Genomic DNA, 72,089 nt, shown 5'->3' with positions numbered 1-72,089 from the left:
TGAATATTAAACTATATAAGGAACCAGCTCAGTTAAAAAGTCAGCAACCTGAATAAAGCAGAGTGTGCGATATATACCCCAAATATGTAATGCTCAATAATACTAATAACTTAATACTTGAAATTCTCAATAGTCCGTGTACACCAAATTTGTTTCCACAGTAAGATAATTCGAAATAAAAGATATTACTTCTGCTTTAAAGAAATACTCCAGTTATTGTTCAGTTTAATAGTATATTCAATGGCAGAAATTTTCAAGGTCACTTTGCAACACACCTTTCTTTTTCGATAAAATTTCATTATAAAAAAATGAATAGGAAAAAAGATCGAAAACTCAACCTGGAACACCAAACAATAAGTAGAAACAAACAACGTTTTAGTTTACGCCTTGCGTATTTGGTAGATAGCAGTTAAAACGCTAAGCGATATAACAAAGCAATATTTAAGCATATGGTTCAAACTTCGTTATATCTTTAAAGACCCGTTTGCACGCATTTGACCAATTTGTTCTTAGCGCCACCTCATTTGCATTGGCTCCTTCTCTTTTGGAAGAATGCGGAAGTATCTATTAGATCATCGTCATGTTTTAATGTACTTATATATCTTCATAATTTTAAGAGCGGTGTTCTCATGTTTGCATATAACCTACCAAGTCCAGTTTTGCTACTTAATTTTGCTGTAATTTTTTGTATATAAGTATCTTTGCGATTTCAGGTATTGTAATTCTATGTTTGCGTTAATTGCTATCAGTATTCCTTCTCCAATCTCGTATGGGCAGGAGTCTTTCGTCAAGCATAACCGTACGTAAATGTCGCCCACCAGACCGGTTTGGCGAATTGCAGTTGGAATAAATTGCAGAGCCTTATGTTTCATGTATTCATATTAATAGTGAATTTTAGGTCTGACGTAGATATATCATTAATGTGTCAATTGTTATTCGATGTTCGACTGTTTTTCATTTAGGTATATCAAATTGTTCCTAGCTACCGGTAAGTGTGTACCTTATACTAGTTTAAAATTGTTGCAATTCTAAAATATTTCCTCTGCTCAGAATTAATCATTACAAGTTTAATGTATGGAACCATTTTTAAGAAGGGGGGGACTGTGGAGGATTTTTAATTAAATTGTGTGATAAATATACCAGTGTTATATCCTTTGTCTTGTGTGTTTTCATTTGCATCTGTTCTGAGATTCAGTCCCTTGTCCTTTGTGCGTCCAGTCATATAATATGATGGCATACATGTTTTGTCCAGTAAGAACTAGAAGTATGCAATCAACAATATTTGTATAGGTCATTAATACAAAAACATGTAATAGAGATTAGAAATTACTGCTAGCCTTTGCCTTTTGACTCTCGCAAGCAAACTTCATTTTAACACATTGTTATAGTATATTTTTGACATGACATTCTTCCAAACGAGTGAGTTTGAAATTATTTGTACATGTATTTAAATATATTTATTTTGAATGAATTTGTTTATCATTGCAATGAATGAGCTTTTTTATTTTTAAATATAGTATTTGTGTTGGAGATGTTCTGACATGTCGTATTTCTATTGTTCTTTTATAGTTTTGTTCAGTCCCGTTTATTTAGATTCAATATGTATGTTCATTATCCTATATACTTTCGGACCTCAACATAAATACTCGAACCTCGAGCGTTGTTTGGGTTATTTCCATCCCCTTACTCCACTGCATCAAAATTACTATAGTATTGAATTTTCTGCAACTAGACAGCATCCGCTTAGTGGCAATGCGCAGTTGCTATTAGGATATCGGTTAAGTTCAAATTGTTTACGGTCATAAAATGAATATATACCGGTGTCTTCAAACATCCGTATTAATAATGCACGAATGTATTATTATAATTTATAATCGTCTGGGGCTTTCCTCAGAATAATCACGAAAACTATGCTAAACATGAATTTATACTACTTATAAGTACATGTTAAGGACACAAAGGCTTCTTGTAAGATTACACCGATTTTTTAAAAATAATTTCAAAGACATGATTACTGGGCGGTTTCCCACCATACATGTTAACACATGGATCATATATAAACAAAAACGTTGTATTCATTTTATGCCGAAGCTTTCGACCTCATGGTCTTCATCAGCGGCCATTTTTTATTTTAAGATGTTTTATTATGTACGGATATGACGTCGTGCATTTCCGGCGTCAACGTTGTTTTCGCGCCCTTTCATGAATGTTTATTCCTGTACGTTGATGCCATATGGTCGGTATGTCCTTTGTTTTACCTTCCACAATTGCTCCATGGTTTTGCGGTACTCGTCCGACCCGCTGAGTTTTTCGAGTCCCATTATTTGGAAATCATCCATGGAGTCTCCGTCTGTATATAAATGTTCAGCTACCGGGTCACTGTGCTGTGTGCGAACGAATACGCGACAGATTCAGCAGATGTCGCTGGTACAGAGTTCCGCCGGTCTCTCCCATATACACGAACATGCGACAGCGACGATAGTTGACCGCGTACACAAATTTGGATGATTTGCAATCCACATTGTTCCCCACGCTGTACTTCCTGCCGCTTGGATCTGTGAATTAGTCTGCCTTCATCGTGTACGGGCAAATGGCGCATGTCTGCGCCCCACAGGGCCCGCTCATGTTGGGCTTCCGGAAAAACATCCTATTGTGTTTTTTTGTGTACTAGGATGTCTTGCAGGTTGCAATCCCTTCTGAAGGCTACTAATGGGGTCTCAGGGAACACTTCATTCATTCTATCAGACGTGTGCAGCGAGTGAAGGTGTCTGCGAATGATACGGTCGATGTTGGTTAGTGCGCTCGAAATAGTAATCACAAGCGGAAACCTTGAATTACGCTCCGAGTTTGTCTTTTCGCGTAAAAGGTCCTTTCTCTTTTTATTTTCGACCTTAATCAATTCGGTCTCCACAAACGCCCCGTCATAGCCACGGTTCACGAGCTGTGCTTTCACCGCCTGTCTGTGCTTCCCGTGGGCAACCTCCTCTGAATAAATTCTTTTCGCACGCACATCCAGACCATATGATATCGCTTTTTTGTAGACTCCGGGTGCGAAGAATCCCTGTGTAGGTACAGGTGTTTATCGGTAGGCTAAGTTTATAGGTCGGTTTGAAGGTGCCCGTTCCGTATTGATGTCACCGTGTCCGGTAACTCTATTTTTTTCCGAAGAGTAGCGGAGCTCGAGTTTAATGAGAGGGTTGATTTTATTTCCTTGTGTGTGGAAAGTTTTAAGTGCCTCGATACCATGCGTAGATAAGCCCCACACATCATCCACAAACCGGGAGTATGCGAGCGGTTGCTTCTCTGAACGCCGGAACAGTTTATCTTCATTAAATCATTCAGTTGATAGATTCGCATCGCATGTAAACAAATGCAAACATTTTAATTCGCGAAACTGGGTTCAATGACCAGAGGCAGTGGGTGCCTTAGTTCAATATGAGGAAACAATGTAAAATGGTTAGTTTCCGAACCTAGGTTGGTATCGATCTGCATCAATAAGATGATATCGGAAAAAGCAAAATGCATCCTTGTTGTCCCACAATGGGGCAGTTCGCCTTATTGGCTAATGTTGATTTGTCATACGGACATTTTAAAGATATTGTAAAATATTGCAAAAAGTTTGGTAGATACGGTATGATTCCAGGTTGTTTTGGTAAAACTAGATTATCATTTAATAAGATATCGCGTTAAGATGCATATCACAATACAGTTATTAATGTATAGTAGATATTTTTGACAGAAAATATTTTGAGAGGTACTCTGAAGGAGCGATTAGAGGGCGCGGGCTTGCATGGGCTTCGCATAGATTAAATGGCGGACAGATTGGCTAAATACTTAGAACAATCAAGAGCAGACAATACGTTGAAGAAAAGAATTCTTCATTTGCACATTTCAAATACTGCGAAGAAAATGTAGTCGCCATGCCAGCCTTACATATATCAGTAGCAATGTACATGGCTCAATTGATGGATCGAGGAAAATCTAATAACGTTTTTACATCTGTGTTTTACAGTTTTAAATGGATTCATTCTATAAATAGTGTACATGATCCAACGAAAGATTTAGCAAACCATTATAAGAAGCTTCAAAGCGTGTGTGTTTCAAACCAGCTCCCAAGAAAGACGTACTTTCATTAGAGATGATACAAACATTGTGTTTGATATATGGAGATTCCACTGTTTTTATTGATTTATCATTTTTGGGTATGCAGGTACATGTATCATGCATATTAACAAATTAAGTGTAATGGCCTACAATTGAAATCTGATCACTTGGTTATTAATGTACGCCATAACAATACTGGCATGTATACGAATGGTTCGGATATTATTATTGCAAAATGTACAACTACAGCTCCCCATATGGCGTTTTATTAACACATATGTAATTAGCAAATTGGTCAAATGAATCAAATGAGTTTTTGTTCAAACCAGTTATTGGTTATATATATGTATTTATTTAGACCAGCTAACGCAGAGGGCGTGTTTAGGAGATGTTTGAAGCGACATGGTCGATGGAAGTCTTATAGGGCTAAAGATGGGTACATTGATGATTCTGTAGACACAAAGCTTTTTATCACTAGACAATTGAAATTATAATTGATTTGCGGTTCGAATTTCAAACCTTACTATTCTTTGTTTTTGTTCTATCGCAAGTCTTGCCCAATGCAAAACGTGTTGTGTTTTGTGCTTAGTTGTGACTTTTCAGACTTTTCAGTTCTGTGCGTTACGTAGTATAGCACAGAACGTATGTCTAAACATAACGCACCGCACAAAACGGGTATATGTGCGGTTCGTTCATGCGTGTAGTTGTCACGTTAGTGAAGTTCACTCAGGTGGACATAGGCGGGAATGTGCAAAGGGTGTTCATTGTTTGGTCAGTTCTACGCTAGACTTCGATCAGTAAACTTTTACTTTATTTAAATTCCAGCCGCATTAATAAGTTGGCTAAAATGACACGTTATGTTCGTGTTACAAAATGTTCACAGTTACATGTTAATATTGGTTGTTTTCAGGTACAGTTTTCCAGAGTTATTTTACATTGGGCTTCTGGTGAATCTTTATCTCTGGTTTTTACCCTGGCCTTGAAAACACCAATTAAGGACATAAGAATAGAAGTGATGTATTCAAATCATAGTTATACTGTGTTATAAAATTTATAGATCGAAATTTGTGCTGGCATATTGTTCTGCGATTGTACTTTATTGTTATGTGGTACGAATATATAATATTCGTGGATGTGTGTTGTCAATAAACTGATCGCAAGTCTGGCCCAATACAAAACGTGTTGTGTTTTGTGCTTAGTTGTGTGAAGACTTTACCTTGTTTTGTACTGATTTTGTTTTGTCGTCGGTAACTTCCGCATATGTGTCTCTATCAAACATTTCACCTTTTAATTTTTCTATGTAATCTGTGCTATCCATTACGACTATACCAGAAACTTTATCAGCAGGCTGAGTGACAACTTCGCCGTCGTTAAGAAGTTCTTTCAGAGCGTATTCTTCAGATTTACTCATATTGAGCTTAAACTTTCTTTTGAGACCCGTGATGATGTCATTCTTTACAGCCTTGATATATGCATCCAACCATTTATCGCGGCCTGCTTTTGGAGTCCATGTTGACGGCGTCTTCTTCCTGTACGGTTTTTCTTCATAAGGATGTTTGTCTTTCTCTTCAGAGTAGAAATATTCTCGGAGACGCATGCGACGTTCGCATGTAGTAAGGTCCGTCAACAACTTGCCTTTGTCAACGACTCTTCTTGTTATAACAAATCCCTTAGATAGAACTCTTATTTGTGAGGCGGTAAGTTGCTTCTTAGACAGGTTAGTCACTACGTCCGGTTGGACCGACGATCCCTCAGTGACGACAACACAATTTTTTGACGTTGAACCATTTCCTGTATAGCTTTTCTAACAACACTTGCATGCTTTTTGTAGGCATGGAAAGTCTTTTTGAACCATAACTTCCCACTTTCGGTTCCTCTGGGCCGACTTTTTCCGGCGTGGTTACACTGCACTTCCGCTTTGTCAGTAGCGACAGTTTTATCTACAAGCATTAAACTGTTTTTAGAGTGTGTGTTATCTTTTTTAAAGGACTCGCAATTTCTTTTTCTTAGTTCTTAAAAGTTCAATTTTTGTTTCAAGTGAAAATTGTTCAAGTTCTGTCTGTAGTTTTTCGAATTTATGTTTAGTAATTGAGGATGACATCTTACTTGAAAATTCCTTATTTAAGTTGTTAACTTCACGCAAAACCAGGTCACAAACAGCAATACCCTCCGACATTAAATGGAGTGATGTTCTATGCAGGACTTTAGCAACGTGACCATTTTCAATTCAAATCCTTTTGGAAATATTTCACCATCGACGCATTCATTCAAAATATATATATATATATATATATATATATATATATATATATATTTCTATTTCACCATCGACGCATTCTTTCAAAAAAATAAATTTATATACATATATATATATATGTATATAAATATATATATGGTTTGCGTTTTTTTTATTGTTCTTGCCATTTTTAGCGAGGCTGTTTTCGGAGAAAACCCGAGCTATTGTCATAGCCAGCTCGTCGTCCGCCGTCTGACGTCCGCCGTCCGCCGTAGGCGTCGTGCTAAAACATTAACATTGGCTCTAAAATCAAAGTGCTTCCACCTACAACTTTGAAACTTCATATGTACATGCACCTTGATGAGTTCTACACGCCACACCCATTTTTGGGTCACTAGGTCAAAGATCAAGGTCTATGTGACCTCTAATATAAAACTTTAACATAAACCTTAACATTCGCTCTAAAATCAAAGTGCTTCCACCTACAACTTTGAAACTTCATATGTAGATGCACCTTGATGAGTTTTCGCAGCCGAACGTGGCACCCGTTATGCGGTGCTCTTGTTAACAATCCATGTGCGGTGTATGAAAATGAGTATTACATATTTAGGCATTTAATTTAATTCTCTACACTGTGTATACGGTACTATACCAAATGGCGCAAAACTCTATGATGGTTCTATTATAACTCTTACACTGAAATGGCGTCATCAGTTAGACTAACAAAAAATATATTTAAACAAGAGGGCCCTTAAAGGACCAAAGTCGCTCACCTGAGATACAAAGGAACTGACCTGTTCTGTGCAGCCCAATAAATCTTAAGAACAAATGTTCCGACCAAGTGTCATGAAGATTGAACTATAAATCTAACTTTTAGAGTGCTAACAAGGTTTTACTATACAATAGCCTTATAAGGATTAATTCCTCGCCCCTGGCGGCCATGTTTTTCAACAGACCGGAACGATTTTCGTACTCGTCATAGATATAATTAAAACAAATGTTCTGACCAAGTTTCGTGAAAATGGGACTTTTAATGTGGCCTATTGTGTCTAAACAAGACTTTACAATAGCCATATCTAGCAATACAAGGATAAATCTCCCGCCCCTAGCGGCCTTATTTTTAAACAGACCGCAACCATTTTGGAACTTGTCCAATATATACTTGGGAAAAATCTTCCGACCAAAATGCATGATGATCGGACAATGAATGTGGCCTCTAGATTGTTAAGTTATTACTAAAGCCGTATAAGGATAAATGGCGGTCATGTTTTTTAACCAACCGGAACCATTTTCGAACGCGTCCAAGATATCGTTGGAACAAATCTTCTGACCAAGTTTTTTTTCAATGAAGATCGGACAATATTTGTGGCCTCAATAATGTTAACAAGGTTTTACTTTAGCCAAATATAGCAATAAAAGAAAACAAATACCCCGCGCCCGCACTATGGTGGCCATGTTTTTCAAGAAACTGGAACTATTTTCGAACTCGTCTAAGACATCATTGACACAAATCTTCTGACCAAGTGTCATGATGATCGGACAATAAATTTGGCCTCTAGAGTGTTAAAAAGGTTTAACTATAGCCATATAAAAAATGCCCCGACACCTGGCGGCCATGTTTTACAACAGACCATAACCACTTTCGAACTCGTCCAAGATATCATTACAACACATGTTCTGAGCAAGTTTCATGAAGATTGGATTATGAATGTTACGTTAAGAATGTTAACAAGTTTTGACTATAGCCATATTAGGAAAAATGCCCCGCCCCCTGGCTGCTATGGTTTTCAACCATCCGGAATCATTTTAAAATTCGTCCAAGATATCATTGCGACAAATCTTCTGACCAATTTTCATGAAGATCGGAAATAGATGTGGCCAAAAAGTGTTAAAAATGTTTTACTAAACCCATATATAGCCATTTAAGAGACAATGCTCCGCCCCCTGGTGGCCATGTTTTTCATGCAACCGGAAACATTTTCCAACTCGTTCAAGATATCATTGGGAAAAATCTTTTGACCAAGTTTCATGATGATCGGACAAGAAATGTTGCCTCTAGAGTGTTAACTAGGTTTAAGTATAGCAATATGAGGAAAAATGCACTGCTCCCTGGCGGCAATGTTTTTCAACCAATCGGAACCATTTTCTAACCATGCAAGCATTGGCACAAATCTTCTGACCGAATTTCATTAAGATCGGACTATACATTTAGCCTCTAGAGTGTTTACAAGGCAAATGTTGACGCCGCACGACAGACAAAAGGCGGTCACAAAATCTCACCATGAGCACATTGTGCTCCGGTGAGCTAAAAATATATATTCGACGTATATCCTGACTTTTGAAATACAGTTAGAAAATTTACGTTTCTAAATAATTAAATTGAAAACAAAGGTTTAATTGTGTTGTTGTTTTTTTCACTTGTTAGTCGCATATCCACCTCATGAAATTTGTTTTATTTGGTGCACGTATATTCAAACCACACAATATTGTTCGTACATATAAATTATACTACGGGAGCTCACATCATATATATAAATATTTGATTTACACGCAGTTTTCTTTCGGCACATTCAAATAACACTTTCAGAGCCACGTCATGCCAAAATGGGTCTTATGACGTTTCGGCCAGCGTAGCTCAAGCCCAGCCTGTACAATTGCGCAGTCAAGAATCGGATACCGGGGGTATATTGCATAAGTCCCATTTTCGCATGACGCGGGTATTTAACATTCTCATTGCTTCTTGAAAATGGAACATCTTATTTCGATAGAAAATTGAAGTCAAACTATGTTATTTATAGCATACTGGAAAATTTCGGTAGCCTATTCAGGCTCTCAGGAACGATATCCAGACGGACTGAACGAGTACGGAAAACATGTGTGGTTAGATAATTTAACGATTTCCGTCTTATCATGACGCTATACTATTTCGGTATTGTTCATTTTCTCATCTTGAAAGCAATACTGTGTTATCAGCATTTATCGATAGTCCATAAAGTCTTCCATTGACGATTAAGTGACCGGGTAATGAGCATGAAATTCTGCGAGATGGATTTTTAGGCGTAATTGTAATCGGGCCTAAAGTGTGTATATGTGACGTATGAACATACAGAGAGTTGCCTGGGATTCATAACAATAAACAGTGTTACATTCAATACGCTGTATACAGACGCAGAGATGTGGCCAAAGTTCTGGGGGACTTCTCTCGAATCAGCCAATGAAATATTTAAATGTATTCATTCGCGTATGTTGTCGTTACGTAAAGGTAATTTAAGGTGAAAATCTGGGTTAAACAGATACGCCAAAAAAAATCCGTTTTTGAAAAACGCAAATAGTCGTTGTCAGAACGTTTAGGGTGTTTTTTTTCTAAAATAATTCATAATATCTTCAACCGCCGCGGACTTGCTCATGCTATCTGTTTTCTTCGCGTTTACATGGCGTTCCCACTACATAATAAGCGTTTTTAATACGTTTATATATCAATGCGTCGGCATTCACGCGGAAATATTTTGCCACGTCACTGTCAACACTACGTTATTGGCATGTCTTCTTTGACTCTACTGCGACCTGTGAAGGGTATATAAGGTCGTCATCTTCGGCGTTATATCGCCGTCAACTGTCTTGACAACCCTAGGGCTTCCTTGGTGATCCTAGCCCATCCCGAGTTGCCGAAAGAACACAGTAAAAACGCCAGCCCATAGGGACTTTGGTATAAAGAGTAAAACCAATATATGCTAAATTTCCTTCCAATACATCCATCTACATGTATTTGAAACGTAATTGTCCAAGTAGTGTCTTTTAGACGAGACATATTGTATACCGGTACTTATTATAAAATATACACACGTTACTTTTATTGACTAGTATTTTGGAAGTAAAAAATATTCGGTTCGTCCCTCCTTACTTTAAATATCATAAAATTACTCACCAAACCTTATTATACTTAAAGCAATCATAAACGATATAATTACTTTTGTGAAAAACACATATCAAACGTTCACGAACAAACAAACTAGAATATTAGTTCAAAAGAATACTTTCCAGAACACAAAGGTCGAGTTTAATTCAATTGCAAATTATAAGTTGATGCACAGCAAAAAACTATTTCATGTACACGAGATATTTACAATAAGGGAATCTCACTTAGTCTGTAAAGATTAGTTCATAAGACACACCTTGGTTTCTTCTAGAAATGCGAGGGAACGTATCTGTATCGGCCTTAACATTGTAATTAATTTCAATGAAGTAAACAAAATTTGATGGTGCTATATAATGATAATTACTTGTTGTTTATGTAACATTCATCATACATATCCTATGTTGGTTTATGGTTGCGAGAATAAAATGTTTACATTGAAATCGCAATACCGGGTACTGGCTTAAAACACTGTTAGTAATTTCAGCTTTTAATGTCTTGCTATGTCAAGGTACGACTCCAATTTTCAAATAATCTTTGTTATCATAATAGAAACTACATCTAGTTACAAAATACATGGTTCGACAGGGACACACGGGCAGGAAAAAATACGACTTAAACATCGACCTGAGTGCCGATTTCGATACTGTGGACCACGATGTACTTATGGAGGTCCTGCGTTGCCAGTACGGTGTCTCAGGTACAGCCCTTGACTGGGTGGGCTCGTACCTAAGACCGCGTGGCTGTAGAGTGAGCATCAACGGTACGCTGCTGTCATGCTGCGCTCTAGATTGTAGTGTTCCTCAAGGAAGTTGCCTTTGCCCATGGATGTATCTCGCTTACGCCGGCACACTGTTCGATGTTATCTCCCCGTCCATAGCTTTATATGGCTTCGCAGACGATCACATCGCTAGCAAATGTTTTCGCCCTTCTAGTTCCAATGAAGCTGATGCGATCCGAGAAGTCGAACACTCGGCAATAGTGATTAATGACTGGATGAACAAAAACAGATTAAAAATGAATACGTCTAAAACCTAGTTTATAATGTTTGGAAGCAGAAAACAGTTAAACAAATGTGCAATACAAACCATAGATATTGCTGGTGACACGGTAAATAAAGTTCCTTGTTTTAGATACTTAGGGGCATTCTTGGATGAAACACTAAATTTTAATGAACACGTTACACGCAAATGTAAAACCGCCATGATTAACTTTTTTCGCATTAAACGCATTCGTCAATATCTCACCAAGCAAGCTGCTGAATCTTAGTTCTTTCACTTGTCATTTCGCATCTGGACTATTGCAATGCTATTCTAAATGGTATTGCAGATCATGAATTTACAAAGTTACAACGCATTCAAAACATGTGTGCAAAGAAGGTCCTACAACGGAGAAAATTTGACAGTTCCAAACAGGCGTTATTTGACTTGCACTGGCTACCGATTAATACAGAATTAATTTCAAATTTTGTGTTATATTTATAACTGCCATACTTCAAGAGCACCATGGTACTTAAAAGAACTCCTGACACCGTATGCACCCAGTCGCACAGGCATGAGGTCCGCTGACAGACTGGCTGGGTGTTATGTAGTCCCGTTCAACAAACGAAAGACATTTTGTGACCGAAGTTTTTCTACCATTGGTCCAAAGTTGTAGAACGTTTTACAACCGTATATACGACAATTTGACAATATTAGCATATTTAAAAAGAATCTTAAAACATATTATTTAAGTGATTTTTACTCAATTTTTCCGTAACCTCCGCATTACATACTCATAGTACGCATACATGATTATGTTCACTACCTCATAAACTTTTATTCGTCGCGTGTTTTAGTCAAATATGAATGTTATTTTTTATTGTATAAATTTAGAATAGTTTACTATTTTACATTTTTAGCCGGATTTTTTTCGAAAAAATCTCGGCTTATAGATTGATGTTGTCGGGCGGGCGGGGGGGCGGGGGGGCGGGCGGGGGGGGCGGGGCGGGGGGGGCGGGGCGGGCGGGCGGCGTGCTCGAAAATGTTAAAGTTCTTATTTCATGGTATAACTTTGGTATGCTTGGACCTAGAGTCTTCAAACTTGACATGAAGGTTGGCCAGGATTAACAGATGACCACTGGTCATTTCAAGGTCATTCATTTGAAGGTCAAGGTCACTGTGACCTTCAATATAAAAAATATTAAAGTTGTTATAACTTTGGTATGCTTGGACCTAGAGTCTTGAAACTTGACATGAAGGTTGGCCATAACTAGTTAGTAACCACTGGTCATTTCAAGGTCATTCATTTGAAGGTCAAGGTCACTGTGACCTTGAATGTAAAAATGTTAAAGTTCTTATTTCATGGTATAACTTTGGTATGCTTGGACCTAGAGTCTTCAAACTTGACATGAAGGTTGGCCAGGATTAACAGATGACCACTGGTCATTTCAAGGTCATTCATTTGAAGGTCAAGGTCACTGTGACCTTCAATATAAAAAATGTTAAAGTTGTTATAACTTTGGTATGCTTGGACCTAGAGTCTTGAAACTTGACATGAAGGTTGGCCATAACTAGTTAGTAACCACTGGTCATTTCAAGGTCATTCATTTGAAGGTCAAGGTCACTGTGACCTTGAATGTAAAAATGTTAAAGTTCTTATTTCATGGTATAACTTTGGTATGCTTGGACCTAGAGTCTTCAAACTTGACATGAAGGTTGGCCAGGATTAACAGATGACCACTGGTCATTTCAAGGTCATTCATTTGAAGGTGAAGGTCACTGTGACCTTCAATATAAAAATGTTAAAGTTGTTATAACTTTGGTATGCTTGGACCTAGAGTCTTGAAACTTGACATGAAGGTTGGCCAGAACTAGTAAGTAACCACTGGACATTTCAAGGTCATTCATTTGAAGGTCAAGGTCACTGTGACCTTGAATGTAAAAATGTTAAAGTTGTTATAACTTTGGTATGCTTGGACCTAGAGTCTTGAAACTTGACATGAAGGTTGGCCAGAACTAGTAAGTAACCACTGGACATTTCAAGGTCATTCATTTGAAGGTCAAGGTCACTGTGACCTTGAATGTAAAAATGTTAAAGTTCTTATTTCATGTTATAACTTTGGTATGCTTGTACCTAGAGTCTTCAAACTTGAAATAAAGATTGGCCAGTACTAGAAGATGACCACTGGTCATTTCAATGTCATTCATTTGAAGGTCAAGGTCACTGTGACCTTAAATGTTAAAATGTTAAAATTGTTATAACTTTGGTATGCTTCATTTTGACCTTTGAACAATATTTCAGTAATTTAAGTATTGCATTGACAAAAACACGAAAGGTACTTTCCTGTCATTTAAATCAAAAATCCGGCTTCAATACGGTCATCTCCGACCGCGGAACTCTTGTTATTTATTCATCGAATGATTTATATATCTTAATCATAATCACGTTGTTTTATATGTTTATTTGTCAAATGCTTCATTATTGTGATTTTTTTATTTGTAAAGTGATTGTTATTTTATACGCTGTACGTGTTAATGATGTTTTTGAATATGTTGTAAAACGCCACTGAATACGCACTTGTGTATAGATTTAGGCGTTAAATTAAATAAAGCACATTTACATTTACATTTTAACATCCACAAATGTATTATCATAAACATTATATACAACGACTTACAATGGATCACATAAGGATATATAGATAACATCGGCATCTGTGCACTAGGGACAGATTCTTCTTATCATTGAAATAGCAGTAGAATCTATTCAGGATGGTGGAGCAGAAAAGTGCAATACATTAATGAATAGACAGACAGAAAGACAGGCAAAACACAAAACAGACAGACATACATATGTAAATAAATGCATACATATCGTGCATCCAATAAGCTTGGTTTAGCATCCTTCTTATTGCCGTTCTAGTAAGATGACAACATAATAATGTACTATTTTTAAAATGTATCAAATAAAACAAGCCGGGCATTAATCTATCTTTAAAATGTAAGGAGAACAATCAAAAGACAGAAGCAGTTAAATGACTGTTTTGTTGTAGCTTTTCTTACTTTACCATCCGAAGAATACTTTTGGTTTAATTTATTTTTGCTAAATGGTTCTTGTTTCATGCAAATATATATATTTGAGGAATATGTTATTTTTAATTTATTTAGTTAACCTTTTTAGGTTAGCAATATTCGATCATATCAAATTAAGTAAACTCAATAGCACACCATTTTGTGCTAAATTTAAACAAGCTGTTTAATCTTTAAAGACTTACTTTTGACCTCTTAAAGAGTCCTTTGACCTAATGAGACAGGTTACTTACTACACTCAGTCTCCTCAAAGTGATCATTTTTATTAAATAATCTTTAATTTTCATGATTAAAAATGTACTGTCTGGACAAGCTGTTATATAGCAAAATGTGAACACTAAGAATTAACTTGCCATAAAGGTAAGAGACAGATGTTACACATGACAAGCCTTCTCCTCATGATGGTAATAAGTGGCAAGTTATTTTAAAACAACATGTTCAAATACAAAGTTTTAGGCTGGAAAAGCTGTGTTATGGCCCAATGTGACGTTTGAGCTCCAAGTGTGACCTTGACCTTTAAAGTAGTGAGATGAGTATTTGAGCCAGCTCATTGTTTTAAGATAATTTGCATTTGTGCCAAATTATTTAAAAATCAATCAACATATCGCACAGTTATGACTAAGACAGGAATTTTTAAGCTGTTGTATGCCCAAAAGTTGACGTTTTACGTCGATGTATGAACTTGACCTTTGAGCTTGGGGGACCAGTGTTAAGCAGCCCATATATAATAATAATTGTTCACATTTAAAAACTGGCCAAGGTTGAGATCAAAACTGATCAAAGAGCCATATCTTGAGAAATTAAAGGGCGAGAACCCCAAAGAGCCTGATGCGATTTGGCTACTAATTATTGAACTAGACCCAAATTTTACGCAAATAAACATAGTCGGGAAGTTTTGTGATGATCAAATGAAAACTGTTTTAGGGCGGAGACCAAGACCAATAAAGTCTGGACAGAATGGCAGGGAACAAATTATATGCTTCCCTATGTCTGCATAAAAAACAAAAACAAACAATACACAATAGTACCCAAAATCAATATCCAAACAATTGTTGGATTTAAAGAGCTACATGATCCAGAAGACCATTCGTCAGTCAGCTTCTTCTAAAATATTGCATAACAATGAAGATTCAACCTGCAACAATAAAAAATAAGAGGAGTCGTATTCAGCCAAGCATAATGATCCAAACAGAAAATATTTCAAAACCAACCCAAAAAGTTGCAGAGCTTTCACTGAAGGTAATAATTCCCCATACAGATATAGAGGTTTGACAAAAAGTAATGTATTCTGGTCTACAATGTCTATGTAAGCATGCCTTTGACCTTAACCCTATACCACTTAGGTATGTATTTTCACGCATGTGTAGTCTCTTGGAAAGTTATATTTAATTAAAAACCATTCTTAATAGATTGAAGTTTTTTAAGGCTTTACCTCTAAACCTTAGATACTCATGAGCAGCAAACAGCATTAAACCTGAACAGACTGCGAGTAACTCCTGTTTGCACATAGCCATTTTCATGTTGCTTTTAAGTGGGAACGGGTTAAAAGGTACTTATGCGGATTCGCACACATGACACACAATCTTAAACTTATTATTATTTATTTATTTTTTGACCATGTTGTTTCAAAATACTTATCTGCATGCCCAAATGAAGACGTATTGTAAAGGCTAAACTTACATTTACGATGGCCACCTATCGCTATCTTTGAATCAGATCAATGCATCAATTGGCACACACTAAAACATAATATGAATATAAAGCGTGAGAAGTTGCATGTAAATTGAATAAAATATTAATTCTTTCCCTCTCAGAAGCAAAGTGAAAATGGCTTTGTGAAAACATCATAAAACCAGAACAGCCTACAAGTAACTCGAAGACTGTTCATAATAATTAAAACCAAGGGATAATTTCATGTGACATGTAGATCAGATCGAAAATAAATGAAGCCGCACATGTTAGCTTCTATCACGAGTGATAAAAATGTGTCTACACATCAGTGTAATCAAGATGATGACCATTCGTATCTGGGAGAGTTCAGAAAAAAGACAGTTACCACTCACAGTATTAATGTGAGCCCGATCATATTGATTAAGAGCACGTTTGGCCTTCCGCAATAAGACTTTTTTCAATTGTTTATTTAGAATTTCCCTGCCCTAAATGTCCAACACAGCTTCTGGTTGACACTTAACCACCAAGAAATTGCTCCTTTCCAGCAGCTGCTAAATCTGAGAATGTGACTTTCTACGTTGTACGCTTGGGTAAGAACCAGCCACCAAGTGGGTGCCATGATCGACTTTTGAAAGTATTGAGTTAAGCCCCACACTTCACCCAAGCTTTACTTATGGACTTTCTCCATGTCCATGTAGTTGTATACATCATATTCAAAGTATTACAAGATAATTGCTAATGTCTACATGCTGACATATTGTGACCTTTTAAGTAACTATCACTGGTACTGGTTCAAATAATTTTCTCAGCAGCTTTTTATCAATCTCTGATATAGTGGTCCCTTTATCCTAATACATCTTTATTTAGACTACCACTATGTTCTAACACTAATAAACGGATGAATGATTTCAATTATTTTTTAAATTCTTATCCACCGAATGAATAATCAAATGTTTTATCTCAACGTATAGTCTTGTATTTTCGTTCGGAAGTGAAAGTAGAATCCATATGAGAACTCAAGTACACGCATCTTTGTTGTGTATGTAAAGGTTCATGTAGAGGCTTCATTTTGAAAAATGTGGGACCCCTAGCATTGAACTCAAATTTGACTAAAGGAAGAGTGCCACATTGAAAATGTATACATATATGCTTTAAACGATGTTTTTCCTTCAAACTGCTACCAATTTTGTACATCAACGTATCATAACATCCACAAAATCAATCAAAATACAAAGCGATTTTAACACTAAAATATACATTATTTTTAAAAATCTGAATCATATTTATTCCACGTATTTCGGCGGAAAATTATAACTAGTGATTAATATCGACATTGACGAGGGCAAGTTACGCTTAAATAGTAAAAAAAGTTTACATATCTAGAAATATCAAAACTCGAACACGTGTCATTTCATCACCATGGGGGCAGCCATTTTTTAATTAATAAAATAGAAATAAACATGCTAAAAACTCACTCATCGCCTAATTGACACTCCAAACGGTTGACGATGACAAATGCATTGGATTGTAATCTTTCCGTTGATGTTTGCAAACTGCACGATCAGACCTCATAAACACTCAAAAGAATAACTATGTAAGAAGCATTTCACCAAATGTTAACAATCGTTGTCGAATCACATGTATTATATTATTGCGCATAAAATAGTACGCTTACAGACTAACAGAAAGATCGATACGTAACTCCGTTCAATTCATCACGGTATACTATTCTATTGATGATATGTAATAATACATCGCTTTAAAGGGGCCTTTTCACAGATTTTGGCATTTTTTTAACTTATTCATTAAATGCTTTATATTGATAAATGTAAACATTGGATCGTAAAAGCTTCAGTAAAAAATCAAGAAAAAAAAATAAAAAAGGAAAAGAACATTGCCCGGAGCAGGTTTCGAACCAGTGACCCCTGGAGTCCTGCCAGAGTCCTGAAGTAAAAACGCTTTAGCCTACTGAGCTATTCCGCCGAGTACACATTCTTGACGTATTTTATACCTTATATAAGCAATCTTCGTAGTTTCACAAAATTTAACGACAAAAACAGAACTCTCCAAATTATTCAATCGTTTCGCGTTGCAACGCTTTATAATTTTTAGGTTTTAAAATCGTCAAAAGATGCATATAATGGCTATATTAGAGCATGGTTAATGTTCAGTATTACTGTTTCCTCACAAATATCATAACTAAAACGAAAACTTACGAATCTGAAACAACTTTTTTCAACTTTGTCAATTTACCAAAGCGTGAAAAGATCCCTTTAACAATCTTAAAGTAGAAATAATTCTTTTAAACGGAGTTTTTAATAACGAAAGTGAAAACAACGGAAGTTGGATGGATATTCTGTGAGATGTACTTCGGCTCAAGAAAAACAATACAAATAAACTAAAAAAGACGTGTGGGGGATAATTTTCAGCTGGAAAATATTTGAAATAGGGTAAGTGATGATATCTCTACGTGGTCATTTCTGTTATTTAGTGCGATCTCTTGCTGATTAATGTTAATAGTTGTTTTACTAGTTGCCACCCAACTGTCAAAATAACTATGTGTTTTCTCAGGTATGTGTATACACATACCCGGTTTTCTCACCACTGCACGTGGTTTCGACCGATTTGTTTTGCACGTTTTTCTACGGAGCACAGCGAATGCCACGCTTTCAAAATGGGTAGAAGGATTCGAAATATAAAATCAATCGGTTAACCAATTTCTTTATATACCTTTACAATTTTATATGTCGTCTGCAATCTATTTTAATTTGAGATGGTTTAAAATTTGCAATTTGGTTGAGAGGTAAATAACAAAATTGTTAAGCCTTTGAAATACAATTGTGACTCTTATTATCCACCATACCTGGAATTTTAAAAAGTAGTTACGTTTTAGTTATTTTTAGAACTTTTTTTTTGAAATTTATCCAAAAAAGGCAGTTGAATAAAAACTCATTTGTTGTTTTATGACAATAATTTTCTGTGAAATGTTGCTAACTTGACCTTGTATATGTATATAGCTTTGTATTTATTCAACTTAAGGTAGTGCATATCCTTACTAACTTTAGATTGAGATTTTGTAAATTAGTGTAAAAATATATTGGTTTTAAACCGAAATATGAATAAAGCACACAAATATTGAATATCAAAAATGTGTTTGTGTTATTCTATCCGTCCTAAGCTTTAAAATGATATATGGTTTGACCATATTGTACCACATTGAATGAAGATAAACCAAAGCAAAGTTTTAATGAATTTTATCCCCCCCCCTCCACGAACCTTAAATAAAGCGCTCTTTCTAGCGATGCAAGTTCATGCCATGTTATTGTGATCACTTAACATGACTTTATAAAAATGCGAGAAATATATCTGGTTTCGAAATAATTTCATAATTACGCGGATTTAATCTTTTTATTTACAAAGTATGCTTAGTATACACATGGATAAATAAAACTCTTAAAACAATATTTCAAACCGAAAAAATTTCTCCAACTTTCATTCCGCTTATAAATTAAACGTTACATAACACCAATGAAACATTTTACATTTTATTAAAGAACTCAAATTGACATTTCAGAACATATACAGAAGGAAGTATTTCGCTGATGAGCCTTTCCAGGGTAGAAACGAGTACCGTTTTTCGCGACATCAGCAATAGCTCTGAAAATATTTGGGAAACTGCGTTTTATATCATACAGTTATATACTTTACTGTTTATGTATCGACTCTTAACAGAAGGATATGCACCAAATATGGTACTGTATTTCAAATATTTGGGTTTTCAAATATATTACACAAAATTTGCTAAGAATCACTTTTTAATACTATGTGTAATTTGAAATTCATCCCTAGCTTGATTCAGCCATCGTCACGCATCAATGATAAATCAATGCATAACAAGAGATGTGTTTGTCAGAAACACAATGCTCCCTATTGCGCCGCTTCAATATATGAATTGGCAGGTTTAGAAATTATCTCCCTTTTAAGCTTATTACTTCCCTTGGATTGTATTGTTTACTTTTGACCTTTAAGGATGACCTTGACCTTGACCTTTCACCACTCAAAATGTGCAGCTTCATGACACACATGCATGCCAAATATCAAGTTGCTATCTTCAATATTCAAAAAGTTATGACCAAACTTTAACGGAGGTTAAAGTTTTGGGACACACACATACAATGAATGAATGTATGACAGACAGGTCAAAAACAATATACCCCCTATCTTTCGATCCGGGGGCATAAAAATAAAATCAAAAACACACATTCTAATATCAAAACCTGCAAAATAACAATTTAAATTAAATTAAAGTTAATATTAAAACAAAAAGGTGATCCTTAGCAAATTTTGAGTAGTTTATTTTTACAGATTACTTTTAGTTAATTTAAATGGCTACATAGATTATGTTCATATAAGTTTTGCACTAAAATCACATCTTCAAAAAGAATAAAAGCGAAAAAGTGGTCCGGTTTTCCCTGATGTCCATAATGTAGGTTGTTGCAACGTGAAAGACCAACAGGAACTGACGTCAAAAAGAAACCGACTGATTTGGTCACACATCCACATGCATGTAAATAGAAAATAGAGAAACAAGAGCTGCGTTTGTAAACCACAAAAAGTCCCACTTCTGCACTTTGAAGACACGCATAGCAGCTATATCACAATGGAAATCATGAAGTTTTTGATATTTGACAAAGTAACGGGGCTTGGACAGTTATCTGAAAACGTTTTGGAAAAAAAATCGGAACGAAACTCGCAAATCATCTGTAAGACCTGTAGGTAAGACTCAAATATCAAAACTCGGGTAAATATTCGAGAAAAACATCCAATGATCAATGCCCATCAGTTCGCCAAAATCAATAGACCGTATCGAAAGTTACTCCGGACAGACCGACTGCTAACGGTGCGACTGCTATATGAAACCCTACCGGGAGAATAAAAGGCGACAAGTACATAAGAACACATTTGATATGTTGAATGTTTACAAAATAATTTGAATGTATAAATGTTTTAGCAGTTTCCGAAGTAACAATATTAAATAATAAAATGCTACTTTTCCCATAGCTGGGGGTTCGGTTTGTGAGTGACCGGTTATTTCCACACATTGGCGGACCAGTACACCACATGGGCCGAACCTCCTCCGAGTCCCCTGCATTTCAGCCTGGAGCCGATTGGCATCCAGTTACCGTGCGTTGCCACGTGGAGGCAATGCATAGGGCTTGTAGTGGAGAGGCTATGTACTGACTGCAATGTTGCCAGGTTAATATTGCCTAGCAACAGTGCTGGTCATTGGTGTGGGAAAAGGCTACATTCCACTCACACCAGACGCTTCACACTACCGGAAACACACCCTGAAATATAAATAATAAAGGATTTTAAAAGAATTGCGAGAACGGCACCCCACTGTTATCTTTAACATGTGATTTAATAATACGATTCGAAAGAAATTCGTATTTTCTAATTCATATGTTGTTTACTATGAATACTAATGTTGTATTTACATCTCGTTTTTCTTTCATTTATGAACTTGTAGTTATAAAAATGTTCACATTATGATAATAAATGTGCATGCAACCATTTTATAAGAACAAACTTAAAACAAATAAAGTAAAATAATAAATAACCTGCGCGCTCCTTGTGGTAGTTCCGTCACGCTGAAATGTTGCATGGTAGCAAACGCAGGTAATCCGATAAAACTTACCTTTGTATTGTAAACTTCATCAAATCATTAATATCATTAAGAATGATTTAAGTTTTTGAAGTAAATACAAATATTTAAACTGAAGACTTATTATAAACAATGGAATAAAATTATAGACAACGCTCCACAAAAGCACGTAAACAAGATTTCAACAACAAAATGTCGATACATGTATTTAAATTTGAAATTGTCATTATTGCACACGGAAATGTGTCGACAATTGACATTATCGTGATTTGAATTGGTTTTAGACCCATTTATTTGCACCTCATTTTACGTAATTGATAATATTTCGATCATGTGGCTTGAGAGTGGTGTCTACTATATTACCCGATTCCTTATACAAACCAGCCTTTACAGTATGAAAAGATCCAGTCTGAAACAGATGAAACCGTCACATTTTGTATATGGTTCCCTATTAGTTCTGCGGTACAATAAACACATTTCATACATAGTTTTTAACGGAAATGGAATTACTTAATAAACTTAAAAAGTTGAGTCACCTGTATTTTATCATCTGTTGGTTTGTAAAAGAGGTTGTCAAATCAAAAGGTGTGCGCAGGTGACATCAGACCCGCTGTTCGTCTACTGAAGAGGGTAGTGTTCTAAAGAATCTGCAAGCCGGATAACGTGGATGGGTGAGTGGTTGTGTTGTCTGGTCATGTATTTGGAGAAGTTCAAATGATAAGGCACGCGATTAAGCATCAGTAGATGGTCGTCTAATCCTGCCTTGGAGTGGTTCCAATGAGAAGACTTTCTTAGTGACGTCAGTGTATGGTCGTCTTAACTTGTATAGTGTAGTGGTTCCAATAAGAAGGCACGCCGAATGACGTCAGTGGATGGTCGTCTGGTCCTGCCTTGGTGTGTTTACAATGAGAAGGTTTGCTGAGTGACATCAGTGGATGGTCGTCTTATCTTCTCGTGGAGTATTTCCAATGAGAAGGCACGCTGCATGACGTCAGTGGATTGTCGTCTGGTCCTGTCTGTGCATGGGTGTCTGATCCCCTCGGTGCATAGTCGTCTGGTCCTGAGCTGCTGAAGTTGCGATGAGAAGGTAAAATATACGTCAGGAGGGTCGTCTGGTTTCAGTGGAGGTTCCAAAATTAAGGTATCCCAATTTCCAGCGGATCAAGATTCGGTCTTCAGTTGAGGATCATAATATATACGGCGTATGTCTGTGTAGGGTAGTCTGGCTGATAGATGTTGACGGTAGATTCTATAAGATAGGTTGCACCAATACCAATGTGTCTAGGTTGCAGCAATGTGTCTATGTTCAATCACCAACAGATGAAGGGTGCTTGGTAGCATTGTCATGATCAGTAGCGCTTCCAGCAGAAACCTTCGACGGATCGCGTCAGTGAATGGTTGACTGTCGTGATATGAGGGGGGTTCCGAAGAACAGACTTACGAGAAATGACTTCATGGGTTGATGTTTTAGGTTGTCAGTGGTGCAAGTCCCGATTAAAAGGCTTAATTTGTGTATGAGTTTCTATGAAGACTCACTGTGTTGCGTGATTACAAAGATGTGCTGTCATTTTGCAGAGGTTTCAAATACCTAAGTTTAAAGAGATGTCACAGAATGGTCGTCTGCAGAAACAATTCCGTGGAATATAGTCCCGGGTAGATATTGATGCATATCGAGCAATCATCTTAAGTCGCTAGCCGTCGTTAGGGGTCTGCAATAACATATCAAATGGGGTCGTTTGTATAGTTTGAGGCGTTAAGAAACACAAAGATTGACGCGGAACATGCGCGTAAGAAAACGCTTAGAACTTTAACGTAATTTTAAGTGTGCGCTAAACAAAAGGTATTTTGTTAAACAAAAGAGGCAGTTAAATAGTGTGTGGATTTACAAGTTAATAAAAGAAACCTGAAATATCCTTTTATAATGTTACGAAACTTGTACAAGTATTGCGATTTTTTATAATCTAACACGCACCCAAATAACGCGCTTTTCAAAGTGAAGTATCGTTTATTACAATATATTTAATAATACTGTTACTAAGTCAATAATCCACATATGAAGTTCCGTCGTTATTCCCTTAAATGTGTTCTTTGCTAACTAGCGTAAACGTTTGCGGAATTTGAAACAGTGACCGACACCTCATACTTACCTTAACCTTTCTGCATTTCCGAAGAATTTATGAATACAAAGGATCAATTTATGTAGATTGTTAAAAAACTCAACACAAGTACCGGCATTTAATATGCGATAAAAATCTTTTTCTATGAAATAAGGTGACCTTGATTCGACCAACCTCTTAACTTGTATTATGTCTCGATTCAAGGCGTCACTTTGTATTTATTGCAGAAGCTATAAGCATACTAGTATGTGCACCATTAATTTTTCTTTCCTGAAACAAGTTTTCTGTTATAGCGACCCTCTTGACACTGATCACAGGCGCAATCAAAAGCGAAACCTCGAGACGATGCATTATCGGGTTAATACAAAATAACTATTCAAAAATAAGTTGGGGCATTATTATAATTGAAATTATAACAAACCTTATGTCAAAGAGATGTATACCAATATTTAAATGAAACATACATATAAATACGTGAATATATGTCAGAAATTGTGTCTAGTTGCATATTGAATGTTCTTGCAAACACTTAGTTGCGCGTAGAGCGGCGGAAAACAAAACGCTACAAAGATTTAATGTAAATGTTAAACTCGACAATCAACAAGAGATGTGTTTGTCAGAAACACAATGCCCCCTACTGCGCCGCTTTGAAGCCATATATTTGACCTTGAAGGATGACCTTGACCTTTCATCACTAAAAATGTGCAGCTCCATGAGATACAAATGCATGCCAAATATCAAGTTGCTATGTTCAATATTGCAAAAGTAATGGGCAATGTAAAAGTTTTCGAACGGACGGACGGACTGACGGACTGACAGACAGACGGACTGACTGACTGTTCAACTGCTATATGCCACCCTACCGGGGACATACAAATATATATTGATAGTATTCCTCGTTTCAGCACTCTTTAAAAGATTGTGTTCTGGTGTGACTTAACAACGTGTAAAGACTGACAAACTTAAATGAAAACAAATTCCTCGTTCATGCAAAGACTGACCCCCAAATCGCATTAAAACAATAAATATTCTAAAACAAATACTGATCCCATATGTTATATGAAAAAAAATGAATAAATACAAATTTTTAAAGAAGCATTACTACTCAAGATCAACGAAAATTTCGTACAATTTTTCGTTAAATAAACTTAACCAATTAAAAATCGGTGTTCCTTATGGCAATTGCTGAAATTTCAACGCCAGATGTGGTCTGGTGAAATAGATGTTTGTAGATACAAAATGCTCGTTTTCATTATTGTTTTGCATATTTAATTCCATTTTAATTTCCCGCAACGATACATATTCATACGACACATGAACACAAACGTGGTGTTCGTGTGTCGAATGAATAGATATATTCGGGGGAAATTAATATGGAATTAAATGTGTCACAAATAAATAAAAACGAGCATTTGTATCTAAAAAAATCTATGTAACCATACCACATCTAGAGTTGAAATTGTGGCTATTGCTGTAAGGAACACTGATTATTTAGGTTTTAACTTTATTTTACAAAATACCTTACGACATTTTCGTTGATTTTGAGCGTTATAGAGGCTTTAACAAAAAATAACAAACAAACTAATCTTAGTGTGAACCACTTTGACTTTCGAATAAAATAATAAACATTAAAGTTTCCAAACTAAATAAACGTTGCTCACGATTTTCCTCGTCCATTTCTAGTTTTGTTCTGCAAACCCCACATCTCTTAGTAAGAAAGAATGACCAATTGTCACATAAATAGCTTCACTATATTTCATGCCGAAATGAAATAACCAATCATTTAAATAGAACACAAATAGTCCGAAGTGCAGTAGCCAATCATTTTGAAAAGCAAAAACAATCCGAAGAACAGTGACCAATCCTATTGGAGATTACTTCACCTCGTGCAGTCCGTGGAAATCGGGTTTCGCATTAAACAATTCTCAAATTTTCACGATTTTTCGTACACTAATTCTAAGCTCCACGGGCTCAATTAGGGTAACTTACATATTACACAAAACAGGTGTTTAAGGCCCGGACGCATGTTTTTCGGCGTAAGCTGTATTAAGCCAGCTTTTCAACCTGAATTGACCTTTGTAAGTATCCAATAATATGCAAATAAAATTTCCCGCGGCTAGGTACGAATGAATACACTTCATTTATTCCATTGGCTGATTTGAGTATAACACCAGAACATTGGAAACATATCCGCGTCTTTGTAACACTGTTTTACTGCATGAAACAATTTTATCTCTAATGAAAAGGCTCAGTAGATAGAACAGTTTTACAATCAATTTTCGACATAAATACAGTTTGTGCGTTCACCTTTTATTTTCAGAGAATTACCAGCGCAAAAGCGTTTTTACTAAAGGCTATTTTCTCATATTTAGTACTTACTTGCATTGCATTTCAACCCGCGAAAGTCAGAGTTTATATACAGTTCATCACCGGAGTTCGCAGAAGGGGTTGCGACCTTTTCATTGAAGGACAAAATTGGAATCTATGCTATTTTTGTCTGATGGAGTAAATAGTTCGTTTAGTCGCTTTATCAATATTTTAGGCACAGCTGTTGCCTTGGTCGAGTACAGTTGGCGTAAACAAGCCGTCGTTTCAGCAGCAGAATTGTTACCTAACTTTAATGCATTGCATTCCAATCCGCAAGATATCAAGGTCAGTTTGCGGTCAGTTGCAGAAATCTTTATATAAACGCCGTCTCGTAAACTTTGTGCACTTGAAGTCTGTTTTGATCAGAAAGATACTAAATAAAGATATTCGGCAATATTATTGTGGTATGCCAATCATCGATTTTTAATATGTTTTCAACATTTGCATGATAAGAACCAATTTTGATAAAATTAATTAGAAATATTTATCCATTTTGACCAGTTTATTAAGCATGAGCACAATAATTCACTATACTATAATTATGCAATTAAATAAGATTCGAGTATTGCCGGCTGACCTATATGCACTCGTTTATTTTCATGTTTCTTGTGTTTTTCTATTCTGTAAATATAGACATCTGAGTAAAAATATCACATAAAGCAAAATAAGCCACGAAATCTGGCGCAACACCCCGTAATTGATTTGCTTGTGATGTAGCTAAGAACTGCGCAGAAAAAAAGGCATCCGCTACTTTTTATCTCATAGAGATAACTTTTGATCGTTCATAAACATCGACCACAATCAACGCCGTATATCTTTTTTAAAGATATTTCTTGTTATTATTAATGTAACACCAGAACATTGGAAACATATCCGCGTCTTTGTAACACTGTTTTACTGCATGAAACAATTTTATCTCTAATGAAAAGGCTCAATAGATAGAACAGTTTTACAATCAATTTTCGACATAAATACAGTGTGTGCGTTCACCTTTTATTTTCAGAGAATTACCAGCGCAAAAGCGTTTATACTAAGGCTATGTTGCCATATTTAGTACTTACTTGCATTGCATTTCAACCCGCGAGGTTTCGGGTCAATTTGCGGCCATTTGTGAAAATCAGAGTTTATATACAGTTCATCACCGGAGTTCGCAGAAGGGGTTGCGATCATTGTGTTACACCGGTCTTACTGACAATAACGTAGTGACTGTAATGCATTGCATTCCAATCCGCAAGGTATCAAGGTCAGTTTGCGGTCAGTTGCAGAAATCTTTATATAAACGCCGTCTCGTAAACTTTGTGCACTTGAAGTCTGTTTTGATCAGAAAGATACTAAATAAAGATATTCGGCGATATTATTGTGGTATGTCAATCATCGATTTTTAATATGGTTTCAACATTAGCATGATAAGGACCAATTTTGATAAAATTAATTAGAAATATTTATCCATTTAGACCAGTTTATTAAGCATGAGCACAATAATTTACTATACTATAATTATGCAATAAAATAAAATTCGAGCCGGCTGACCTATATGCACTCGTTTATTTTCATGTTTCTTGTGTTTTTCTATTCTGTAAATATAGATATCTGAGTAATAATATCACATGTAGCAAAATAAGCCACGAAATCAACATCCCGTAATTGATTTGCTTATGATGTAGCTAAGAACTGCGCAGAAAAAATGGCATCCGCTACTTTTTATCTCATAGAGATAACTTTTGATCGTTCATAAACATCGACCACAATCAACGCCGTATATCTTTTTTAAAGATATTTCTTGTTATTATTAATGTTAAAAACCTTACAAAAATCAATTATCGTTTGATTGTCGTTCACCATGCAGCGTGAAGCATTCAAATTACTCCTCTATGTCTTTAATGAAAATAACAATACAGATGTATTCAGATGTCAGATGTTAAACGGTCATAGATGTGCGTGCGAAGTATATGCGGGCCTGTATTCGAATCTTACCCGGTCCTATAGACGAGTTAATTGTTATTGTTTACATTCGGGATTTTCCGCGCATGCGCACTGACTGGTTGGCAAAACACTGGTTACAGTCACGTAAAACATGTATAAAGGGCTTTTGTTTAGTCAATTAAACGATAAAAAATCCGAAATAAACATTACAACTCTTAAACAATAGTGCAAATATATCATATTTAGTACTAATAAATGTATCATCATATATATAATTTCCTCTTTATAAAAATACAAATTAGTTATTAGTATCAGAGTAAACGTGGTCGGAAGACTAAATACTGACAATACCACACAACAAAACAATACATTAGCCGTATTCTTTTTTATAGTAAGACTTTAAAAAATGATATTTCAAAACTTATAAAACATATATTAATTTGATTATAACTATAAACGGTGTGGATATTGTTATTGCTCATCAGCGACCGAAAGTGTATTATACGAACGTTGATTGTTATTGTTTACATTTCGATATTTCCGCGCATGCGCATTGACTGGAGGGCAAAAACACTGGTTACAGTAACGTAAAGCATGTATAAAGGGCTTTTGCTTCGTCAATATTTTGATAACATGAGCGAAATAAAAATGAATATCTTTAAAAAAAATAGTGCTAATATATTATATTTAGTACCAATAAATGTATATTCACATATATATATCGATCCCTCTTCATAAAAACAATGTAGTTATAAGCATCAGAGTAAACGTGGTGGGAATACTAAATACTGACAATCCCACAAAACAAAACAATGAAATTGCCTTATTGTTTCTGATAGTAAGACTTTAATAAATGATATTGCAAAAATAATAAAACACTTATTAATTTGATAATAATTATTAGTGGTATGGATAGGTTTTTTTTCATCAGCTTGTAAGAGGTGCATTTAATCAATTATCAAACAAAGCCAAAAACGGAATACATAAAAATGTAAATGTTATGGTTATATACTTTTCCAATCAATAAATTTTCGTTTCGTTAACATTGAATGCCAATGTTAATAAATTTTATCATACAAACGCGGAAAAAAACCTGCATATTATGCAAATTGAATTGTCTTTGCATGTATATTGAAATCTCTTTACTAGTGACACGGAGCGTATATTGTCATCTTGAGTCCGTGCTAGTGATAATTAGTGATAATTTAAAGTCTAGCATTCTATTATAAACACATTATAAATTTCATTTCTTTAACGCAAGTATTTTTTACCATATGGTGATAGCTTCTTTTCATGATGGTATTGTGTACACTGAAGTAACGTAAAATCTTTACACGTACTAGCGAAGTTTACATTTGCCGGATCCCTTAATTACGTAGCAGTAATACTGCACAATATGTTAAAATTATATTTATTGAACACTGTATTATAATGATTCAATTAACTGGCTAATATAATGCACTAGTTCCTGTTAATCCATTTCTGACAGATTTCGTCATTTTGTAATGTTGAAATATTTTATTGAAGCCACTTCTCTTTTTTGCTTTAAAATTTGGCTTTACTGATTTCTCAAAATGCCAAGAGATGTCATGGAGGTATCGTGAATTGTGTTTAATGAACAGACAATCGTCTGCAACATGTGGTTTATGGCATGGACCCAATGTGCCTTGGTTTATGACACCCTGTTGTCTTTGTCTGGACGGTCTCCGATCATAACGAGATAATCGATTTGTGATGAACAAAGGTGCAATTTAACACCTATGCTGCAACACAGAGTGTCAAAACTGGTGTAACAATTAAATAAATCAATTACATTAATCGATAAAATTTATTTAATGTGTAACAAGGTTAGTTTTTTTTAGACATATAGAGGTTACTACATGCATTCAGGTATGCTGCTAAGATAAAATCTATCTATTTGTTGTTTGTCTTCATCCTCAATTGTTTTCGTTCATTAAATCTATTTTATTCTGAAAGAATTACAATTTCTGAGACTTGTTTTAACTGCAAATGGTCGCAAAGAAGTGCAAGTAGAGAAATTTTGTGGTAACCATATACCGTATGTGCTCTTAAATGGTTTTCCACTCCCGAGTTCGTTTGAAGTAAAAACAAATAATAACAATATTATTCAAAAATAAAGTTCCTTGCATGCTTATGTCTTTTCAGACATCATAATTAAAATTATATTTGATATTATGCATGATTATCAACAAAAACGTTGATTTTGTCAAGGCAGTACTATGAGATAGATATTGAGATAGAGCTTCTGTATATGCGCTTTTTGCCCTCCAGTAGAAACTCGGGTCATTTAGCAGGTGCGCGTGACGTCACTCGTCAACGTTCGTATAAGAGGCGCATTTAATCAATTATAAAACAAAGCCATAAAAAACGGAATACATTAACAATCGTTAAATGTTGTTGTAATTTTCTTTTCCATAGAATGAATTTTCGTTTCGTTTCCATTGAATAACAATATTAATAAATTTTAATATACAAATGAAAATAAAACCTGCATCTTGTGCAAATTGAACTGTCTTTGCATGTATATTGAAATCTCTTAACAAGTAATAAGGAGTGATACATTTAACAATCTTGCATTTTATGATAAATATATGTATTTATTTAATTTATTTTACGCAAATACTGTTTATCCATTGTGATTGCTTGTTTTCATGATGGTGTTACGTGCAATGCATGAACGTATAATCTTTACACTAAATTGACGAGTTTACATTTGCCGGTACCCGCGGTAAATACATCAATTGTGTAGCAGTAATATTGAACAATATTTTAACTTTAAAGACATAAAGCACTGTATTATTATGATTAAACTGGCTAACAAATAAATACACATGTTCCTGTTAATCCGTTTCGGACAAATATCTTCTTTTTTTAATATGTTAAATTATTTATTAAAGCAAATATTACGTATTTTGGCTTTAATATTTGGCTTGCTCAATATGACTGCTCAATATGCCAAGAGATGACATGGAAGTATCATAAAGTCTGCCACATGTGGTCTATGCAAGGACCCAATTAAAGTATAGGTCCCTATGTTTATGACGCCGGCATGTTTTCTGTGTAATTGTCTGGGCAGTCTCCGATCATAACGAGATAATATGCTTGTGACGAACAACGGTTCAATTAAACACCAGGTTAGAAATGCTGAAACAAGTGTCAAAATTGGTGTGCACAATTAAATAAAACAATTAGATTTATGAATTTATTTGTTGTGTAACAAGGTAAGTTTGTACAGATATATTAAGATTAAAATCAGTTACTATATGTTGCGAACAAAAAGCGATCTATTTGTTGTTTGTTTCCATCCTTATTTGTGTTCTTTCATTTAATTTAATTTATTCTAAACGAATTTACATTTCTGAAATTTTGTATCTAAAATGGACGTGAAAATGCGGTTAGTAGAGATTTTTGTGGTAACCACATACCGAGCTCGTAGATAGTGTACGTTCCACTCCAGAGCTCGTTTTTAGTAAAAACAAATAATAACAACAATATAATCGTTAAAAAAATGAATTTCCACGCATGCTTATGTTTTATTCAGACATAAATAGTAAAATTATATTTGATACAGTTCATGATTATCAGTAAAAACGATGATAATGTCAACCTTCTCTATATGCGCTTATATGAATTCCACCTCTTTTTGCCAACCAGTGGGCGGAGTCTAAACTTTGCAGGTGCGTGTGACGTCACGCGTTAACTCGTCTATATTTATGGATGTTAATGTATTCAGATGTTGATAAATGGAGGTACGGAGAAGAAGGTAACCCTCAGCAGGGCTCGAACCACTGACCCCTGGAGTCCTGGAGTAAAAAGTCTACCACTTAGACCACTCGGCCATTTTTCCGAATACAATGCCTGATTTATTTTATACTTTATATAAGCAATCCTCGTAGTTTCACAAAATATAAAACGACAACAGAACTCTCCAAATTGATTCGTTTCGCGTTGCAATGCTTTATAATTTTCGGGTTTTTAAAACGTCAAAAGACGCATATAATGTTACAATATCTATTATAGAGCATGGTAAATGTTCAGTATTACTATTTCCTCACAAATATCATAACTAAAACGAAAATTTGCGAATCTGAAACAACTTTTTTCAATTTTGTCAATTTACCCAAACGTGAAAAGGACCCTTTAAGTAAAAGCCTGACAAAATGAACTGTGAAATTTTAATTCAAGAATGACTTAATATAAAAAACTATAATAAAAACATAATATACAATTTTCAAACGCTAATGTATTACATGGTGTTAATATATAGAATAAGGAAAACACTGTACCTTTTATTTTACAGGGTACCTCCATAAAAAATGAATTAATCTCTGGCAAAAAAAAACATGAATCAAGACATTATTTATTAAATGGTTTAACACTAGTTAAAAGTCCTTATATTTTACACAACTAACATTAACAAATTCTCCTCCTGTAGCATTTTGAGATTAAAGACAATTACTTAGAGAAGGCTTGTTTTCTAGAAATATAAACCAGGATTGAGGGAGCCCATCAAATGTTAACATTCAGGACGGAAACATGATATTTGTGTTGAAACTAAAGAGAAGTTGAGTCCACACAATTCTGGGTCATAATTATGATGAAAAAGTGAATGATTACAAATCTGATCTTCATCAATTGAGCCGTGTTCTTGAAAAACATGTCTTAATGCATATGCATAAGTGTCGTCCCAGATTAGCCTGTGAAGTCCGAGGAGGCTGATCAGGGGCAATAGTTTGCACTTTTAAAGAATTTTTGGTTTAAAGGGAGTCTCTACTAAATAAAATTCCAGTATAGGCGTAATGTTATCCCTTATCAACTTGTATGGACTGCACAGGCTAATCTGTGAGGACACTTTACTCGCACTCATTTAAGCCCGTTTTCCCAGAATGTGGCACAATTTTACATTTCACATCCTTCATACACACATATCTCATTGTTAAGTGATGAATAGCTTCAAGCCTGGCACAATTTTACATTTCACATCCTTCATACAAGCCTATCTTATTGTAAATTGTAAGGACTGGCTTCAGGCCTGTAACCGCTTCTTCATCCAGACTATACAAGCTGGGTCAAAGCGGCTGATGTCGCTGGTTTGAAGTTTCGAGACGACAGGGGGTGGAGGAGGGGGAGGGGCAGGCACAGGTGGGCGTGGCACAGAGCTGGGTATGGGGCCAGAGCAAGGAGCTTTTGGGGTGGTAGGCCCATGTGATACTGGAGGGTTTCCATTCTTGACGGTATCTGCACATGTATGTTTGATGGTCGATGCTAATTGCTCTTCTGTATTCAAGTTGCCTGTCAATTGTTTGACCTGAAATGCATTGACTGCTGACTATAGATATTGGTTTAGAATCACAGTAAATTATACTTGGCAAACAATTTAACACAATACAGACTAAAAATTGATGTTACTATTCAATATACATGTTACAGTTTTGCATTATTAAAAGTGTTTCCTCCAATATTTTGGCATCAGTACAAACATGTAGTAATAAATAATCACACTTGATATTTCCCGCTTAAATTGTAGATTGAGAACATACAACATTTTTCACTTGGTGCATAGGAAATAATAAAATTGTCATAATGATTTCATGCACTAAGACATCACAAGTATTACAAACAAGAGGACCCTCCTCAACTGAAAAACTGTAGCTCAGTGGCATGGTATTCAAGACCCCTGGTTTGGGGCTGCTTTTGTCAACAGGAAAACATATCTTACTATATAAGTCAATTATAAAACATTTCACACCACCACAGGGCTGAGACCAATTTGACCCCTGAGGCATAATAAGAGCATACTTAGTAGAGGCCCACTATCTGATGTAAATACCAAATATGACACTGAAGGGCCTTATCCTATTAACAGAAGAATTTTTTTGCTTGTTAAGTCTTGATTAAAAATGTGACCACAGGGCGTGTAAAGTTTTGATCACAGTGACATAATTTGTATAAAATTTGAAGAGGACCACTATCTGATTTTATAAACTAAATATATAAGAACTGGTCTATTTGTTGAAGAGAAGATTGTACAAGTTATTTTCTATACGTGTTTTTCAATATTAAAATGTGATTACTAGGGTTTGATAACCGTTGACTTAAGGATAATGATCTACCACAATTTTCACAGACAACCTTTTGATGATGCTTCAAACCAAATGTAAAAGAACTGAATGGTCCTTGCAATTTCAGACAAGAAGATTTTTAAAGACTTAGCCTACATAACTTAATATAATATAATATATATATAATATAGTACTGGTGACCCCCAGGAAAAAGCTTCTTGTTTTAATCAAAAGGTGAAATTTTAAGAAACATTTCAGGGGACCACTAGATGATACTACTTAACAAAATATAAAAGCCATAGGCTTTGCTGTTTTAGATGAAAGATAGGCTTTAACTTACATAAGTCAATATAAGCAGGTGACCCTCGGAGTGATAACACTATTAACCTATATGGCATGATTTGAACAAGAGGACTTGAAAGGCCCAAAGTCACTTACCCGAGATTTAAAGGAACTAACCTGCTCTGTGCAGCCCAAGATGTCATTAGAACAAATGTTCTAACCAACTTTCATAAAGAGTGAACAATAAATGTAACTTTTATTAGAGTTCCCAACAGATATTATAGTATCCCAATAGCTTTCCATGAGCACATTGTGCTAAGATTCACTAAAATGACTTTATTTCTTTAATTAAATGCTTAATAGCACAAACTATCTTAAGAAAATGTGTGCTCTATGCAAGGAAGTTAGTGTCTTTACCAAATGTTCAGGAATGATGTCAGTTCCAAAAGACACAACTGGTTGACTCTTTTCATACCCAAGGTGGGCGTAAAACTCCTCCTTGTCATGAGTAGTAAGATATATAACCTTAAACCCCTCCCTGAAAAGTAAAATATAGAATTGTACCTTAAATGATAGCATTGTTTGCACAATGTATGTTGTGTAACAGTAACTCAAAAAGAACCAGCTGAGAAGAACACTTGCAGTCGAAGCAAGATACAAACATTACAAGAAAACAGAGAAGAGCACATATATAAGCTTATTTTATGTACAAATAAGTGTTAATATGAAAATGGAGGCATTATATAAAGCAATTTAATGTATTACAAGACTATTGCCAAGCAATTAAAGTCCCCTACCGGTGATAATCCACCATTTTCAGCAATATTTCTAGTCTATTTGTTGCCATAGCAATCAGAATTCTTGTTGTATGAACACAATAAAATGATGTGCATAATCTCCATATTGCCATCAGTCCATGTTTCAAGTTTCATAAAAAAACATATGAAGATTCGACTAAACCTTTGGCCTCTAGAGAGTTAACAAGACAAATGTTGATGCCATACGAGGCACGACAGATGATAGCCGAACATAAAAAAGCTAAATATTAGCAAAATGTTCTGACCAAGTTTAATGAAGATTGGAAATAAATGTGACTTTTAATGTGTTAACCAGGTTTTACTATAGTCATATAAGGAAAAAAGCTCCGCTTCTCAGACAGCAATGTTTTTAAACGAACGGGAATCATTTTCCAACTATTCCAAGATATCAATGAGGCAAATCTTCTGAACAAGTTTTATGAAGAATGGATAATACCTTAGGCCTCTAGACAGTTAACAAGGCAAATGTTGATGCCATACAAGGCATGACTGATGAGAGCCGATCATAAAAAAGCTAAACATTAGCAAGGTGTGCTCAGGTTAACTAATGAGCGCATTGTGCTCAGGTGAGCTAAAAACAATGACACCTTGTTAAATCAGATAACTATAATGAACACATATAGCTAAGATTGTATAAGGCTGGGTTTACAAAATTGGTACTTTTCTGCAAACTGCTCGGTTTTCTCCATTAATATTCTTCCTAAGCCCTTTCCTCTTAGTCTCTTTCGTATTACAACTGAAAATACAGTAAGAATAACACAATGTTTAGACAAATATACAGCACAGTGATTAATAATAATTATACATGTATCCATGTAACAATTATTAATTAACTGTTTCAATACATTACAAAAATGTTCAACAAATATGTAGCATTGACTTTGCTCCACAAACCATAAATAACAAGAACATCAGTGAAACTGATGGATGCTCCCCGATGATGCGCTTTGTCAATCTATGTGTTAATAACCACCTAAAAAAAATCTATTATTAGCCTCGGTGAACTTGACCCCAGTGACCTCAAACCTCATCAAAAGGTAGAGGTCCATGCAAGATACGTACATGCCAAATATGAAAGAGATCAGTAAAGAAATGAAGGTGCTATGAGAAACTGTCACAAAAGTGTGACGGAAAAATCTATTTTTAGCCTCGGTGACCTTGACTTTGAACCCAGTGACCTCAAACTTCATCAAAAGGTACAGGTCCATGCAAGGTACCTACATGCCAAATATGAAAGAGATCGGTAAAGATATGAAGGTGCTATGAGAAACTGTCAAAAAAGTGTGACAGAAGAACTACAAACTGGCAACTATATGCTCCACCGAAAATATTTCGGGGCGCATAAAAACTTATAAAAGGCTTTTGAGGTTCTATGGATTAACATAGATCTAAAATACTTCAGTGCAAATAAGGACTCAGCTTGAGAACTCTTAAATTATGCTGAATGGGTCAAGCTAGGTCCTCGGGTCCTTTAAAGTATACTTCACCATCACCGTTTTTCAAATGATACTTTTGGGTACCCCCATATACTTACAGGTACCCCATCTTTTCTAATAAAAAAAAATGATGTGATATGGAATTTATTACAATTATTAGTTTATATTAATTAAATTATCACGACTGGAATATTACATTACTTGAAAAAAGTTGTTATGTTTTCATATTTTCAGTATTAATGTTGACGCCACACAACGCAGGACGGACAAAAGGCGATCACAAAAGCTCACCATGAGCACGTTGTGCTCAGGTGAGCTAAAAAAATGCATTTTATACTTTATATAAATGATCCGGGAGTTGTAACAGAACAAAAGAATCTTGCAAAAGTATTGATATGTTTTGTATTTGTAACACTTTATAACAATGTCAATGCCAAATGATGATTATGATTATTTAAAAATCAGACCTATTTTTTTTAATGAATCTAAATTATGAATCATGAGTGTTTTTGCTCCCTGATTTAAAGTGTTCTTTAATTTTTGAAATCTGGGACAAAAAAAGAAAAATTGTCATTCTGCCAATATGTGAACAAGTCTCTTTAACACTATGACAAACAAATCATATATTTACCATGCTTAAAATTTAATAATTCTTATAGTACCAGATTCAAGAAAGCAACTCTTGTCTGTTTGTCCCTGTACTAAGGCGAGTCTACTGTGTCCCACAACAAAAGCCTCTGAAGTCCCAGCTTGTTCAATCAGAACCAAATTCACTGGATACTCATCTCTTGACTTTTCTAGGGCATGGAATCTAAAAATAAACCTTTAAAAGTTTGTACTTCATAAAACAAAAAGGTCTTGATGGCCCTTAAGTGCTCACCTGAGTTCATAGCACACCAATTGAGCCTTGTTCTGAGAAAACTGGGCTTAATGCATGTGTGTAAAGTGTCGTCCCAGATTAGCCTGTGCAGTCCGCAGACGACACTTTTGGCCTTAACTTGATTTTCGGTAAGGAGGGACTTCCTTGAAACTAAAAAATGTCATAAAAGCGGAAAGTGTCTTCCCTGATAATCCTGTGCGGACTGCACAGGCTCATCTGGGATGACACTTTACGCACATGCATTATGCCCAGTTTTCTCAGAACACGACTCAATTGATGAAAAACTGACCAGGTGATCCATTTTTGACACCATTTGACCCAGATTCAAACATGACAATTATATTTTCGAGATAAACAATCTGACCAATGTTCATGAATACCGGTATTGAGTTATACATTTGGCTTCTACATCTGCAAAATTTCTTTTATTTGACCTGGCGAAATAGTTTTTGGAAACATATGACTATGATTTGAACATGGCCGAGATATTGTTAAGATTACCATTTTGACAAACTTTCTTCAAGATTGAGTTATTAATGTGAATCCTTTAATGGAAACTATGTTTTTTTAACATCTGACCCAAAAACCTAATTAAAGGATGCATGTGACATTCAAACTTGTCCAGATAACCATTCTAACCAAGTTTCACCAAGATTATTTCATAAATGAAGCATTTTGAATTTAACTAGCAATATATTATTTGCGTGTACTTGACCCAGATTCAAACTGTGTTAGAATAATGTTAAATTTTAATTTAATTTTGCCTAGATATTTCCAGATAAACATTCGTACAAATTTTCATCAAGATTAAATCATAGCGTGGGCTCTAGAGTGGAAAACAAGTTTTTCTATGACCTAGTTTTTTACATACATTTATCCAGATTCACACTCAGCCTAGATATTATTGAGATTAAAATTGTGACAGAGCTTCATCAATTTTGGATTTTAAAATGTGTAAAAAATAAATCATATAACTATATATCAAGTATTTTTTCTATAAATAATAATCTTATCAATAAAACAAATTTTTCATTTTTACAAAATGTTCACATCTCAAAATGATTTCAAAACAAGTGCTTGTATATATTAGATTTTTATTTAGTATGATGTGAATGATTTACATTTCAAACATTTATTTAAATTGAATGAAGTTATTGGAAAATTTTCTCACCTACACTTTTTCTACATTGAAAGTACCCCTTCATAACAAGTCATGGGGACCCTTCAAATTGAACATTGATGTCAAAAGAAATATATTGTAACAAAAGACATTTTAAAGTAAAATCATTTTATACTTTCCTAACGCTGAAAGGTAAATTTACTTAGGCAGTTACGGTTTGGAACATAAGTTTAATTATTTTAACATTTGTGCAGGTACTTTGTGTAGAATTCGGCATACACAAGTTATTTCATTATAAATTCAACAACCTAAAAACAGCATTATGATTGATACTGATGAGAGTTCTCTGAGCTTATTGGCTACTTTATTAACTCATTGCTAATCATATACCAGAAATTTTCTGGTCCAAATGGGACATTCCATTAAAAATGTCGGGACATTTGACCAAAAAGCGGGACACCTAAAACGATCAATCATGCCATGTTTACTGTAGACAGTATTCAGTATATTACTTACAAAACCTCATAATGTCTGGCAAATATTGACAATAAATTTGTTTAAGAATTTCATGAACACAGATGTTTTCCATTTTCTGGAAGTAAACACACATGTGCACTATGCTGATGAACGCATAACGTGAAATGTAGGGCATGCCTCTATTTGACTTGTATTTGGGACAGACGCATGTGTAATTGTAAAATGCTATGTGCATGCATTGAGCACTGTTTTAATTCGGCCAATCATTAATTTACTCTATATTTAGATTTATATAATATGTACAAATTACTTTCTGAAAATCAGTCAAAAAATGAAAGTAGATTTATGTGAAACATCAATGTGTATAGGTCAGAGATCAATTTGTTTTATATACAAAACTGGTGTTTTGACAGGTTTTTTAGCCCCAGGTGGTATAATATACAAAATACCACGTAATAGTATCTTTGGATTGACTTGGGCCATGAAATACAAAAGAAGCCTGCTTTTAATTCACTATGATGCATTCGTCGTTCGCAATTAGCTACCCCTATCATAAAACACCATGATGTGAATGCCCGATAAACCAAAAATTTGCCAATAGATCGCTGATAAGGTTAAAAAACAACACTGGATCACTCAACTAGTAGATATGGTGTGTTAATAGGGGGCAATAAAGGGATTAGCGATGGTAATTCAAGCCAGACAAAGACTGATTCATTGAATAGTGAGTTTTATTGAGACCTTTTACAACATATGTCGTTTTTTTACGAATGTCGGAACAAATTGTGTCACATCGGGGCACTGGGGCAAACACCCTGAAAGCTGGACTGTCCCGCCAAGATCAGGTTATCTGGCATGTATGTGGCAAATACAGGTTCTATAGAGATTTTTGGGGGCTATGGTACCACAGTGTGCCTTGTTTTATCAGAGAATGCAAAGTATGTAAGCAGCCCTGTAAGCTCACTTGGCAGATCAGTATAGTAAATATTTAAAAGAAAGTTATTAAAAAAAATGTATGAAAATCTGTTGACATTACAGATGTTATTTAGCTTCGGTCGAAAATGTTTCCATCCGAATACTATTCCAATTTGTTATTCAATACAGTATGCAGTGATAATGCAGTTACCTTGCGGTCATGCTTCTTTTCCATTCTTCGTTTAAAATCTCTGCACATTCTGTTGAGAATTGTTTATTTTTGTGCAAAGGTAAGAGTTCGAAAGTCATCTAATTTTTGTTGCGAAATGTATTATTCTTGTTGTTGTTGTTGTTCAAATCCACCGGTTTGATAGATTGATTATTTGTAACCTGCATGATGGCGATTCCAGCAGCATTATCGGCAAAATATAAGGAGTATTGTCGCTTTTTACATTTTATTGGTCTATTTTTTTGCTAATTTAAAGCAAATCACTTTCTATCAGCAAACGTATGTTAAATACGTATGTCGTTAAATTTCGGAACCGGTATTTGTTGAATATTTTTCGTTTCTTAATTTTCGGACACAAAAACTTAAAGTAATTACTGTAGCTTCTAATTGATAGTAGTCATTTAAAGTACGGCTGTCATTGCACCTAAAAACGCTTATAGTATTTTTTTTAAACCTGTTTATTTAAGCTCGATTGCATAACAAGCCTAAGTTTATATGAAACACTCTCGAGTCCTTTTCCTTGGTGTCTATGGGGGAGATCTAAAGAACGCTCCCACAGTGGGGATCGAACCCATGACCTCTCGATCGCTAGGCGGACACCATATCCACTACGTCACGGCGATCTTATTTCAACACTACTGCGCAAATACAATACAATAAATTATTAACGAAAGAAAAAGAAGTCGTTGAACAGGGTTTTTTTTGGCCCGATTTTATAGCCGAAATTCCGCTATGTTACCAATCCCAAAAAGTATACTTTTTTCCCAAAATGTGGCAAAAAATTCCCAATTTCCAAAAAAAATAACAAAAAAAAATTCAGAAAGAAGTGTCTAATGCGTATTTTATGTCAATTTTAATTCAATTACAATTTACATCTAACAAAGTTTTATATGATTTTGTTCTTTTAATTTGAATGATTATAAAGAGTTATCGATATATCAAATTTAGTATTTCCCTAATCAGTGGACTTTTCGTGTGAAAAAAAAGGCTACTGAATTTATTTTCCCAATTTCATGAAAATGACAATAAAATTCCCAATTCCAAAGCCATGGGCTATCTTTCCAAAAAGTGGGAAAAAAAACCTGTTGAATTAAGCAATTAAGGGACACATAAGGACCATAATTATTTAAGTATATCTCTTACCACACACAGGATTCAGCTATCCATACATATGAACAAACACACATTACACTTGTCAATGGACATTTTAAGTCACTCGACACACGTTATCACTGTGATAACGTAATGAAATGAACAGTATTAGGAAAGATGTAGGACTGAACATCCACCTTTTTATACACAAATTAGTCAGTCTGATTTGAGTTATTCTTTCGTGATTGCTTTAATCAATCTGAACGAAAAAACAACAATGTTTGTTTATACAATTAAAGGTACAATTATGGAATTGTGAGAACAACAAACACATTATACCACTTAGATTCTTAAGTTATTCTCTTATTACAATCCCTTAATGATCACAGGTTGATATTTATAGAAAATGCAACACAAAAGAACATACAAACTGATACATTAATCAAGTCTTAACTTTGCTTCAAACAAGCATAAAGACAACAACTACTTTGTGCGCTGTGCAAGAGACGCATATATCGTGGCAACATGTGCACAGAGCTTCAATACAAACTTGCATTTTATATTTGCAAGTACAAAGCTTCTAATCTATACTAATTTACTAAAAAGTATAATATATGCCCATATTTGTATTCTGTGCATAAGTGTATGCTCAGGTAAAAGTTTTAGTAAATTTTTAGTAAATTTTGACTGGTTCAAGCTTAAAAAAAATTGAACCACATTACAATAAAGTAATTTTCTTTAACGATAAACTACAGATTATACCTTATATTAATCACAAGAATGGTAGTCGCCCATAAGGCCATGCACAACTCCCGTTACTTTTCTTTGGTGGGAACCCCCAACCAAGGATGAAACATGTGGACCGTAGCCATGCACTTTGTCCATTCTTCAGAATATAGGAATGACAGCCTTTATCTGAGCATTTTCGTAAAATCAAAAAGCATATGTATATATATACACATAATCTTGTATACAACAACAACTACATGAATTTGATGTTGCCACGTTGACGACTTCGCTTGAGCGGAATTTGAATTTATTTCTATAAATAGCCCTACACAAACAAACTTGTAAAAACGGTTTGTTTTCTCATGTCTGTAAGGACAAAAGTACTCCACTATAGGATGTAACGCGTAGTACTAATAAAGATTACCGACTTTGCAAAATTATATATTAAAGGGGCCGTCCAACAGATTTTACGTTTTGGTCAATCGACAAAATTAAAAAAGGTTGTTTCAGATTCGCAAATTTTCGTTTTAGTTATGATATTTTTTAGGAAATAGTAATACTGACCATTTACCATGCTCTTAAATATCTATTATATGCATCTTTTGATGATTTGAAAACCTGAAAATTATAAAGGCGTTGTGCGACGCTAAAAACGATTGAATAATTTGGAAAGTTCTGTTGTTGTGGTTTTATTTTGGGATACTACGAGGATTGCTTATATATGTAAAAAATACATCCGCTCTTAGCATGAGTATGGATGGTTGAGTGGTCTAGGTGGGAGACTTTTTACTCCAGGACTACAGGGGTCAGTGGTTCAAGCCCTGTTCAGGGTTACTTAAAACTGACATTTTTTCCTTTTTTTGAATTGTATTCTTGTTTTGTTACTGGAGATTTTTAGTTCAAATGTTTAAATTTATCAATTTAAAGCATTTCATGACAAGCTTCAATACATGCCAAAATCTGTTGGACGGCCCCTTTAAAGGCATTAAGCAAACAATAATGACACCCATTTGCTATGCTGTTTTCAGTAACTGTTTTCGGTCTCTGTTTTCTGTAGTATTTATTTGTTTCATAGTTTGAATTTGGCTTCTTGGAAAAATTGACTTCTATACAAATGAATATAATAGAATTGGTTAATGTATTATCTATATCTATTTCTTCCTAACGTAATGAATACACACTGTTTTCGTATATTTTTTCACTATTTTTGGGTGTCTGTGAAAAAACTTAATGCGTATTATTTTTATTAAAATAAATTGTATTATATAAACTTCTATTCTTTTTCAAACCAGACATAGGAAAAAGCGATGTTTTTGTCTTCATATTCAATGTTTTCATATATTAAAACACGATAAATTTAACTTTAATACGGTATCTAGTCATACCGACATATTGTATTGATATTGTTTTTTAGCTCACCTGATTTCTCAGGTGAGCTTTTGTGACCGGTCTTTGTCCGTCGTATGTCCGTCCTTCCGTCCGTCCTTTAACATTTGCTCGTAAACACTCGAGAGGCCACATTTCTTTTCCCATCTTCATGAAACTTGGTCAGAAGCTTTGTCCCAATGAAATCTCGGCCGAGTTCGAAACTGGGTTATGCCGGGTCAAAAACTAGGTCACTAGGTCAAAAAAAAGAAAAACCTTGTAAACACTGTAGAAGTCACATTTCATGCCCAATCTTCATGTAACTTTGTCAAAATGTTTGTCTTAATGATATCTTGGTTGAGTTCAAAAGTGGTTCCGATCCGTTGAAAAACATGGCCGCCAGTGGGCGGGGCAGTTTTCCTTATTTGGCTATAGAGAAACCTTGTAATCACTCTAAAAGTCACAATTTTTTCCCACTCATCATGAAAGTTGGTCAAAACATTGGTTCAATTAATGTCTCGGACGAGTTCCAAAATGATCGAGATCAGTGAAAAAACATGGCCGCTAGTGGGCGGGGCATTTTTCTCTATATGTATATAGTGGCAGTTTTCCCTATTTGGCTATAGAGAAACCTTGTAAACACTATAGAAGTCACAATTTTTTGTCAATCATCATAAAAGTTGGTCAAAACATTGGTTTTATTGATATCTTGGACGAGTTTGAAAATGGTCAGGATCGGTGAAAAAACATGGCCACCAGTGGGCGGGGCATTTTTCTCTATATGTATATAGTGAAAACATGTGAACACAGTAGAAGTCACATTTTTGGCCAAATTTTCATGAAATTTGCTCAGAACATTTGTTTTCTTGATACGAGAGTTGAGTTCAAAAATGGTTCTGGTCAGTTGAATAACATGGCTGCAGGGAGTGGAGCAGTTTTCTCATTATCCACTCCCCCCCCCCCCCCTTTTTGAAGAAGAGGGGGTATATTGTTTTGCTCATGTTGGTCCATCCGTCCACCAGATGGTTTCCGGATGATAACTCAAGAGCGCTTATGCCAAGGATCATGACACTTCATCGGTTCCTTGATCATGACTTGCAGATGACCCCAATTGATTTTCAGGTCACTAGGTCAAAGGTCAAGGTCACGATGACCCGAAATAGTAAAATGGTTTCCGGATGATAACTCAAGAACGCTTATGCCTAGGATCATGAAACTTCATAGGTACATTGATCATGAATAGCAGATGACCCCTATTGATTTTCAGGTCACTAGGTCAAAGGTCAAGGTCACAGTGACCCAAAGCAGTAAAATGGTTTCCGGATGATAACTCAAGAAGGCTTATGCCTAGGATCATGAAACTTCATAGATATATTGATCATGACTTGCAGATAAGCCCTATTGATTTTCAGGTCACTAGGTCAAAGGTCAAGGTCACGATTACCCGAAATAGTAAAATGGTTTCCGGATGATAACTCAATAACGCTTAGGCCTAGGATCATGAAACTTCATAGGTACATTGATCATGACTCGTAGATGACCCCTATTGATTTTCAGGTCACTAGGTCAAAGGTCACGGTGACCCAAAATAGTAAAATGGTTTCCAGATGATAACTCAAGAACGCTTATGCCTAGCATCATGAAACTTCATAGGTACATTGATCATGACTCGAAGATGACCCCTATTGATTTTCAGGTCACTAGGTCAAAGGTCAAGGTCACGGTGACCTGAAATAGTAAAATGGTTTCTGGATGATTACTCAAGAATGCTTATGCCTAGGTTCATGAAACTTCATAGGTATATTGATCAGGTCTTGCAGATGACCCCTTTTGATTATCAGGTAACTAGGTCAAAGGTCAAGGTCACAGTGCCAAAAAACGAATTCACACAATGGCTGTCAAGGTCACGGTGACTCAACTTAGAAAAATGGTTTCCGGATGATAACTCAAGAATGCTTACGCCTAGGATCATGAAACTTCATAGGTACATTGATCATGACTCGCAGATGAAATAATGATGAAAATTGACCAGGATGTTTGTCTGGACAATATCTAGGTCAAGTTTGACATTTGGTAAAGATTAAATGAACGGACTCCTCTCAGGTGAGCGAACTAGGGCCATCTTGGCCCTCTTGTCATATATTAAAACACAGTTAATTTTACTTTCGGTATCTAGTCATACCGACATATTGTATTGATTTCGTTTTACATAAAACAGGCTAGTCCTAATACATACTGTATATACTACTAGGACTAGACGTTATTGGTAGGTTCCAAGCTTTTTTAGCTCGACTATTATATATGAAATATATATAGTGGAGCTATCCTACTTATCCTGGCGTCGGCGTTTCCGTTCCGTTAGCGTAAGCGTGCAAATGTTAAAGTTTTCGTACTACCCCATTATTTTCATTGTCCCTTGACATATTGCTTTCATATTTTGCATACTTGTTTACCAACATGACCCCAACTTATAAACAAGAGCAAATAACTCTATCAAGCATTTTGTCATAATAATGGCCCCTTTTCCACTTAGAATATGCAGCAAATGTTAAAGCTTTCGTACTACCCCATTTATTTTTAGCTCGACTATTATATATGAAATATATATAGTGGAGCTATCCTACTCACCCCGGCGTCGGCATTTCCGTTCCGTTAGCGTTAGCGTGCAAATGTTAAAGTTTTGTACTACCCCAATTATTTTCATTGTCCCTTGACATATTGCTTTTATATTTTGCATACTTGATTACCATCATGAACCCAACCTGTTAACAAGAGCAGACAACTGTATCAAGCATTTTGACAGAATTATGGCCCCTTTTATACTTAGAATATGCATATTATTGATAAATCGATGTTAAAGTTTGCGTACTACCCCAAATATTTCCTGTGTCCCTTGACATATTGCTTTCATATTTTGCATACTTGATTACCATCATGACCCCAAGCTATAAACAAGAGCAGACAACTGTATCAAGCATTTTGACAGAATTATGGCCCCTTTTATACTTAGAATATGCATATTATTGATAAATCTATGTTAAAGTTTGCGTACTAACCCAAATATTTCCTGTGTCCCTTGACATATTGCTTTCATATTTTGCATAATTGTTAACCATCATTACCCAACCTATAAACAAGAGCAGACAACTGTATCAAGCATTTTGACAGAATTATTGCCCCTTTTATACTTAGAATATGCATATTATTGATAAATCTATGTTAAAGTTTGACAAAACAACACTTACCTGACATACCACAATGCACTCCACTCAAACCATCCCCCACGCCCCTCCCCCAGAACCCACCCCCCCCCCCCCCAAAAAAAAAATTTTTTTTCTTATTTTTGAAAGATCATCTATTAGATGATCACACATCCACATTATACCCCCCTCCCCCACTCCATGATGGCTTATGTTATACTGTCAAGCACTCGAATAGTCGAGTGCGCTGTCCTCTGACAGCTCTTGTCATTGTCCCTTGACATATTGCTTTCATATTTTGCATACTTGTATACCAACATCACCCCAACCCATAAACAAGAGCAGACAACTCTATCAAGCATTTTGTCATAATTATTGCCCCTTTTATACTTAGAATATGCATATTATTGATAAATCAATGTTAAAGTTTGCGTACTACCCCAAATATTTCCTATATCCTTTGACATATTGCTTTTTTATGTTGCATACTTGTTTACCAACATGACCCCAAACTATAAACAAGAGCCGACCACTGTATCAAGCATTTTGACATAATTATGGCCCCTTTTACACTAATTGAACATTTTGCTTAAATTGCCATAACTTCTTTATTTATGATCACATTTTATTATTACTTTGACAAAACAACACTTACCTGAATACCACAATGGATTCCACCCAAACAATACCCCACGCCCCTACCCAGAATCCCTTCCCCCCAACCTCCCCCCCCCCCCAATTTTTTTTTAAACATCATCTAATAAATGACCCCACCCCACATTATACCCCCCTCTCGCCTCCCCCCTACCCCCCCCCCATTTTTTTTTAAACATCGTCTAATAAATTACCACACACCACATTATACCCCCCTCTCAACCCCCCCCTACCCCCCCCCCCCCCCCCCAAAAAAAAAGAAAAAAAGATTATTTGTTTTCCTTTCTTTATTTTTGAAAGATCGTCTAATAAATGACCACACCCCAAATTATACCCCCTCTCAACCCCCCCCCCCCCCCTTAAAAAAAAAAAAAAAAATTCCTTTTTTTATTTTTGAAAGATCGTCTTATCAATTATTGAATATGAACAATTTCCCCTCGATGGCTTATGTTATACTGTCAAGAACTTGAATAGTCGAAAGCGCTGTCCTCTGACAGCTCATGTTTAATGAGACACTTAGGCTCAGACACTTGCTTTTCTGACCCCATTATATTATACTGATGCAGTGTAAAAGTGTAACAAAAGCACCATTCTCTATCATCTAAGCTATTTATTGGTTCTTACCTATCGACACTTCATTTTATTTTTTATGCCCCTGGATCGAATGATGGGGGTATATTGTTTTTGGCCTGTCTTTCATTGTATGTGTGTGTCCCAAAACTTAAACCTTGGTCATAACTTTTGCAATATTGAAGATAGCAACTTGATATTTGGCATGCATTTGTATCTCATGGAGCTGCACATTTTGAGTGGTGAAAGGTCAAGGTCATCTTTCAAGGTCAAAGGTCTTTCTTTTTTAAATAGCTGCCGTGCATTTTCAAAGCGCAGTAGGGGTCATTGCATTTCACAAACACAGCTCTTGTTTTAGTTCATATAACATTTATCTGTTTTTTCATTTTGTACATTAATATAATGTTTTTAATTTACTTAAATATGATTTCAGTTCATTCGCATACAAGACAGTGAAAGATCGTATGCCAGTAATCGTAGCAAAAGTTGCAGATTCTGTGTTCAGAGCACAATCCACTATCAAAGAAAGTCATGGAGAGGTAAGTGTAATAAAATTTAGTTCAGCTTTCTTACAGATCATACACTCTATATATTACATTTAAATTTTCATGAACATTTAGTTAACATATCAAATTCAATGGAAATTCTGGTGTTGTTTCTAGAAATAAGTGTTAACAGCATAGACATGTCTTTATTGAATATGCTAACTTATTTTTGTTATTTTATATAAGCCAGGATACATCATTAATTAGTAAATGTAAAATTATGATTAATTCATTTGCTGCTATATTAAAATACTTTATTATGCAGAACACAAAGTTAAAAAATACAATCAGTTTCCATAAATTATGTCATGCTCTTTTTAAAAACTATGTATGAAAATAATTAACCATAATTATACATTTCTTAAGTTGATTTTTATCTTATTGTCGTCATTGTTTTAATATAGAAAGGAAGTGAAGATTTGAAAACCATAGCTGGATGTGTGTCAAAGCTTAGAAATGAGATGATGACTAATAAAGTCCTGATACCAATTGAGGACAGTAGGTCAGACACAAAGGTTAGTTCTGTATTGGTAAAAAAATACAATTTTTAAATCACCAGAGCAAGAAATGTTATCAGTCAATGTACAGCCTCTTGCACTGTGCATTGTCAACTTAAAGCTCGTAACCACTAAAGTTGATAAAGCTTCAGCTCATCTTAGAAAATCTTGGTCAGATTTTTTTTGACAGAATCAAAGGCAAGGTTTGAATCTTGAGTCAATAACTCAGGCATCGTGTAATATCTTAGGGAAATCTTATAACTAGGCTAGAAGATACAGTTGTAACTTAATCTGGATGAATCTTGGTCAGAATGTCAATCTTGACAATAAAGACTCTGAACTTGAATCTGGGTCGAGCGGGGACAAACATTAGGTCACCCTGTCAAATCTTTATAAACAAACTTGTTTGCTCTCTAGAAGCCTTATTTATGACTCAGTCTTGCTGAAACTGTGTAAGATGTTACATTATTGGGATTGAAAACCATGTCTAGAGCACCCTGCTTAACACGCAACTCTTCTTTTACCAGTCTATGCAATCTTACTACATGCATCCCCCTTTAATGTGTATTTGACATACATTTCACCTGGCAGTTTGGTTATGGTGCTTAAATAAAAATATATTGTATATATATAAAACTAATTTATAAATAAGAATATCATTACACCAATTTTCTATGTCTGCACTCTGTCCATCCTATATTTATAATAATACATACACAAATTAGTGGGAAATCATGGCTTAGTATATTCCTCATAAATATGTTGAATTTCAACCAGATCATCCACAATTCAGTGTTTTCAGTGTACTTTCATGGTTTATCTCCCATGCAATTAATCTTGGTTAAAAAAGGTTATCTTCACTTGATCTGTGTAAAGTGTAAATCTGGGTCACAGGAAGTCAAAAACTGGGTCACAAATCTTCAACAATGTTTGTGCCTTAAAGGTAAGCACTTTAGAGTTAATATGGCAATCTTGTTTATTGAACTAAGTTCAAGGGTAAATTTATTGAACCAGGAAGTAAACAGGGTCACCAATGGAATGCAGCTGGCATATTGTAAGGGTTGAGAATTTCTTAAGAATAAAATGTGTTATGTCTTTTGCATCACGTAATTTAGAGGCATAAAACACCATGTGTACCAATATTCTAAGAGAATTAAAATGTAAATTAATTTAACAATATTTAGCTCCACTGGCCAGAGGCCAGCGTGGCTTATGTCATGGTCCTGTGTCAGTCGTGTGTGCGTTAACTTTTTCTTTAAACATCTTCTCCTCCTAAACTTCAAGTCCAATTATGATAAAACTTCTTGCAAATGTTCCTGGGGTGAACCTCTTTCAAATTTGTTCAAATTATGCTCCTGGGGTCAAATTTGACCCCACCCCGGGGTTCAATAAATTGAACATATGCTTTTATAAAGCCTATTTTGTGCAAACTTTAAAATCTTCTTGTCCATAACCATTGGGCCTAGTGCTACCACATTTGGTATGTTGTGACATTTAATTGTTCTCTACTTTGTTTGTTTAAATTATGCCCCTGGGGTCAAATTTGACTCTGCCCTAGAGGTCACAAAAAAGAACATAGGCTTAAATAAGGCCTATTTTGGGCAAACTTTAAAAATCTTCTTGTCCATAACCATATGACATAGGGCTACCAAATTTGGTATGTAGTGACATCTAATAGTCCTCTACCAAGTTTGTTCAAATTAAGCCCCTGGGATCAAATTTGACGGTTCCCCAGGGGTCACAAAATTGTACATATGCTAATATTGGTCCTATTTTGTGCAAACTTTAAGTCTTTTTGTCCATAACCATTGGGCCTATTTCTACAAAATTTGGTGTGTATTAAAATCTTAAAGTTCTCTACCAAGTTTGTTATGCCCCTGGATTGAAAGATCGGGGGTATATTGTTTTTGGATTGTCTGTCATTGTATGTGTGTGTGTGTGTGTCCCAAAACTTTAACCTTGGTCATAACTTTTGCAATATTGAAGATACAACTTGATATTTGGCATGCATGTGTATCTCATGGAGCTGCACATTTTAAGTGGTGAAAGGTCAAGGTCATCTTTCACGGTCTAAGGTAAAAAAAACAAATTCAAAAACTTAAACCAAAACTTTAACCTTCTTCATAACTTTTGCAATATTGAAGATAGCAACTTGATATTTGGCATGCATGTGTATCTCATGGAGCTGCAAATTTTGAGTGTTGAAAGGTCAATGTCATCCTTCAAGGTCAAAGGTCAAATTTATGGCTTCAAAGGGGCGCAATAGGGGGCATTGTGTTTGTGACAAACACATCTCTTTTTCAAATTATGCCCCTGGGGTCAAATTTGACCCTGCACCGGGGGTCACAAAAATGAACATATTCTTAAATATGGCCTCTTTTGTTCAAACTTTAAAAATCTTCTTGTTCATAATTATAGAGCCTAGGGCTACTAAATTTGGTATGTAGTGGCATCTAATAGTCCTCTACCAAATTTGTTCAAATTAATCCCCTGGGCTCAAATTTACTTTGCCCAGGGGTCACAAAACTGAACATATGCTTATATAAAGCCTATTTTGTGCATACTTTAAAAATCTTCCTGTCCATAACCATTGGGCCTAGGGCTACCAAATTTGGTATATAGTGACATCTTATAGTTCTCTACCAAGTTTGTTCAAATTATGCCCCAGGGGCCAAATTTATCCCTTGAAGGCTCTCATTAAAAAGTTGTTCAAAAAAATTTGATTCGTCAAAAAACATGGCCACAGGAAGTCGTTGAACTTTGCTTGTTTATGCTTTTTTGTTAATTATTCATTATAGGATGAATAAACTATTTTCTAAAAAACAGTGGAGCGATACAGGGCCATCATGGCCCTCTTGTTTATATTGTGACAACAATTATTATTTCATTCTCTTTTTATTTGAAATATTCTTACAAAACTTCTTGTTCTTGATATATTTTTCAGAAAAAAATCTATGTTTTTTTCCATATGCCTATTTATATCCTGGATTATTGCATCAGACAAATGAGACATCAATGCACCCACATGCATTGCATCCACATTTTCCCACAATATGTGTAAACAACATACTAAGGCTATCTCCGATAGAGTATAAGACTACATAAACATCAATGGTGTGTTCCGTTCCCTTTAGCATACCTAGTAACTTAGGCTATCTCAGATAGAGCATTAGACTACATAAATATCAATGGTGGGTTCGGTTCCCTTTAGCATACCTTGTGAATAGTGGTCTTACTATTTCTTCGGCAATGCTCCATCTACCTCTGTAGTTTGGATGTTTTTAATTACCAGCATAATTGGTTGAACTGAGTACTGGTTAACAAACCTATCCATGATAAGTGTGACTTACTGTTACTGCTATGTGATATTACAAAAAATATATTATTGTTAAACAAACAATAAACAACTGTTAAAAAGAACAAAATTCCAAATTAAGAAATAAACTTAACAATAATTTTTCTTTTCATATTCCCAGACATGGAACGCCTATTTGACTGAGGTGACCACACAAGAGGGCCAGGCACCAGCATGGTTCACCAGTCCCTGGCTGTATGTGGAGTGCTACATGTACAGGCGCATTCAGGAGGCTGTAGAGAAGTGGTACGCTTTATACGAGCCTTGCTCTGGGAAAACTGGGTCTAATGCATGTACATTAAGTGTAATCCCAGATTAGCCTGTGATGTCCGCACATTCTAATCAGGGACGACACTTTCAACCTAATATTGATTTTTGCAAGGAGAAGACTTCCTTTAAATGAAAAATACCATAAAAGCAGAAAGTCTCATCTCTGATTAGCCTGTGCAGACTGCAAAAGCATATGTGGGACAACACTTAACTCACATGCATTACATCCAGTTTTTCAGAGCAAAGCTCATATGTTTGTACATACTCCACATACCTACTTTGGGGATATCCCTATTACCAGGAATTTCTGCACCATTTATCTGTTATCGCCTTTTGTCTGTTGTTTGTGGTGGTTCTTTAACATTTGCCTTGCCAACACTAAAGAGGCAGCATTCATTGCCCAATCTTCATGAGATTTTATCAGAAACTGTGTCCCAATCATATCGCAGGCAAGTTTGAAACTTGGTCACATGGATTGAAAAACTAGGTCAAATTTTAGAAAAAAACTTGTGAACACTAGAAGCAACATTTTGCCAATCTTCATGAAAATTAGTCATATGATTTGACAAATTATATCTCTGCAGTTTTAGAAAGTGGGTCATCTGGTGTCAAGAGCTAGGTCACTATATCAGATTTAATGAAGAAACTTGTGAACAATCCAGAGGCAACAATTATTGCCCAATCTTCATGAAAATTAAACAATACATTTTCCCGAATTATACCTCTGCAGAGAACAAAACTGGGTCATGTTGGGTCAAGAACTAGGTCACCAGGCCAAATTAAGGAAAAAGCTTGTGTTCTACAAGCCTCATTTATGGACTAATCTTCATGAAACTTGGTCAGAATATTTATCCTAATGATATCTCATTCGAGTTTGAAACTTATTCATGTTGTGTAAAAAAACTAGTTTCTAGGTCAAATTAAAAAAACTGCATGTGAATACTCTAGTGGCCTAATTTAAATTCCAATCTTCATGAAACTTTGTCAAAACATTTGTTCCAATGAGATCTTTAACTAGTTTGAAACTTAGTCATGTTGAATAAAAAACTAAGTTGCTAGGTCAAATTGAGAGAAAGCTCGTGAACACTAGAGGTCAATTTAATCACCAAGTCTTCATGAAACTTAATGTTATTGCCTCAGGGGCTTTTGCCATGTTGCCCTCTTGTTTGAAAATTTTTAATTGTTTTGATTGAAGAAGAAAAACCAAATCTCTTTGAAGAGATTTGTTGCTCTTTAAAAACTTGTAAGTGCTTTTATGTTCATTATACCCATTTAAGTCTTAGATATGCACTGTTTTTAATGAACAAGTTAGCTATTTTATTTAGTATACTGGTAGTTAACTAGGTTAAATATTGAAGATTTATAGAATAGTTCAAGATCATAGTTAACACATTTTGTTTTGTGATGATTTGTCCATTTTATTAGTTATTTACACAAACTTTCGTCATTTTTTTATTCCTGACTTGTATAAACAAATTAATAAATACATGAATGTAAAATAGTGTGCAATTTTTTAATGTGAATGGTTTTGATTTTTAAATAAAGTGACATTTTGCCAATACAAAAGTACATTTCTATTACATATAACCTGCCTTCTGTTCACAGTCCATGCATGTAGCAGTATGAGAGAAATGAGAGAGTTCTGGTCAGCTCCCATGAGGCGATTTACACCCTCTGGGAAAGTGGGTCTTAATGCATGTGTGTAAAGAATTGTCCCAGATCAGCCTGTGCAGTCAGCACAGGCTAATCAGGGATGTCACTTTCTGCTCAAACTTGTTGTTTGTTGAAAGGATTTCCTTAAAACAAAAAAATCTATAAAAGCAAGAAGTGTCCATGATATGCCTGTGCAGACTGCACAGGCTAATCTAGGACAACACTCTATGCACATGCTTGCTGTTCACAGTTCGTGCTTGACGCAGTATGATGTGTTCAGAGCAGAGAAGGAGATGGCTCTATCAGGGTCTCAGGAGGCTGTTCACACTCTTGTCAAGTTCCTGTTCTCCCTTGTTAAGGAAATTGAGGGCGGCAAAGAGTCAAACACCAGGGAACTATTTGATCAATTTATGCAGGTACCCATTTAACCCTTTCCCTCGCAGAAGCAAACTCAGAAGAGTAACTCAGAGGCTGTTCAGGTTTCATGTTTTTAGCTTCTCATCAGTAACTTTGGGTTGGAAATGAAGGCTTTGAAATTGAATCTTTTAAAAAAGTTCTTTAATTAAATTTGATTTTCTTAGTGACTTCAAGCAGGTGAAAATGCATGTCTGAGCTGTACAGGGCTACGTAACTTAATACTAGGTAACACAATTCATTGAAATGTTTAGTTTGATAAAGCAGCTTATTCTATTACTGGAGACGAAGAAAATGTTATAAGCCACTCTAAATTTAAAAAAAATCTTGGTGCACAATTAACCAATGCAGGGTTTTTAGGCTAAAGGTTGTCCACACTGCCACACATAAGGAAAAAATATAGAAAAATACTGCATTGCTGGATACAACTGCTTATTTAAATGATTGGGTAGCAGTATGTATATCTGGGAATGGTGATGCTCTTAAAAGGTTACGTTTATGATTGGAAATGCAAATTCATGTGTGACATTGTCAAGTAATTATTCGCAGCGTTTCAATTGCTCAGTATTTCCAATGGTACAGTGTTTTTTTGCCCAGCATTGACATTGCCTCTGCATTTTAAATGCCCAGAATTTCCAATTCCTAGCATTTCAATTGCATTTATGTTTCTTAGTATTTCAATTGCTACCCATTTCCACTGTTCAGCACTTTCATTCTAAAGCATGGCCAATGCACAGCATAACCATTGTATAACATTACCGTTGTATGATTGTAATCCATTATCATCATCAGAATTACAGATTTCTATGATTAACATGGCCTTAAATAATGATTGTAGAGAATAATCTTTGTTAGCATGGAAATATTGTATCATATAAATGATGATGTGATGGAGAATCTTTTATTAGCTCATCTATTTTTTGAAAAAAAATTATGAGCTATTGTCATCACCTTGGCGTCGGCGTCGGCGTTGGCGTTGGCGTCGGCGTCCAGTTAAGTTTTGCGTTTAGGTCCACTTTTCTCAAAAAGTATCAATGCTATTGCATTCAAACTTGGTACACTTACTTACTATCATGAGGGGACTGGGCAGGCAAAGTTAGATAACTCTGGCGTGCATTTTGATAGAATTATGTGCCCTTTTTATACTTAGAAAATTGAAAATTTTGGTTAAGTTTTGCGTTTAGGTCCACTTTTCTCAGTAAGTATCAATGCTATTGCATTCAAACTTGGTACACTTACTTACTATCATGAGGGGACTGGGCAGGCAAAGTTAGATAACTCTGGCGTGCATTTTGACAGAATTATGTGCCCTTTTTATACTTAGAAAATTGAAAATTTTGGTTAAGTTTTGTGTTTAGGTCCATTTTATTCCTTAAGCATCAAAGCTATTGCTTTCATACTTGCAACACTTACTAACTATCATAAGGGGACTGTGCAGGCAAAGTAATGTAACTCTGACTGGCATTTTGACAGAATTATGTGCCCTTTTTATACTTAGAAAATTGAAAATTTGATTAAGTTTTGTGGTAGGTCCACTTTATTCCTACAGTATCAAAGCTATTGCTTTCATACTTGCAACACTTAAGAACTATCCTAAGGGGACCGTGCAGGCAAAGTTATGTAACTCTGACTGGCATTTGGACGGAATTATGGGCCCTTTATACTTAGAAAATTGAAAATTTGGTTAAGATTTATGTTTTGGTCCACTTTACCCCTAAAGAATCATAGATATTGCTTTCATACTTGGAACACTCACAAACTATCATAAGGGTACAGTAAAAGGACAAGTTGCATAACTCTGGTTGTCATTGTTACGGAATTATGGCCCTTTTTTGACTTAGTAACTTTTAATATATGGTTAAATTATGTGTTTCGATCCACTTTACTTCTTAAGTATCAAGGCTATTGCTTTCAAACTTCAAATACTTTCATGCTATCATGAGGTTACTGTACCTGGCAAGTTGAATTTTACCTTGACCTTTGAATGACCTTGACTCTCAAGGTCAAATTATTAAATTTTGCTAAAATTGCCATAACTTCTTTATTTATGATTAGATTTGATTGATACTTTGACGAAACTACTCTTACCTGACATACCACAATAGACTCCACCCAAACCATCCCCCGTGCCCTCCCCCCCCCTCCCCCCCTCCCCCCCCCCCCCCCCCTAATTTTTTTTTTTTTTTTTTTATTTTTAAGATCATCTCACAAATGACCACCACACCCTCACACTATACCCCCACCCCACCCCCCCCCTAATTTTTTTTTTTTTTTTTTTTTTTTTTTTTTTAAGATCATCTCACAAATGACCACCACACCCTCACACTATACCCCCACCCACCCCCCCCCCCCCCAAATTTTTTTTTTTGATTTTTTTTTTTTTTTTTTTAAGATCATCTCACAAATTACCACCACACCCTCACACTATATACCCCCCCCCCCCCATTTTTTTTTAAAAACGGTTATGTTTGAAATACCGTCAAACCATCGCACCCAAATAATACCCCCCCCCATCGCCCCCCCCCCCCCCCCCCCCACCCCCCCCCCCCCCCCCCCCCCCCCCCCCCCCCCCCCCCCGCCCCCGATTTTTTTTTTTTTTTTTTTTTTCGCTTTTTTGGAAGATAATGTAATAAATGTCCACAACCCCACACTATACACCCCTCTTCACTCCACCCCTCCCTCCTTTGTGATTGAAAATGAGAGTCCCTTCACCTTTAAAAAGAAAATAGATGAGCGGTCTGCACCCGCAAGGCGGTGCTCTTGTTTTATTTTAGAGTTTCCTGAATTATAAAACTGAAAGATATTAGACGTTTTCAAGGAAAGAAAATTATATATTTGTCCATGGTTTTGACATTGGATGTTAAGAGCATTAACTGTTACGAACTGCGTGTCATGCTTGATAATGGTTAGGCAAGGCTCTGTTGATGCTAGTAAGTGTATATATTTGTTATGCGTAACAATAATAATGTTTGTTATTTGTTATGCCAATAGTACTGTAATGTTGGTCATTGATGACATTGATTAATGATAATGTTGTGTAATGATTATTTTTTTGCTCATCTATTTTTTGAAAAAAAAAAATGAGCTATTGTCATCACCTTGGCGTCGGCGTTGGCGTCCGGTTAAGTTTTGCGTTTAGGTCCACTTTTCTCAGAAAGTATCAATGCTATTGCATTCAAACTTGGTACACTTACTTACTATCATGAGGGGACTGGGCAGGCAAAGTAAGATAACTCTGGCGTGCATTTTGACAGAATTATGTGCCCTTTTTATACTAAGAAAATTGAAAATTTTGGTTAAGTTTTGTGTTTAGGTCCATTTTATTCCTTAAGTATCAAAGCTATTGCTTTCATACTTGCAACACTTACTAACTATCATAAGGGGACTGTGCAGGCAAAGTAATGTAACTCTGACTGGCATTTTGACAGAATTATGTGCCCTTTTTATACTTAGAAAATTGAAAATTTGGTTATGTTTTGTGTTTAGGTCCACTTTATTCCTACAGTATCAAAGCTATTGCTTTCATACTTGCAACACTTATTAACTATCATAAGGGGACTGTGCAGGCAAAGTTATGTAACTCTGACTGGCATTTGGACGGAATTATGGGCCCTTTATACTTAGAAAATTGAAAGTTTGGTTAAGTTTTGTGTTTTGGTCCACTTTACCCCTAAAGTATCATAGATATTGCTTTCATACTTGGAACACTCGCAAACTATCATAAGGGTAAAGTAAAAGGACAAGTTGCATAACTCTGGATGTCATTTTTACAGAATTATGGCCCTTTTTTGACTTAGTAACTTTGAATATATGGTTAAATTTTGTGTTTCGATCCACTTTACTTCTTAAGTATTAAGGCTATTGCATTCAAACTTCAAATACTTTCATGCTATCATGAGGTTACTGTACCTGGCAAGTTGAATTTTACCTTGACCTTTGAATGACCTTGACTCTCAAGGTCAAATTATTAAATTTTGCTAAAATTGCCATAACTTCTTTAGTTATGATTAGATTTGATTGATACTTTGACAAAACTACTCTTACCTGACATACCACAATAGACTCCACCCAAACCATCCCCCGTGCCCCCCCCCGAATCCCCCCCCTATTTTTTTTTTTTTTTTTTTTTAAGATCATCTCACAAATGACCACCACACCCTCACACTATACCCCCCCCCCCCCACCCCACCCTCACACTCTACCCCCCGCACCCCATCCCCCCCAATTTTTTTTTTAAACGGTTAAAAAACACATTTTTATTATTTTGTGTTTGAAATACCGTCCAACCATCGCACCCAAGAATCCCTCCCACCCCCCCTCTCCCCACCCGAATCCCCCCCCCTAATTTTTTTTTTTTTTAAGATCATCTCACAAATTACCACCACACCCTCACACTATACCCCCCCCCCCCCACCTCACCCCCCCCCCCCAAATTTATTTTTTTTGAAACGGTTTAAAAACATAAATATTTATTTTATTATTTTATGTTTGAAATACCGTCCAAGAATCCCCACCCCCAACCCCCTCGATTTATTTTTTTCGCATTTTTGGAAGATAATGTAATAAATGTCCACACCCCCACACTATACACCATTCTTCACTCCACCCCTCCCTCCTTTGTGATTGAAAATGAGAGTCCCTTTACCTTTAAAAAGAAAATAGATGAGCGGTCTGCACCCGCAAGGCGGTGCTCTTGTTACAATAGTCAGGCTGTCAAGCGGTCATACTTTTTCCTACTTTTTCCTACTATTTCCTACTTTTTCATCAGGATCCTACTTTTTCCTATTTTTTTACCAAATCTTCCTACTATTCCTACTTTTTCATTTTCAATGGAGAATTATTTTTTTTAAAGAGTTAATTTAGTAAACTTGCAGGATGAATGAATCTATGGCATGACTGTATCCCTGTTAATGTGCATTCATCTAGATGAGACCTGACAACCCATGCTGACTGTCTGCTAGCACCTCTTCAGGAGCATAAATATTTATTTCTTATGTAACTTTTAAAATTATTGACAAGTTTTTTTGGAAGTAACAATAGTGCCTTGTTTACTTCCTTAGCATTTGTACACTGCAGACTTCACTACCTTACACAGTTCCCAGTGATGCAAGAGCTGAGGGAACCCATTGTTTATTCCAGTTTTATTTTGTTTCCATTGACAACAATTTGACCAAACCTTATGCATGTTTACATGATATTGCTGTTTGGAATGTAGAGATATAGAGATACATGTATTGTATGAGTGGTTATGTAATATGGAATTTATTACACAAGTTATTGGAAAAAAAATAAAACTGATGCTTTGCCGAGTTTTCATCATTTACAAATATAATGTAATAAATTCTGTATTTCATGACAACGGATATGATGTTCTATTGATATCATAGGTACATCATGTTTAGTAATTAAAGATAAATGCACAGAGCCTAAATGCCCTGATACATTTTTATGCTCCCGGTAGGGTGGCATATTGCAGTTGTACTGTCAGTCCGTTTGTCTGTCTGTCTGTGTGTGTGTGTCTGTTAAAGCGAAGTATTAAAATTATTAAACGGCATTATTACACTCCTGCAAAGTCATCAATAATGTAAAAGCCATTATTTGAAACTGGAATAAACAATGTAGTGCAACTGTTTCATTGCCCAATCAATGCTGTCATAAAAGATGTCAGGTGATAAGGTCCTATCTCCAGTTGCATAATCTGCTCTGCAATGACCAGTCATTTTGAATGTAACTTAAGTCATTATAACTGCACCCTATTGTCAATTTAAAGGTTTCACAATGTAGCTGTAGCAGAGCATTTACACTGCTTTATATACTAGTATTAATCTTGTACAACAAGTTGGTGTATCACTAAATAAATTTGGTCTTCTGCTTAAGGATATAACATGCACAATATAATTACCATTTTTATATCGATACACAGAAGACCTCTAACCACTTATTTGATGATACACCAAAATGAACAGCATCTAATTACATGTATATTTCTTTATCAGGGTAGCTTTGCTTGAAACTTAATTATCATAGATACACTATAAGTGCTAAAATTCCTAGTGGGAAAACAAAGTTTAACCCTTCATGGATGGAGAAGTTGGACAACAGTGGAAAAACATTGGGATCATGGTGCAAGAGAGATACCGGCAATGAGTTTGCAAGATATTGTACTGTCTGAATGAAGTCCATCTTGTAGTAATTCTGGTGCTAATCAACTTATAAGTCATGCAGATGGATAAAAACACAAGGAAAACATGAAATACATGCATGATAATTCACAAAAGCGTTTGTTTGGAAGTGCCCAAAAGCCAAGCAGCTCTCAGGGTTGTGGGGATAAATCTATCTGTATGCAAGTACATCCATCACACAAGGAACAGGTACAAAAGGCTGAAATCTTCTGGGCCCTTAAGGTAGCTTCAAGTGGGTATCCATACAGAACATGTGATTGCACTCCTGCTCTGTTTCAAGCTATGTTTCCTGGACCTGTGTCTAAAAAATAAGTATTATGTATTCCTACTTTTGAGGGAAAAGTTCCTACTTTTTCCTACTTTTTTCCTACTTTTCTTGCAAAAGTAGTTCCTATTTTTTCCTACTTTTTGAAAAAAGGTCACTTGACAGCCTGAATAGTAATGCTTTGCAATGGTAATGCTTTGCAAATGTAATTTTTCACACCAATAATGTTGGGAAATGGTAATGTTGGCAAGTAGTTATGTTGAACAATAATTATTATTGTTATGCTGGGAAATAGTTATGTGGGTCACCGATAAAGTTGGGAATAGATAATATTTTGCAATATTTTTGTTGGGCAATTTTGGGCATTTATCATATTGGGCAAAGGTTATGTTGGACAATGGTAATTCTGCACAATAACAATGATGTTCAATGGTAATGTTTGACATTGATAATGTTAGTTACGTATAATGTTTGGTAATGCGCGAATGGTAATATTTGACGATAGTATAAATAATTCTGTACAATTGTTGCGCTTTGCAAGTTAATGCTGTAAAATGGTAATGTCAGACAATTATAATGTTAGCCATTGATACTAATTGTTAATGCTTATGTTTGGCAATGGAATTGTGTGACAATAGCTATAATAACTAATACCTCACAATGGTATATGTCCATTGGTAATACTGTACCATGTTGGTGCTATTGAAAAGTAAATCTTCACAATGGTAACACTACGCAAATGCGGCAATGTTGATGCTGTAGAATAGTTAAACTTTACAATGGTAATGATTCTAAATGGTGATGCTGTAGAATAGTAAAGCTTTAAAATGAAAACACTGTAAAGTATTGATACTGTACAAGGGTAATGCTGTACAATGGTAATACTTTGCAAGGGTAATACTGTACAATGGTAATACTTTGCAAGGGTAATACTGTACAATGGTAATACTTCACAAGGGTAATACTGTACAATGGTAATACTTTTCAATGGTAATACTGTACACTGGTAATACTTTTCAATGGTAATACTGTACAATGGAAATACTTTTCAAGGGTAATACTGTACAATGGTAATACTTTTCAATGGTTATACTGTACAATGGTAATACTTTTCAAGGGTAATACTGTACAATGGTAATACTTTTCAAGGGTAATACTGTACAATGGTAATACTTTTCAAGGGTAATACTGTACAATGGTAATACTTTTCAATGGTAATACTGTACAATGGTAATACTTTTCAATGGTAATACTGTACAATGGTAATACTTTTCAAGGGTAATACTGTATAATGGTAATACTTTCCAATGGTTATACTGTACAATGGTAATACTTTGCAAGGGTTATACTGTACAATGGTAATACTTTTCAATGGTAATACTGTACAATGGTGATACTTTTCAAGGGTAATACTGTACAATGGTAATACTTTTCAATGGTTATACTGTACAATGGTAATACTTTTCAATGGTAATACTGTACAATGGTAATACTTTTCAAGGGTAATACTGTACAATGGTAATACTTTTCAAGGGTAATTCTGTACAATGGTAATACTTTTCAAGGGGAATACCGGTACTGTACAATGGTAATACTTTTCAAGGGTAATACTGTACAATGGTAATACTTTTCAATGGTAATACTGTACAATGGTAATACTTTTCAAGGGTAATACTGTACAATGGTAATACTTTTCAATGGTAATACTGTACAATGGTAATACTTTTCAAGGGTAATACTGTACAATGGTAATACTTTGCAAGGGTTATACTGTACAATGGTAATACTTTTCAATGGTAATACTGTACAATGGTGATACTTTTCAATGGTAATACTGTACAATGGTCATGCTGTATAATGTATATTCTTTATATAGGATGCTGGACAAACAGATGAGAGTGTCTGCAAAATATTAATGTTTACAATTCATCCATAATGTTTCATTAATATTGCGAAAGTTGGTTGCAAAATAAATGACAGCTGTTCTATATTGTTTAAAACATGTTTCTATGCTTAAAAAAGAGTGACAACCCTAAACAAACAAAATTCTGTTGCTAATTCATGTAATATTAGTTCAAGTCATCTTGGTATTGTCACAGGTGTGTCTGTGGGGCAACAAGTGTGACTTGTCCATATCAGCGGGCATGGAGAACGCTCAGGTCTCATGCCCCCTCGCCCAGGTAGACACACTCAGAGAGTATGTGCTGATCAATGACCTTGACCTAGTATGGAATCAGCTGCAGTAAGTGACTGTATTGTGCTGCATCTTCTGTATGGTATTTCATTGTTTTGAATGTATTTGTTAAGCTGTCTATGTTTTGTTTCTGTTAAATATAACTTAAGATGATCATGATCGATGAGATGTACCGAAAGTTATGTTTTTTTAAAGGTAGAGATGCCAAGGATGTTCCATAAGTTCATCCCTAGTTTTCCTAGTTTTTGTATATTCTTGCTAAAAATTACTTCTGAGTGTTATATATATATATATAACGTTTTTGTAAAAGATCGCTAACCCAGTCGCTAGGCAGACTTCATATGCACTTCTCCACAGCGACAAAGGTTTTGGTGGGGATATGGTGTTTGATTCCCGCAGTGGGAGCGTTCTTTAGATCCCCCCCCCCCCCCCCCCCCCCTAGAGACACCATGTACTGATTCTAGTCCAAGAAAATGGACTCAAGAGTGTTTCAAATAAGCCTAAGGCTTTCTTTGCAATCGAGTTAAAATATAAACAGGTTTAAAACTATTAACAACCCTGATGCATCACACAATTTTGAGTATTTATTACTTGCATACATACTTGTCTGTCAATGTCAAGGATACAATCCAAGGGCAAAAGTCAAGGATTGTTTTCTGTTCCGTAACTTACGTGTCTTATCTTATGAAGGTCTTAAGACAGAATGTATAACAAAACTATCAGTATGATAAATATTTTCCTGTAATTATGGTTATATAAAATATACCAGGAAATGACAAATGACTGACATTTAAAGTTATCACATTTGCATAACTGATCCTTCCTTGAAAAATAATGCACTAAATTTAATGTAAAAATATTCTACAATATTTATAAAGCCAAAGGTCCTATGGCATGAATATAACTGTTTTCAGGAAAACAGGGCCCGTCAGGGTTGACATTATACTGGACAACGCTGGGTTTGAAATCATTACTGACCTCTGTCTGGCTGAATTCTTGCTCACGGCTAAGCTGGCTTCTTCCATACATTTCCACTGCAAAGCATTCTCATGGTTTGTCTCTGATGTCACAAAGGACGACTTTGACCACACATTGAGCTTTCTTATGTCCAGTAACAGTATGGCAATGGATTTCGTATGCAAACGATGGAAAGAACATCTGCAAAACAGCACTTGGAAAATCCATACCCATGACTTCTGGACGTTACCATTCCCTTATTGCGAAATGGAAAAGCGCTCAAATGATTTATACATGGAACTGGCGCAATCTGGTTTGCTAATTTTTAAAGGCGATTTGAATTATCGCAAACTGGTTGCGGACATTAATTGGCCAGCTAGCACCCCATTCGTTACGAGCCTTCAGGGGTTTGGTCCCGGGCCCCTTGTTAGCCTGCGCGCACTGAAAGCGGATGTGGTGACCGGGCTGCGTGAGGGACAGGCTGATGAGATGCAGACGAGAGATTCTCAATGGATGATCAACGGAAACTGGGCTGTGATGTCATTTGCTGACAAACACTAGACGTGCAGTCTATTTTGCATGTGATTTTTATGCCCCCGCGGTTTAGGAAGACTACAGCATTGCACTTGTCCATCAGTCTGTATGTATTTACATACGCCCTAAAGCTTGTTTTTCAGTGTTTTAAGGATCGTAATGAAAGGAATTTCGGCTGTTTTGGAAAAATTAAGTTTTTTTGTCTTTCTGTCCATTCTAGAATATATATATAGTGGATATGTCTGTCTAAACATATCGGGGGGGGGCGGAAACATCAGTGTCTGTTACTTATTTTTTGCAAACAATAAAATCCCTAAAAAGTCAGGCATAAGAATATGTGGCTCCTGTTGTTCAAAATTGTAACCTTGCTTTCGAACGTGTCAATGTTTCATAATCCACCGTAAAAATTAACGATTCTTTCCTTGTTTGTATGCATTCTTAACAATTTTATGGGACACCGGAAACTGCAGCCTAATAGTGGGGACATAAATGTTATCCTTGTTTTGAGGATAAGGAGGAGGTGCAAGAGAACGATGCTCAATTGGCTATTAATCACTCGGATGTAAGTTTGTCGCTGAAGAACTCTAAAGGTGTTGGGTTTTTTTTCTTAATGACGTAATTGTGACTTTTTGAAATAATGTTATATCATGTATTTTTTTGTTATTTTATATTAACGGATTTCCTTGCTGCTATTTGCGATAATTGTTTACACTTTTGGAGTTACTCTTTAATGTCTCTTATTAAACGTATAAAAAGTGTATGTTTTATTATCATAGAAAGATAGATACAGCCTTTAAACTTTAAAATGAATTATACCTTATGGGCTGTGGTTGTAAATGTTGCCTGCGGGCGGTCGTTCTCTATGGACACAAGTATTGGTTGCTTATGAACACTTACGGAATTGTTCTTCAGGAAAAAAATCATTTTTAGCTAAATAACATGTTTATAGAGAAATGATGTTGCTTTCGGTGAATTGTAAACGATGTTTATGCAATTATAGTGGAAAGCATCCAATTACACTTGAAACCAAAGATCCATAAATGCACATAGAATACAATAATTCTTGATTGATCTTTGCTTGAAACAACTGATATCTAATAGCCGTCATAAAAACTGTACTGAAAAAAAGCAAAATTAAAGTTTGAATTCTGAATTTGTTGGCAGACCGAGAACGGTTTGTCATTCGTTAATCCTTTTAATTCAAAATATATTATGTAGCACTATTGTATTTTCGTAAAAGAAAATGTTAAATTAAAGGTTTATTGGCCCTTGAATTGCGCATTTTTACTTAAAAATGTGAGCAGATTTTACACTCTTCATACTGGGTTTCTTGTATTTCACTAATATCGGAAAAATGCATTTGAACAATTATGACTTGTGCGTAGCGTAATGACGTGGTAGAACGTAGAACTACGTACATGTACCCTGTGCGTAGCGTAAAAACGTGATACATAGGGAATAACAGGTTACTGCCGCTCGATTGGAATCGTCGGCTCGGGTACTACGTACGTGTACCCCGGTAACTCTTAAGTATACTTACATGTTCCCCGGGTACGGTAAACCTACTAAAACGTACCCGGGAGTTTTAACGCTAAATCGGTCGCTGTCGGCTAATTTTTTAATTAATTATGTTCACATTTATGTAAATTTTCTGTTAAATGGCCTCTTCATTATCGGAACTCGTACTCAAAAAGCATGTTGATGCAGTTTTTTAAACAGAAGTTTGTTAAAGATAAACAAAATCGTTTTGACGCTAATTGGTATAGCGTTTTACGACATCGGATTTGGGGCGTGAAAACAACTTGGGTACAGTCTAATATCGACCGGGTACGTCTAAGTATATTTACCGAACCCGGGGTACATGTAAGTATACTTTAGAGTACCCGGGGAAACACATGGTTCTTTATTGCAAGAATAAAAAACAGCGCCTGAGAATCTTTGAAGGACAAAAAGTGAAGCAACACTACACAGTATACTTATAACGCTGAACACTTTAGAATAGATGCTGTGGTTCATCTATATGGCTTGCTTATGGCCACAATATACCAAACGATTTCCTTATCAATTTCAATGTAAAACCAACAACTTCAACGAAAAGTAAAGTCAAACTTTTGCACGTATACACCCTCATAACCTTTTCTTAAAGAGCATTCCGAGCCGAATTGATTTAAACAATAAAAAAGATAGGTCATGCAGTATGTAAGAAAGAACTCGACGCGAATCAACGGTCACTGTTTTAAGGCCATCTTTTTACCGGCATAACTCCAGTTGATGATGGTTTCCCGCCATCTGTCAAAGTCTCATGTAGTCTCCAACCTAAAAGCATAACACTGAATTTGTAGTATACAACAATGTTTTCTCTTCCACATGCACACAGAAATATCTAAAATATAAAGTCATGGCAAGTGCCCATAGAGAGAATTGTGTCTTCAAATAAATGTAGTTCCATTTTTTAGAGGGTATAGCATTGAACAACACAAGAATTTAGTATACTGTAACCTTATATAAAGCATCCGGATTTCAACCTTATAAATCCGGCACCTTAGACATCAAGGACAAACTGCTGTAGTTAATACCATGTAAGCATTATGACCAATAGAAGATGTCAATGTCCCGAGAGAAATGAAGACGCTTGAACCACAGGCAGCAGTATCATAAATTTGCCCCACCCCCCCCCCCCCGGGACCCTACCCCCCTCGAGCTTACCCCAGGGGTTCCAGATTGTTAAATGTACACCTATTGTGTATGGTTTGACTTTTCAACAACGAATATTGACAAAAATACACAGTATGAAAAAATAACCCTCAAGGGGGGGGGGGATAGAGACCCGTGGGGGGGGGGGGGGGGCAAATTTATGATACTGCTGCCTGCGGCTTGAACAAACAACACAAGTATAATCAACAACGCACACAACAACGATGATAGAAACAAAAAATACAATCGACGACGCAATATAAACATCGGAAAGCAGATGTGAATCACCAAACGCATGCGAATCGCCACGGACGAAATGACAATCGGATAATCTTCACAGCGTCAGTGGTAGACAACATCACGAAAGAATCAACGTAGACGGAAAACAACAAACCAAGACATCTACTTGACAGCAACAACATATTCAACCCGGGCAACACCTACTCCAAATGGACAGCGCAGGAGGTCACTGGTCAAACAACGCCTGTAGTGTAACGTGGACAATCGATTAACGTCATTTGACCTGTTATGTAGTTCCAGTTCATTGTGATTGACATCTTCATTGTAAAACATTTATTTTCTCAGAAGAAACATTTATACGCGATATTGATTGATACCTTGTACTTCAGAATTTGATCTTTCTAAAGATTTTAAATCATAAAATATAATCTTTTTTTAGCTCACCTGATTGCTCAGGCGAGCTTTTGTGACCGGTCTTTGTCCGTCCGTCCGTCCGTCCGTTAACATTTGCTCGTAAACACTCTAGAGGCCCCATTTCTTGTCCCATCTTCATGAAACTTGGTCAGAAGCTTTATCCCAATGAAATCTCGGCCGAGTTCGAAACTGGGTTGTGCCGGGTCAAAAACTAGGTCACTAGGTAAAAAAAGAAAACCTTGTAAACACTGTAGAAGTCACATTTCATGCCCAATCTTCATGTTACTTTGTCAAAATGTTTGTCTTAATGATATCTTGGTTGAGTTCAAAAGTGGTTCCGATCCGTTGAAAAACATGGCCGCTAGTGGGCGGGGCAGTTTTCCATATTTGGCTATAGAGAAACCTTGTAAACACTCTTGAAGTCACAATTTTTGTCCAATCATCATGAAAGTTGGTCAAAACATTGGTTCAATTGATGTCTCGGACGAGTTCGAAAATGGTCGAGATCGGTGAAAAAACATGGTTGCCAGTGGGCGGGGCATTTTTCTCTATATGTGTATAGTGGCAGTTTTCCCTATTTGGCTATAGAGAAACCTTGTAAACACTCTAAAAGTCACAATTGTTGCCCAATCATCATGAAAGTTGGTCGCAACATTGGTTTTATTGATATCTCGGACGAGTTTGAAAATGGTCGGGATCGGTGAAAAAACATGGCCGCCAGTGGGCGGGGCATTTTTCTCTATATGTATATTGTGAAAACATGTGAACACAGTAGAAGTCATATTTTTGGTCCAATTTTCATGAAATTTGCTCAGAACATTTGTTTTCTTGATACGAGAGTTCAGTTCAAAAATGGTTCCGGTCAGTTGAATAACATGGCTGCTGGGAGGGGGGCAGTTTTCTCATTATGCCCCCCCCCCCTCCTTTCAAAGAAGAGGGAGTATATTGTTTTGCTTATGTCGGTCCGTCCGTACACCAGATGGTTAACGGATTATAACTCAAGAGCGCTTATGCCAAGGATTATGAAACTTCATAGGTACATTGATCATGACTCGCAGATGACCCCTATTGATTTTCAGGTCACTAGGTCAAAGGTCAAGGTCACGATAACCCGATATAGTAAAATGGTTTCCGGATGATAACTCAAGAAAACTTATGCCTAGAATCATGAAACTTCATTGATACATTGATCATGACTCGCAGATGACCCCTATTGATTTTCAGGTCTAGGGGTCAAAGGTCACGGTGACCCAAAGCAGTAAAATGGTTTCCGGATGATAACTCAAGAACGCTTATGCCTAGGATTATGAAACTTCATAGATACATTGATCATGACTCGCAGATGACCCCTATTGATTTTCAGGTCACTAGCACAAAGGTCAAGGTCACGATGACCCGAAATAGTAAAATGGTTTCCGGATGATAACTCAAGAACGCTTAGGCCTAGGATCATGAAACTTCATAGGTAAATTGATCATAACTCGTAGATGACCCCTATTGATTTTCAGGTCACTAGGTCAAAGGTCAAGGTCACTATGACATGAAATAGTAAAATGGTTTTCGGATGATAACTCAAGAACGCTTAGGCATAGGATCATGAAACTTCATAGGTACATTGATCATGACTCGTAGATGACCCCTATTGATTTTCATGTCACTAGGTCAAAGGTCAAGGTCGCGGTGACCTGAAATAGTAAAATGGTTTCTGGATGATAACTCAAGAACGCTTATGCCTAGGTTCATGAAACTTCATAGGTTTATTGTTCATGACTCGCAGATGACCCCTATTGATTATCAGGTCACTAGGTCAAAGGTCAAGGTCACAGTGCCACAAAACGTATTCACACAATGGCTGTCAAGGTCACGGTGACTCAACTTAGAAAAATGGTTTCCGGATGATAACTCAAGAACGCTTACGCCTAGGATCATGAAACTTCTTAGGTACATTGATCATGACTCACAGATGAAATAATAATGAAACTTGACCAGGATGTTTGTCTGGACAATATCTAGGTCAAGTTTGACATTTGGTAAAGATTGAATGAACCGACTCCTCTCAGGTGAGCGAACTATGGCCATCTTGGCCCTCTTGTTATGAAAATGAGGTGTGTCGCATATTGCTGTTTTGATCTTGTTCGCTATATAATGCATGCCCTGTGTTTACGTCAGTGTGACCGGAGACTAATTAGTTAGTTGACAGTAGAAGCACGCTTTCAACTGAGTTCAGTCCGTTTAAATTATACATCATGACAATATTACATAATTAATAGATGTTTGTTTCGTGTCGGTGCAATTACCAGATAATAAATACGCCCGTACATTCATTTCAACAAATTAGTTTGACCCATCAAGTTGACATGTTTATGTAACGATACATGTATATTTAGCAATGATTCTTTGGACACAAAGGAAGGAAATATTAAACCCATAGGAGGGACGCTAGAGAATTATCTTCAGGACCCCGAAATGGGGCGGGGTCCTGTCTGGTAGATTTACACGGATTGTGTCATGCCTTGGAAATGTTATTAGTTACTTGGAGCATTACATTGACTTGTAAATATTGCATTTACAACTAATTTAAAGAATTATATGGACCTGGAAACATTATGTTAACAATGGAATAAAGCGTAAAGAACTACTAGTATTCATCGAGTTTATTTATGTATATATTGATACATACGCACAGATAGCATCGTCGATATTTTTCCGTTTCACCGCGTGCGTGTCCATACGTAGGGGGTAAGCTTCCAAACTTCTTCATAAGATCATTAAAAAAAATCTTCGCTCAGGTCTTTCTACAACCATCCCTATCTTCGGCGAGGGACAGCAAATTATGATTTACCTTCATACGTGGCATCCTTCACAATACTTGAAGGTTCCAGTGGAGTCTTCTTAAATGTGACGTTTTCCTCAGAATTATATTGCTTTGATGGAGGTTTAGGCGTCATTCTTTCACGAACAGGAGTGCACAAGCTAGTCCGCATGTTGCCACGCTTTAATACCTCCTGTTCCCTCTCTAACGCCAACGTGTCACATCTTGCTGCGAGAGCTCATTATAATTGCATCTCATCGCTTCCAATTATTCGAAAAGAATTGCTTCCCTACTTTAAGCCATTTTGAGGCCTAGGCTTACAGGTTAGTACATTAAAAAGGTTTATATGACTTATTCCACCGTTGTCCCTAAATTATGTAGCGCGAGACCGACTTCCCGAGGCTTCCATCGAGCGCTATGTGCACACCCTCACAATCACGATGTTCCTTCCGAAGCCTTCGGATGTCGAATTACATATTGACTAAAATAAAATGCATAATTTTCTTCAGGCTGTCTGCCTTATGATTTGTAATTTAAATTTATCGAGTCTCCACGAATATTTACAATGCGATAAAAACAGGACAAGACAAGACAAGACACTTTATTGAGACTTGTACAGAGTACATCGTCTAAATACATCAATAACAAATACATACATGATGTCACGTTTTTAACCTTTTGTTTAACATCGTGTTATGTTTAGATATAGGTTTACAATACATAAAATATAACATATATATTTATATATTACTTAATGACAAGTTATAACATTTATTTAAATGCATAACAAAATCAGATATAACAAGTATAAGTACAGTATTACAGTGTTTAGGGGGCAAACCCAATGCATACTACAAAGTAGTGTTCAAAAATGTATTTCTTGCTTTTAACACATATTTAACATATTTTGCCAACATTAATAGCTCATTTGTGTTATTACCATTTATTAATTGGTGGAATTTATACACAGATGGTTTATTGTAGTAAAATGGTTTCATATATTTCTTTCTGATAGTGATATATTGAGTACATTTACATACAAAGTGGAACTCATCTTTTAAATCTGATTCGTTACATAATAGGCAATACCGTTCGTTTCTTGGGGTGTTTTGAGTAGCATATCTACCAGTCTGTATTCTAAGTGGAA

General features: G+C 35.7%; 2 protein-coding genes across 2 annotated transcripts; one reads left to right on the top strand and one right to left on the bottom strand.

Moving 5' to 3' along the window:
- Window positions 1-32,250: 32,250 nt before the first annotated feature.
- On the bottom strand, window positions 32,251-40,456 carry LOC127873156 (N-alpha-acetyltransferase 80-like). Its single transcript, XM_052416824.1, has 5 exons — window positions 40,289-40,456; window positions 37,348-37,496; window positions 35,910-35,985; window positions 34,849-34,969; window positions 32,251-33,395 (listed from the first exon to the last, which is right to left on the bottom strand). Exons 1-5 carry the CDS (start codon window positions 40,384-40,386, stop codon window positions 33,114-33,116), a joined length of 726 nt encoding a protein of 241 aa, XP_052272784.1. The 5' UTR covers window positions 40,387-40,456; the 3' UTR covers window positions 32,251-33,113.
- Window positions 40,426-65,539, top strand: LOC127873149 (damage-control phosphatase ARMT1-like). The gene is made up of 7 exons (XM_052416810.1): window positions 40,426-40,512; window positions 48,350-48,455; window positions 48,866-48,976; window positions 52,435-52,559; window positions 54,487-54,652; window positions 63,197-63,339; window positions 64,206-65,539. The coding sequence occupies exons 1-7, from the start codon at window positions 40,472-40,474 to the stop codon at window positions 64,807-64,809; spliced, it is 1,296 nt and encodes a 431-aa protein (XP_052272770.1). The 5' UTR covers window positions 40,426-40,471; the 3' UTR covers window positions 64,810-65,539.
- The last annotated feature ends 6,550 nt before the right edge of the window (window positions 65,540-72,089 follow it).

This window comes from Dreissena polymorpha, chromosome 3, assembly GCF_020536995.1.
Source record: "Dreissena polymorpha isolate Duluth1 chromosome 3, UMN_Dpol_1.0, whole genome shotgun sequence".
NCBI lineage: Eukaryota > Metazoa > Mollusca > Bivalvia > Myida > Dreissenidae > Dreissena > Dreissena polymorpha.
The sequence above is the reverse complement of the archived record's forward strand: the minus strand, read 5'-3'. Positions and strand labels throughout refer to the sequence as shown.

What these genes read in the sequence shown, in the direction of transcription:
- LOC127873149 (XM_052416810.1), top strand. Translation starts at nt 40,472, where the DNA reads ATGATGGCGATTCCAGCAGCATTATCGGCAAAATATAAGGA. An exon ending in ACAGTAGGTCAGACACAAAG is followed by an intron (nt 48,977 to 52,434) that starts GTTAGTTCTGTA and finishes TCATATTCCCAG; the next exon opens with ACATGGAACGCCTATTTGAC. An exon ending in TATTTGATCAATTTATGCAG is followed by an intron (nt 54,653 to 63,196) that starts GTACCCATTTAA and finishes GTATTGTCACAG; the next exon opens with GTGTGTCTGTGGGGCAACAA.
- LOC127873156 (XM_052416824.1), bottom strand. Translation starts at nt 40,386, where the DNA reads ATGACTTTCGAACTCTTACCTTTGCACAAAAATAAACAATTCTCAACA. An exon ending in ACCGAGCAGTTTGCAGAAAA is followed by an intron (nt 34,970 to 35,909) that starts GTACCAATTTTG and finishes TTTACTTTTCAG; the next exon opens with GGAGGGGTTTAAGGTTATAT. An exon ending in ACATCATTCCTGAACATTTG is followed by an intron (nt 33,396 to 34,848) that starts GTAAAGACACTA and finishes AATGCATTTCAG; the next exon opens with GTCAAACAATTGACAGGCAA.